General features: G+C 35.3%; 1 protein-coding gene across 2 annotated transcripts; it reads right to left on the reverse strand.

The window, feature by feature from the left end:
- Positions 1-8708: 8708 nt before the first annotated feature.
- Positions 8709-54020, reverse strand: LIN28B (lin-28 homolog B). Of its 2 annotated transcripts, none has more exons than XM_053459987.1 (4): positions 53979-54020; positions 43513-43718; positions 26364-26548; positions 8709-9214 (listed from the first exon to the last, which is right to left on the reverse strand). In XM_053459987.1, exons 1-4 carry the CDS (start codon positions 54013-54015, stop codon positions 8845-8847), a joined length of 798 nt encoding a protein of 265 aa, XP_053315962.1. In that variant the 5' UTR covers positions 54016-54020; the 3' UTR covers positions 8709-8844. The 2 variants fall into 2 exon arrangements, with proteins under 2 accessions (XP_053315962.1, XP_053315963.1); XM_053459988.1 differs by lacking the exon at positions 53979-54020 and adding an exon at positions 44522-44857.
- Positions 54021-72089: the final 18069 nt, after the last annotated feature.

Consider the following 72089-nt stretch of genomic DNA (forward strand, 5'->3'; position numbering starts at 1 on the left):
CACGTGAATAAAAGTTTCATATTTGTAAACAATACAATTGTCAATCAGTCTTGTGGTATTAAGCATTTTATGTTCAGGCTATATATATATTATAGCTTCCAAAATCTAAAACCTCGGTTTTAATACGGTCTCTGTCTGCATATTAAACTACACTGATCACTGGAGTCCAAACCCTACCCTACAAAGACATCCACAATCAAGCCTCCGTTTGTTGATAAAACATCTAGCATCGGCTCTTCTACCAACTGCTGAAGAGGTAAGCCTTCTAAAAAAAAAAATGTATGGTATGTCTTCTATTCACTAAATCAGCTACTAGGTATCCACATAGACTACCCCATGTTGATAACCCTACCTTTAATTGTCACTTTACTTTACTTCCTCAAGTAGCAAATGATCTCTTCTGCTTGTCCATAGAGTCTATGGATCACACCAAAAATGTGCCAAGAACATTTTTCTTTCTTAATGTTAAGGTTTTTCCAAACTGTTAGTTTCCTTCTCTCGATGTTCAATTAACATTTAAGCTGTAGGTAGGGTGATACCTCCTCCTTTTCTATTTTCTCTGTTTCTGGTATTTTCCAATATTTTAATCATTGTATCATGTCCCAGTTATCACTACTTAATCCATATTCTTGCCAGTTATAATTGCAGTAAGATCTGGGATCCTTTTCCCTAAGCTGCAGGCATTTCTACACATAAGCTCCAAACCTATGTCACAGTTGTTCAAATTCAAAGTGAGAAACTTTTTTTTTACTTTGTGTAAGTAGAGATTTGAGGCCATAGGTGGCAGCACTGCACTGCAACATTGCCTGCAGAGAAGTCCTCATTTTGCCCTGAATTGAAAAAAAGAGTGACCGGTAACTCATGCGTAAAGAACTTGGCTGGCCTGCTATAATGTATAGTTAAATCACTGAAATTTCTTCAGAAAGTCTCCTTATGCATTGAATCATGCATTATACAGAGCTCAGTTATAGAATGTTGGTCCTTTATAATGAAAGTTGAATTAAGGCTGTTGAAACCACAGATTGCAGAACCCATCTAAAACACAGAGTTCTAATAGTTTACATTTAATTTAATCAGAAAATGTATTAATAGCATTAAGGTGGATTCTTCCTTTCACATTTTCTTTGATTCTGCAATGAACAATAGGATGTTAATCTAAAGAATTTAGGAATAATTTGTACAGCGATCACCAGAATGGAATTCCTCACAAAATATTAGATTTGCCCCCAGTTTATCCAGGATAATTTTTCTCTTAACCCAATTATCAGCCATAGATTTTACATCATTTTTATTGTTGTAGTGGGCATTTACTGTAACACGCATTTGTTTTTCTTCTTCACAGACCTGAACAACTAAGTCTGCTGTGTGTAAAGATTTGCTTGCAAATCAGGGAAATCTGTTTACAAAAAAACAAGAGTTAGTTTGCATGGTTACCAAGCATAGTTAAGACAGTCTGTACTTAACATTATAATTGTTTCACCTCTTGTTCGATTGACACTTAACTCGTTCATACTTAAGTTCCTTGCACAATGTCCTCCAGTCTGTGTTGTTGCATCACGATTTTATCAATTTCATTTAGACTACAGCCAGCAAAATGTCTATGCAATGATGCGGCTCTGTGAAAAGGCTCGTGTAGTCAATGGATGTTAATGAAATGTTCACCATATAGCGGCTACGTAGCCCTGCTTAAAATTTTTTCAAAAGTATAGGATGTGTAGCGTAAAACAAGAAAGTTACTTTTCTTAAAAGACAGTTTACGGTCACAGACATCTCCACTAAAGAAGAATGCATACTAAAGTAGTCTGTGGTCCAATGAAGCCACCAAATCAGGAAAGTGCTCTTATTTCAATAAACAGGAACTATTTTTGCACATGAGCCAGAGCTGGAGCAGATTGTAGGACACAGTCCATATTTTTGATACTACCCAGGGAATAAGAGTAGGCATCAAGTACAACTCAATGCTCATGGTTAATGTTCACTTGAATCGGCACAAGCATCATTTGCAATACACGCTTTCCTCTGTGTGCCATGTGGACAACTGGATTATGTAAACATAAAGAGGTAGGCTCTGTCATAATTATGCCCTAGCCCTCATACAGACGCCTCAACTGGGTCATCCCTGGTATATTGGAGATGAACTTGGAACCTCAGGTTCTTGGTCCTGCTCATCACTTGTCAAGTTGTGTTGCCGATGCATTTTACTACTTACCTGCATTACTGGTTACTAGCACCTGTATTGCCGACGACACAACAGAGTATCTCTACCTGCAGCCCCTGGGTACTGATAACCCATAGCTGCCACCTACAACTGTAGCATGGAAACAAAATGTTTCTTTAAATTCCTAAAAAAACAACACCATTGAAGTAAAACTTTAATGAAAAGATATAGGAAATAACTATTTTCAGCTCCCATACTCCCTCATACCCAGTCAGTGATACTGTGTCTAGTTTATCTTTCTGCACTGTGCTCTGGCTTGGTGCTTGGTGCCTTTTTTTAGCCTGTAAGGTTGTGCGTTACCTGCAATTTACTCCACTGTTAAACTGCGTCCTGGTGCAGGACTCTGATAGGATCCCAGTAAGTTTTATCCATCTAAGTGTCAGTTAATTAAGTTATATAAGTTATATAATATATATATTAATTATATAATGGTTTATAGGTCCTAGAAAGTGATCTGCAAGTAGGCTTTGGGTTGTAGAGGCCATAGTGCTCTGTTTAGCACCATAATGGAATATGCATAAAGCTATTTTAACTTAAGACCAATTAAAAAATACAGACTAGACACATCAAAGGGCTCTTATCTGATTCTATGCTTATGATAATTTTTTGCACATAGGAGAGAATTAAGGAAAGCACATAGATGTAGGCCCCTTTTACAGAAAGAGAGACAAAGACAGAAAGGTAAAAATAATGTTTTAGATGACGAGGTAGCTAATGCTACAGTATAATGGAAAAGCCAAGTGAAAGAAAGCAGGGAAAACAGGTTGAATAAACATAGCAGAGGTGATAAAAGGCTCGCACAGGACACAGAAAAAGAAGGAAGCAAGAAGTACACCACGACCAGCACTGCATTCTTAGTTACAACAAATTTAAGTATCAAAAGACAAAGTCCAAAAATGTTACTTGCATTCAAAAAGAAACAAAGAAATGATCATATATACAAAGTTATAGGTTTTATTTTTTAATCAAGTAATTCCTTAAAAACCTCACAATGTCCATGATTAACAGATATAAAAGACACTAGCCATGAAAAGAAAATATAAAATACATGATATGTAGAAAGGTAATCAGTGCTTTTGTCTATTGGTAAGACAGTAAACAGGCAATAAAACTTCAATTTACGGTTTTGTTTTTTTCCCCAAGAATACATACAATTCAAGCAAAGTTGGTTTATAATCCTGTAAACGCATTATAAGAATGATAAACAAGGTAAGCTATACTACAAAGTCAAATTAAACTAAATAGGACAAGGTGTTTAAAACATAAGAAAAAATAAAATCAGTGTTCACTTTGGTCTCTTTTGTGGTCATTATTATTCCTGAAAGCAGCAAATGCTAGTTTAATTGTTTAGGAATTTGTTGCTTAAAAAAACAATTTAAGAGGTAGTCGATCATAATGTTCTGAAAAAAGCTGATGACTTCCTGATCATGCTATGCTTCTATTCATCAGTGGGGCATCTGTAGTATCGCAGACTCCTTTAACAGTAGGACAACTAGATTCACCTTCAAATTCAACGGAGCAATTATTTAACCCAACAGTGTTTCTCCAAGCCTCCTCCTTGCTCTATAGAGAACTCCTGTGTAAAACGCCCAACAAGAGCTGCTTGTCCCCGCCACTTTCCTACTCGTGCCAGGTCAGCTTGTCCGGCAGACTATTTTGTCACTGGCTTGGACGGATGCTGGTAAGGTTCAATCCTGAACCTTGCGACTAAGTGAGAAAACACTGGAGGTAAGAACTGCTCGCTGTACCATGTACTGCACCGTTTGCTTTACTCATCTTCCTATCACCCAACTAATTGATTTGAATCGTAGTACCTACTAAAAGGACTCCACAATACCAGACATTGGCACTAAATAATTTAAAGTCACAGTATTTTTTCTATTCTGTAGATACAATTTTAAAAAAATACTACACAGATCAGCATCCTGTCCTAGGAGAACCAGGTAATCCATTTAACCAGGGACCCAAAATTCACCATTTAGGTCAGCAATGATTTTGATGCAAACTTGACATTGGTTAAAAGGAAATATGAGATGAAACAAGTGAGTTTTTTACTGCTGTTAAAGAACTGTTAATGGTTAATCTAAGAGGTATCACTCAATAGATCTAAAATTATCACCACACATGTCTTGTTCATAAAGGACATATAACATAGAACCCAGTGCACATGCACATATTCCCCCAACCCTGATCGACTGTATAAATGGGTGAATTTCATATATAAATTTATGATAAACATTTCTTACAGAAGATAAATTAAATTTAAATTACGTTTAAGACTTATTGAGATTCCTCTGATATTTTTTTTAATAAAGAATGTTATTTGCCGCATACAACACAAAATATTACAGAAAAATGTTGAGTGATAATTGCAAGATTTCAATATCTCAAAAGTGATATCTAATAAAGGACATCTCATAAAAGACTGGAAAGATTAAACAATTGTTTCAAACTGACTAATGTTACATCATGATCACTTAGTATTCTTGCCAATGACAACCACAGAGACGCATATAGCAACATAAGAAGAATTATACACAAAAATTTCCTCCAGTAGCAGAGGATACAATAGACAAAAAAAAATCCACCAAAATTATATATAAATATATTTTAGAATCATTCATAAAGATTTCTGTTTGGGTGCAATACATAGACAACCACAGGGTTTAAATCATTGTTACCTTCTACTCTAAAGTTTGTTGGTTATTTTTTTTGCCACGCAATTATTCTTTTTTTAAACTTGGCATACAATTTACACTTAACTTGTGTCATCAAAACACAAGAACCATTAGTAGTTTCATGCAGTGGTTTGTAAATTGCCAGTTTATTGCATGTGCTTTACAGCCTAGCTAACATGACCCATTAAAATAATAATAATCACCGAAAAATAAAATATTCAGAATTAATGGGGTCCTAAGCATGTTCTCACATTTTTAAAACAATGTTTGCATATAACATGGGTCCATAACAGTTGAAACAAAACAGACCATAATACACAAGGATCTCTGTGGGCGCTAATACAAAAAATATTTTAGAAGATTAAAAAAACTGCAGTTATCTTTTGTAGGATATTTCGATTACACTGATTCTAAATTGGATAAACATAAGGATTAACAAGTTTTAAAATAATCACAATTGAAAATAAAAGAATAAAAAATAGTACCATTGATATGACTTTAACCTATCAGGTTGGAGCAGCATAAAATGCTATGTGGTTATATGAGGTAGCCTTTTGCTGTAAACAGAATAAAATTACCCTTACCTACGTAAACATTGTGGATACAACAAAAATGAAAAAGAGAAAATTACAAATATTCACATACACAACCAGAATATGAACATTGGATAAAACTAAGTAAAAAAAACAAAACAAAAAAAACCACAAAATATTTTATATGATTATCAGAACTATGGGTTGAGAGGTAGTTACTAATACCAGTATATAACACTTAATATATTAGATATAAAAGGTCTACAACTATTTGGTTTGTTCAGGTACAGAAGGTCTGTAGACGATTCATTTATGGAAACAATGGGACATGGTTTATTCCCTGAGCAAAGTTCTTAGTCCTGAGTATGTTCCAAAATAATGAAAATATTCTCATATACAAAAATAAAACCTAGGTTTAACATAGGTTTAACGTGTGCTCATTGGATGTCAGACCACGATGTAAGCCAGAAAGATTCTAATGGTCTGATTAATATGTAAACAGGGAATGCCCACTTTCTAAAATTCCACAACCATTCTATTTGCAGAAATTGAGGAAACTTTGGTTTCAAAAGTCAAAGTGACCTAACGTGATTTGTTTTCTCCTTGCACATGCATGTTGCGTAATCAATCATACTAGAGCATTATGGTTATCGTGCATTGTCGTAACCCATTTATCACACTAGCTGCTAGATTATGCACATGCCACTTTGATTCGTCTACATAACTTAAATAAGACAACTCTTTCCTCTTAAGGAAAGGAAGTAAATCCATTGATACATCACATTCAATATCGTCAAAAGTTAAAACAGTTGCATTAGACTACTCTGATTCACAATAAAATGTTGAAGAAAAAAACCTCAGTATATCTTATTGAGAAACAGTCATGAAATTCAAGTGTAGTGACTCAATATGTGCCTGGTGGATACACAAAACCTTTTTTAAGCAGCAATAATACTAGAACCATTTTAATACTGCAAAATACTTCCAACTTGCTGAAAAGTTCTTAAATGGAAATTCATGATATTGGGGGGGGGGGCTTTTTCCACTAATTCACCATACAATCAGCCACATGGCTGTTATTGAAACGTCAAAGCACATTTTTAGGTTTAAATAGTTGTCTTGAAACTTGTATAAGTACTGGTTAAGTACGATGCCACGTGTCACTTTATTATTAATAAGGAGCATACTTTCTTGTTGATCAGAAGTGAAGTATAAACATGAAAATAGCCCACAATCTTTCAGTCTTTAAATATACAACAATTTCTTAAGTATGTTGTTCTAGAATTACGGAGACAGTTTACAAAGGCTGAAAAAATATGAAACAAAATATCGTTTCTTTGGTCCAGTCAGTCAAAATTGATTTTGCGAGCACAAATGTTTAGGAAGTTAAGAAAAATTCTCCTGACATGAAGTAGTACTAAACACGAAATGATAATCACCAAAAATCATAATTGTTGCACTGGCAAAGTAATGGTTGGAAGAGAGGAAAGTTGCCAGATAACTGTCAATTTACCTCCTTTGTCAGCAAGGAAAACAAAGCCTTCCATTTAAATGGGTTAATGAAAAAATAATTAACATAATTCCCTTTCTTATTTTAAAGACATTGGCATTGAGTACGAAGACAATAAAAGGCTTTAAGGGGTTAACTTTCCATTTCCATCAAATCCTAGTTATAATCCATTATGGTAACTTAAAGGGAATTGATAAGTATGGCGTTCATTTAAGTCACAGGAGAAGTTCAACACAATTAAATAGTGTGTCTCTTGGTCATTGGTTAGTAAGTGCCTACATCACTATTAGTAATAATGAAATGTAAATGTTGTGAGTGGGACAGCTTTATTAAATAATGTTTTTTGTCTGGAACTAGTATATGGACGTACTTAATGCCCTATAAATGGTAAAGGACAAGTTTCACCAAATGACAAAAGTGAGCAATTGCTGAGAATGCCTCATTTTTAGGGGTGACGAGGGAGGCAAGCAGACTTTGGATACATTTCTACCTAGGAACGTTTTTTCTTGTCCTGTTCATTTTACTTGCTCAATTTAGTCAATATATTTGTCTTTTCAACTTTATATCGACAGGGCATTTCATTTTTAATCTGCACCCGAGAATTGGCAAGTGAATACATTAAAGACAAACGTAGCATTATTAAAACCAAGAAATAAATCCAGGAAATGTCTCAATGCTCTTCTTGATGTTTTCCTAATAAGCTTTGTTATACGTTTCAAATACGATCAGTACGCTTGACTTCATAATTAACCATTCTCATACCACAAAAATTTCAATACCAACGGCATACAAACGTTTTAGATCAACTGGGATTTGTATAAAATACAGCGGCAACTGCGGATCTTTTTCACTAAAATGATCTGAATGAAAGCATCACGTGATGACATGATAATTAATGATCAATAAAACTTGAATCTTTAAATATGCATGTCAGAAATTTGGCTTCATTCTTTATAGCATACAGCGATAGAATGTTTTCTCCTCGTTGCCAAATAGAGTAAAAGGCTTCTCCAAAATTCATGTGTACATATTCACCATAGCCAATGCTCCTTGACGAACCAAAAAAGTAATTCTCTTCTGCAAGGTTTTTTCCCCATCACCAAATACACACGGGGAAAAAAAAGTTTTTTGCTGCTGTCCAATAAAATAAATAAAAATTGGGACTGCCATGTCAAATGGCAAATCATATTGTTTGCTTTAGTGTGGTAGAATAAAATATCCAAGCTTAAAATGATTGGATGAAAAACGTATCCACCAAGCTGAAATTATGAAGCAAAATGGTATGATCCACCTGTCACACAGGAATATTATCCATGGATGGTCTGCATTGCAATGTTTTCTTGCTTCGTCTTCTGGCATTACAACAATTAGTTTTAACACCTAAAGCTTGTTTGGCTCACAGCATTGCTTTGGTGGGACATCAAAACTGCTAGCGCTAACAGATTATGATAAACCAAAAAGAACAATTTTTATCAAAAATGTTATTGGTGCCAGAAATTAAAAAACATTAGGCACACAGTTTTAACTGAGGGGGGGAATAAAAAGCAAGATTATAAAACAAAATAATGAATATTGCTTCATACTCCAACATACATTGAGGATACGGATACCACTGAATACATATTTACGTTCTTTCTGGAAGTTTTAGGTGAAATTGTTTTCTTGTAGGACATGGTACAGACATGCACACATACACACTTACAAATGAGGTAAAAACACAAGACACCCTGCATGTTAAGTTTGCTTGGAGTGAACGGTCCATTTCAAAATTTTCTTTTCCTTTAAATTCACAGTTCCTCAACAGTAGTTAAAATTCCAGGTCAGTTAGGAAGAATAACTTAACGACTTGCATGAGGTAGAACTTCTTAGGGAGGGTGAATTTATGGAAAACACCAGGACAAAGCTTTAAGTTTTTTTACGCTTTTGAACAGAAGGCCCCTTTCTGCTTTGTTCTTCAGGCGATGCAGATATCTTACTTAAGGAAGCGTCTTGTGGTGACCTGCTTGAACGTTCAGAGAGCTCTGATCTTCCCTCTTGAGAATACGATGGAGATGAATAGCCAAAAGCCCCTCCTCCTTCTCTCAGAAAAGCTGAAGTTGAAGGCTGTGGTTCTGCTTCATATCTTCCCTGAGAAGCTGTTGGATGCTGTGGAACCATTTTATGGGGGCAGTTAGCTACCATGTGCATTATGCTTTGACAGTAATGGCACTTTTTTGGCTGTGGAGGTAGATTACATTCCTTAGCATGATGATCAAGGCCTCCACAGTTGTAGCATCTGAAAGGCAGGATAGAAAGTATAAAAAATTAACAATTAATCTTATAATACTGCGCGATGCACATACATTTGATTAGATACGGGAATCAATGCCCCAGGGAAATAATTTCCTCCCCCTGCCTAATACATATAATCCCCCTCTTGCATATTTTAATCATATAAGAGAACATATATTTCAAACAGAGCATTTCAAAAGCACACATACTCTGCAGAATAAAACCTTAATCTACTGAAACAGTAGCATGTGCAAGCACTGAAAAACAGTGAAAAGTAATGTAGGAGAATGTGCCTGTATTTCTCAATTTTCAAAGTATAATTAAATTCATGCACTTTAAATAATAAAATAAAAGCATTAATTTTAGGTGGTCCAATTTAATTATAGTAAATAGACCAACCATATTTCTCTGGAGGCTGCATTTCTAATTTATATGACCACTAGGGGGTGATATAAGAACTTGCAGATAGAGATGGTTACAGTAAAAAAAAAATATAATCACATATGTCCTTTAATCACGCATAAAATTAAATTACTGTTCAGTGATAAATGACCAAATTGTAATGGTCTAAAATCTAAATGTCTGACCTAGGACATTAAACTAGATACTTGGAAATAAGAGGGCAATTACATTTGTAAGCTTGCCAGATAAGAGTCACCATTTGTACCAGTATGTCTTAAATATATGCTCATGTTATTTTACATTTTTTGTATATTGTAAATTTTAAGTTTTAAATGTTATAGTTTCCCGTTTTTAATAGCAGTATGGCATCTTCTAGTTATTATTAATATACAACTTTTGAAACTATAATAGTAAAACTTGCACTATTAATATGCAATGAAGAAAACACATTAAAAAGCTCAAGAATGTTTTGGGCAAGTGACAATTCTAGCATAAGTATTTTTCTTTTTAAATAAAATTTAAAAAGCTTTCACTTAGATTTCTAAAAAAAATATAAACAAAAAATGCTGATTTTTAGTGCGAGTAAAAGATTTACAGCTAAAGCATGGTCACCACTTCATGAAAAATATTGTTATGAGTTTTAACAGTTTCCAAAGAAAAAGAAATAAAAAGTACATTATTAATTTAATCCAAGACATGTAATATCAAGAAAATAAAAGAGGAAGGCACCATAATCACATCCAGCAAAGCTTTGAGCTAATTAAAAAAACATTAACAGTGAGTGGTATGAATCAAGGAACATTTACACTAATTTATATTAGAACAACAGATCTGAGCTTTTTGTAAAGAATAATATTTTGGTTGTACCCAGCTCATTTAACATTTACAATAAATTAGGGTCTGAAGATTTTTGTAGTCCTAAACATTACAACAGTACAGAGGTTACTGCTTAGTAAAAAAAATGGTGTTATCGTGCAAATAAATCTTTTATTAGATGATCAGCATATATTGGTTTTAAGTGTAGTAAAAATAAATAGCAAACTAAAATTGGTAAACCAACTGCAAATTATACCGTTTTTATTACTGGACATTATATAATAATTAAAATGTTGGTTTTATTTAAATGTATTCATTCTTTTATTTACATAAATTAATTCTGAGCAAGCCAGACTAGACATATCAAAAGAACATTATACTGCTTATGAAATCCTGAACAAATCTGAAATCATTTCTTTTCCAGACTATGGTATGCTATGAAACTGTTCAAAGAAATGAAGCCAGTGATATTAAGAATGAAGAAGACATATACCATATATCTTCTGCGATAAACATCTAGACTATCCAAAATATTATTTAATTGACCATAGCTTGACATATATATAACATTATATATACACACACACTATATTCATATAGGATGAACATTTTAATTAATGTAATTCCTTCTGAACAGCCTCCACTAATAGAAAGGGGGTTAAGGGTTCTCTGGACTGGAGTGGTGTGCACTGCAGCCTGCAGTCATGGACAAATCAATTTAATCAGTCACTCTGGTATGCACAGCGTTATCCGATTCAGTGAACCATTTCACGTCACCAATTGACCAAAGACCTGCTGTCAGCATCCAGCTTCCTTATCATGGTTGTGCACCCCCATATAAAACTTGCCTTCGAGAACAGAATAAAAGGTTGGATAATGAGGTTTGCGTAATTGCAGGTAATATGTTATTTAAAAAAAAAAAAACACTCTACAAACCTCTTTCAGCATGAAAATTGCTGCGCTACCATGACAATGATTTCTACTCTTGTTTGCGAGTACCAGTCAGAAGGAGGAGGGGAGAAATTGTTTTCATCCTTTTCGGAATTTATTCCATCATTATTCCCTAGCAAGCTCACCAAACACCCCATCTTCATAGTGGTATATTTTTTTTAACCTTGTGAAAGGAAGGGAAGAAAAACCCAAAACCTTTCCACTAACAAAGAGTTAAGTGCTGCTGTCCAGATTTCATTAGTCGTTTTGCACAATTTATAGAAAATTGTAATAATCAGAGAAGTGGTTGCTATACAATTGCTTGATCTCAAAATAAGCAAATCGTGGACATTAACCTTTAAAAGCCAGAAATATATACAGCTTTACCACTCCTTTTGTCTCTGTTACCCTTAAAATTCCTTTATTTTGTGCACTCGTGGGCAGGGCCCTTACAAGCCCACCATTCCTGCCAGGATTTTTGTATACCAGCACCATAAACGCCATCAGTGTCCTCAACTCCTGTTGTGTCAGTATGTGTAAATACATAGCTGTTAACTATCCCATTTTAAATTAAACAGCGCTACACAATATGGTGGTGATTAATAAAGGATAATTATAATAGATATCGCTACCTACCTACTCCTAAACTTAAAATACAAATTCAAAAGCATCTAGAACGGAGCAAGTCCATCTGAGTACATACCCTGTTTATGGCATTTATTAATGTGTTGCAAATGTTGTTGGAGCTATAAACATTAGTAAAGTTAATTAACAATTAAAAGCAAACACTTTTAAACTTAAGGTTAAAAGAAGACTAACAAAATGAAAGTTAGGTGGAAACAAAAGTGCAATTTGACGCTGGATAAAAACTACAGGTGCTTAATGTAGCACATCTGTCTTATATTAAGAAATAAATACAAAAGTCAATTGTTACAATATTTTTAAATGTAATTTAAATATATCCTAGTATCTGCATTAATATTCATCATCAATGTACAAATCATACCATTTGAAACGTTAAATGTAATCAGCAGCCGTCATCACTGCATTTGATTAATCTTAAAGCAAAGTAATGCAAAAAAGGCAATATGCGGAATAAAAAGAAAACAGTGATGACAAGTGATCCCCCCCCATTTTTATACATACACTAAACTGAATATAGTTCGGCCAGCATAAGTCAGAGAGAGGTGATCACGATGTGTATATTATTTAAGAAGGTAAAACCCCTTTTTTCTACCAAAAAACCCACAAAACTATTACACCGATTAAAACACAAATGGCATACAGTAAAATTATGATAAAAGGCTGTGTGACTGGCACTTTCTCCTTAAAATTAGTATGGTTGCCATATCTATATCTGTTCAATGCTACAGCAAAAAGCTGTTAAATGCTAGAAGAGGAAATATGGTAATTGTATATTTGTTTTATTGTTCATTTTATATAATAATGCATTATTTGAAAATATTCCCATTTAATTCGAAATTTCAATTTAAAACAGAGCATGAAACAAGGTAAAAGAAAAGCTTTTAAAAGCCAACAGCCAACAGTAAAAACATAATTATTTGTATTACTAAATCATTGATGTATTAGATGTGACCCTTAAACTTAAGCATTCAAATCCCTGTTGACTGTGGAACATGTATTGACATGACTGTTCTAAAACAGAGCATAAGAAAAGAGACAGGAAGCGCTATGGAGTTATTAAAGCAAACATTTCTAAGCAAATACAATACATAAAAAACTACCTCCACTATTTTTATATGATTGGTGGTATTAAAAAAAAGCATGCTATATAAATATATATACACACACACACACACACTTCTGCAGCAGGACACATTTACACTTGCTGAATCAGGTCCAAATACTTTACATGATGCATCGACCAGAACATATACTTAAAATAAGCAGGATTGTGATGCTTTATTCTTGTCCTAGGTTAACAAATTATACTTTTCTTCGATCCTGATAATTTTAAACAAGAAAAGACCACTAATTTATGTTTTGTCTAATAGAGGGAAATGTTCATAGGTGACACTTTAATGCTGAAACCGACATAACAGAATGAAGGGGCAAAATATGAATAGGTATGGGCAGAATTATAGGGATTCCGGACAGCGTTTGAAATTGGGCTCCGATGCCGTAATGTTCTCAGATCACTTATAACAAAGGAGGTAAGAGGTTTAAAAATATTACCTAAAAACTTGTTACAATTAAACTGCTTGTTGCACAATAATTAAAAGAAGAAAGGAACCAATGCCAAGGACTTGACCATTCAATGATATGTTTTTATGTTAAATTATATCCACCAAAAAAGTGTGATAAAATTGTTCTCTAGTTTAAGTTTAAAGTAGATTTTCAATTTAAATGCTAAATAATGTAATCCCTACATGGGACATGAAAGAAGATTGCATTGGAAACTCACTATTAGTTCACCATCACCAGTAGATTTGCAATCCAATGAATAAAAAAATAAATGCATACACACACTGTAAAGAAATGTTGTATGAATGATTTAGTTAGCTGCTACTTAAGTACAACTAGAACCAAGCAACACAAGTAATGCATTCAAAAACATATAAGTGTATAATATAAATTAGTTGGAAAAAGCTTCATGTGATGTAGCCGGTTCTATCAACAAAAACTTTGGGATTAGTATTAGAGCAGTTCTCAGGCAGACAAGATGTGGGGCAATCACTGTGGATATGTGGGAAAGTCGAGTGATTCTTTTATTCAATTAATTATACAGGACTGTGAAATATAGGGCTATATGATCCAATAATCATATGGCCAAGTGTAACATGCTAGTTTAGTGCTAGGATAATTGGCTGCATCCCTGTAACAGTCTAAATTCAAGTTATTTTAAAGTCATGTTTGGGTTTGTTATTAATTTCTGATTTATTCTATTTGAAGGGTTGGTGCAAAGAATTAAAATGTTGTTGCAGAAAAAAAAGTTCAAGGGAACGCAAGGACATAGTAAAGAAAAACTTGCTTGGGGGGGCGGAAGCAACTGAGTTTTAAGTGAAGAATCTAGAAGGCTGTGTGGGGTCATGCATGGTGGCATCTTAAACTGAAGCAAGGAAAGGGGGAAGGGCTGGAGGAATTCAGGTTAATTTTAGCTACTGCTAAGCAAGCTACTCATTGCTTTTGGCAAAGCATGATACTATTTCAATGCATTCTAGATTACCTGTCGCCTGCAAAACCAACCTTGTTTTTGCTTTATTTATTAATTGGTGGAAAACAGACACAGTGTTTGATTTTTATTACAATTAGTGCTATAAATGAAAATATTCTAGCAAAAACACTTTCTATTTTGTGCAGAAAGATACATTATATTTAAGATAAACAAAACATATATTTAACCTTGAAAAAGTAAAATTAGTAAGTACATAAAACCTTGTATTTGCAAAATGATGTAAATTGTGTAAAATGAAAGTTAACCTCCAGGAATATAAACTAACATCTCAAAAGTAATTTTCCTAAAAACGCTTTTAAAATTTAATTTAAACAAAATTACGCCATTAAAAAGTACAATGTTATTGTTTATATTTTGATACAACAATATTGCAATTCAAAAATAAACATAATTATACACAAAAAGCTTCCCATTTGTTCTGTATAACTTTAACCAAAAAGACATGGCAACATGTTAAAAAGCACTAAGGAGGCTTATTTTTCAGGTCAGTACAGAGGGACCAAAACACAAGGCTAAAACCATACATTAACAGGTCTGCCCAGCGATGTGTACAACAGCTCACAAATGGTGTTTATATGTTTCAGTTCTTAACAGTAACGTAATAGTCAACTAAATAGCAAATAAGGAAAATGTAACTGCTGTTTCCAAAATGAACGTCAGATAGAAACATAGTTCTTTCAAAAGTTATTTTGGTATAAAGATCTAGTACACTAAACTTCAATAAGAAATTCTACATATTATGAGAAACATTTAATTACACACTAGATAGTCAAGGATAAAATAAATTCAAGAAAAATATGTATATTGATAACTACTAGAATATAAATTCTGTTTAGAGCTTTTTACCTACAGCAACTAGTAATGTTTTACCTGTTAAGAAAATACTGCTTTTGACTTGAATATTGATAAAAGTAATGTATATAAAAAAACAATACCATTTTCGTACTTAAAAAGTAAACAACAATTTCAACGTATGACCAAAAGAGTAGAATTGTAATCTAAAACGTGACAAGCAACCTTTCAAAGTGAGTCTCTTGTCAAATGACTAGACAAGTTTATTTAATTTTTCCACAAAATAAAAGCAAAAAAAAAATAAAAGGTTTTGTGTAGTAATCTTAATTGCAATTTGGTAACAATACACAAGCGAAGTAAAAAACTTATTTTTTGGATTTGTTTTCCTACTGTACAATATATTTCTACACATAGTTGTCTTAAACTATATAGAGATATCTTACTTTAAGCAGACCTTTTCATTATGAAGGGTAAAATTTAACTTAACATTATACAACACTGTTATAATGGAATATTCACATTTTTAATAGTTAATGTAGAACATCTCATTTTTAAATACTTTATGCAAACAATTCGTTTTGTACGATTACTAATCACTAAGTTTAGTTTAGCTGATGTTCTTCCATGTTAACTACTCTATTGTTAGTTTTCAGAAGTCATATATATCTATAAATATTTATATATATATATATATATCAATATATATTATAGATCGATCTATCTATAATATATATATATACATACATACACATATACACACACACACATATATATATATATATACACATATACATACACACGCCACATTTGCTCAAATATAAAATGACCCCGATAATAAGCTGACCCCCTAAAATTTGAATATTCATTTAGGGGGAAAAAAAGGCCTGAATATAAGACTACCCTATAGGAAAAAAAGTTTTACTAGTAAATAATATTAATGTAATTTAATAATTTTTATTTCCTTTTATTTGCCAGCCTGCCCCAGTTATCCACATCTGTCCCTCAGAAATGCCTTATACCCCCTATATGCCACTCTGCCTCCCTATCAAGCCACTTCTATGACTGAGCGCCCACATCCCACAAACGTTCACTGGCTGCGGGATACACACAGAAAACCTCTGCTGCTGCCGGCACCTCTGCTGGGGCTTCTATCGTGCAACACCAAAGGGTCATGTGATGCCGGCGCTCCGTCATAGAAGCCCGCAGAGGAAATGCTGGCAGCAGCGCTGCGGGGGATCTGGGTCTTAGTCTTGATTAGAAGACGACCTTGAATATAAGACGAAATACATTTTTCAGAGCATTTGTCTTATAATTGAGCAAACATGATATTTATATCATATATACACACCCACCCACATATACAGTACAGTATATATATATATATATACACACACACTCACTTTCCACTTTATTAGATGCACCTTGCTAGTACTGGGTTGGATGCCCTGTAGAACTGCCTTAATTCTTCGTGGCGTACTTTCTACAAGGTGCTGGAAACATCCCTCAGTGATTTTGGTCCATATGTCACATGATGGCATTACGCAGTTGCTGCAAATAGTCTCCACATCCATGATGTGAATCTCCTGTTCCACCACATCCCAAAGGTTCTCTATTGGATTGAGATCTGGTGACTGTGGAAGCCATTAGAGTACAGTGAACTCATTGTCATGTTCAAGAAACCAGTTTGAGATGATGTGAGATTTGTGACATGGTGTGGTCATAAAGGGATGGACATGGTCAGCAACAATACTCAAGTAGGCTGTTGCGTTTAAACAATGCTCAATTGGTACTAAGGGGTCCAAAGCTTGTTAAGAAAATGTCCCTCACACCATTACACCACCAGCAGCCTGAACCATTGACACAAGGCAGGATGGATCCATGCTTTCATGTTGTTTACGCCAAAGTCTGACCTTCTGGATGCCACAGCTGGAATTGAGACTCATCGGACCAGGCAACTTTTTCCAATCTTCTTTTGGTGAACCTGTGCTAATTGCAGCCTCAGTTTCCTGTTCCTAGATAGGCTTGGCACTAGGTGTGGTTCTGCTGTAGCCCACCTGCTGCAAGGGTTGACGTGTTGTGTGTTCAGAGATGGTATTCTGCATACCTTGGTTGTAACGAGCGGTTACTTGAGTTACTGAACCAGTCTTCCTGTTCCCCTCAACAAGGGATTTTCATCCACACAACTGCCGCTCACTGCATATTTCCTCTTTTTCAGACCATTCTCTGTAAACCCTGGAGATGGTTGAGTGTGAAAATCTTGGTAGATCAGCAGTTTCTGAAATACTCAGACCAGTCCGTCTGGCACCAACAACCATGCCACATTCAAAGTCGTTTAAATCCCCTTTCTTCCCCATTCTAATGCTCAGTTTGAACTTCAGCAAGCTTTCTTGACCACATCCCCATGCCTAAATGCATTGAGTTGCTGCCATGTGATTGTCTTATTAGCTATTTGTGTTAACAAGCAACTGAACAGGTGTACCTAATAAAGTAGCCAGTGAGTGTGTGCATGTGTATTATATATAATTTGTAAATAGTACAGATATTATTCACTGTTACATACAACAATACAACGCATACAATACCTAGGTCTAACCTGCAGCACCTCTAGAGAATACCACAACTTACTGACCAAAAAGCTCTACAGAAGCAGAGATTTACATTATCAAAATATAGATTGTGCAGAAGTAGTAGTTCAAAAACCTAGTCAGCAAACACCTGAGTGAATTGTGCTATATAAAATAAGACATAATAATAATAATAATAATAATAAGCATTCAAGTGGTCAATACAAAGACCAGCATGGTTTGGAAAACCCAAATTACACTATTGGTCTTTTTTTCACGATAGTGCTCCTTAAATCATGTGTGGAGAAGTGTAGGCTCACTGAGGTCTCTGAAAAAGAAACTGAACAGGTATGGACCTAAACAGCATCCCAGAAATGACTAAATTGGCTGTCAACTTCTTGAGTGCTGCATTATAATTGTGGGCTACGTATAAAATTTAACTGGTGTCGAGTTTTAAAATGTTGTCACTGATTATATTAATATATATATATATATATATATATATATATATTAATATATATATATTAATATATATATATATATATATATATATATATAATATATATATTTTTTAATATATAGTATGATTTGGGGAAGTTGGCAAAATCCACACTCAACACCTGTAACTGTCTTGTCCTTAATTGCAGAGTGCTGTTCACACTATTATTGTACAAGCTAACAATATAGACACTCTGGTTTTCATGATCTGAATCAGAGGATCATAACCCTAAAACGTCAGCCTCAGAGCAAGTTATGTTAATTTATCTAATAAAAATGTTAAGGTCTTTATAGAATATAACATGAAACCAAAACAATAAAATTGATAAATTAAAAGACATTTTCCTTTTGGGTTTAAAATACATTGCAAAGGGTTAACCAATGTGTGCTCCATCATTTTTGGCTAGTTATGTGTTAAGCCTACTACCTCATCCACAAGTCAAGGTAACCTCATTTGTTTACATTGGTATTTATGGATACCCAAGACTGAATTTCCATAATATGTTCCTAAAAAGCTGATCCTTTATGGATTTTGCAGGATACACAAAAGGAAAAAGCTTTAATGTTTTTTTTTCCTGCTCCAGGTTTAAACCAAAACAATGCTTAACAACTGCTCAGAATTAAAGTTATCTGCACAAAATAACTCAAGATCAGACTCTCTCAGATTGTAACGACTGAATATTGTTTCCACTTATGACACTGGCTGGTTACAATAATGCTGAATTATTTTTAGATCACACACACATTTTACAAAAATAAAAAGAAGCATATAAAGAGACACAAAAAGGAGGTCTCTTTAATTCTCAACTGTGTTGTAGAAAACAAGTTCTATTTCGTGTTTACAAAACATAGCCATGGTAAGGAGAACATGATTAAAAGAAGGTCACCACTATTGACACCAAGTATAACGTCAACAGCACAAAGATTTAACATTAACTATACACAACCCCCAGAACCTACAAAAAATAGAACAATTAGTAAAAGATTCAAAAGAAACTCTGTAAGCCAATTCAGAATCCCTGTTTTCTCAAATATCGTATAACAGTAACACAGAAAATCTCACAGAATCTATTTAGCATGCAATTACGTCGGTATATTATTTTGTGCAACAATGGGAAATTTAACTGCCAAATCTAAAGCTATTTATCTATACATGCAAACTTCAAATGGCTACATATACATACAGTAAAAACACACTATATGACCAAAAGTATTGGGAAACCCCTTCTAATCATTTAAGTGTTTCAGCTACACTGTTAACAAGTGTATAAAATCAAGCACATTGGCATTGCATCTCCATAGACAAACATTGGAAGCAGAATGGATCGCACTAAAGTACTCAGTGACTTTTTACATGGCAGTCTCATAGGATGCCACCTTTGCCACAAGTCAGTTTGTGAAACTTGCCCTATCCACTGTAAGTCCTATTATTGTGAAGTGGAAATGTCTAGTAGTAGCAACAGCTCAGCCAGAAAGGGGAAGAGCTTCACAGAGTGGAGCTGCTGAGTGCGTAAGAGTGGTGTCTGTAAAGATGATATGTCCTTTGTAGCAACACTTACTACAGAGTTCCAAACTGTCTCTGTAAGCAACATCAGCACAAGCACGGCGTCAGGAGCTGCATAAGCATGCGCAATACTAAGCGTCATCTGGAGTGGTATAAAGCACACAGCCACTGGACTCTGGAGCAATGGAAATGTGTTTTCTGGAGGGATCGTGCTTCACCTGGAATTCTGATGGACAAATCTGTGTCTGGCAGATACCAGGAGAAAGCTACTTAGTGGAATACATAGTGTCTACTGCAATCTTTGGTAGAGGAGGGATAATGGTCTGGGGCTGTTTTTCAGGGTTTGGGATAGACCCATTAATTCCAGTAAAGTTTAATGCTAATGCTACAACATACCAATATATTTTGGACAATGTTATGCTTCAAAGTTTGTGGGAACAGTCTGGGGAAGGTCCTTTCTATTCCAGGCTGACTGTTTCGCATTGCACAAAGCAAGGTCCATAAAGACATTATTGAACGAGTTTAGTACAGAAGAACTTGACTGTCCTGCACAGAGCCCTGACCGCAACCCCATCGAACACCTTTTGGATGAATTGGAACTGAAATTGCAATATTATATACACATACATACATACTATATATACATATATATATATATATATATATATATATATATATTACATATACATACACATATCTATAATCGAGAGAGGCAGGCTTTAAAGTTGATTGTTAAAGGAGTTAGTCACTGTGAAACTGAAATTGCATGCTACAACTTAAATTCTTACACAAGGTGCATAAAAAACACATTTTTTTTTGTAACTTTGATGTCCACACCATAAATATGCAAGCTAATTTTTCCATTTCACTTGCCACTCCAGTCTTTAAACTGCCTTAATCTCCTGCCCTCGGATGTTGACTTTATAAGAACAGGGGTCAGAGGTTATAAAGAGACAGACCTCAAAAGCTTGAGACAATCAACTCATGCCTGAAAGAATTCTTTATCACTCACAAAACCTAATCACCATGCATTTTCAAAATAAACCTCAAATCATTACACAAAATATTTTAGCCCCCCCCCTTTCTACTATGAAAAACATTTTTGAGCTATTGTCTATATTAAACAGTTCAACGGTAAGTTAGTTAAACTCTGCCTGGACGATAAACAATTATAAGCTTAAAAGAACACACATTAGAGCTTATCCTATACTTTTTTTTTTATATATAAAATAAGGCAAAAATGTTGAAATTCATTAATGCTTAATTATAATAAGTCACCAGAAAGATCCAGATCAATATGCAGACAATGAAAAAAAGCATAAGGTTGCATATTGAGAAAATCTACATATATATTTGAAACAACATGCACAATTGTGTTCACCATTCCCTGGGGGTACAACGCTAACCTTGTTTAAAGATATTTTTATGCCTGAAATGGGAAGGTAAGCTTTATAATATGGAGGACACCTTTGATAACCGAGGGACAATAGGCTACTCATTTTGGCATATGTCCAATTAACTTGCATGTTGTTGCCAAAGCAACTGCAGTAAAACAGATGAAATTCTAACTGTGTGTAGGGCTCAATGACTGTGTCAGCCTGCATCAAAGCCATACCACATTTGAAAAAAGGTTGTCATAAATGATATCAATATTAATTGTGAACATATATCAGAAGAGTACAATAATATCATTAAAACAAACTTACAAAATTAAATAAACAGAAGGTGTAAAAAAAAAAAAAAGTAACACGTGAACAAGGAATAACATGGCTAAAGATTAGATCTATGACAGGCTTCCTTGAAAAGTTGTGTTTTCTATGATGCTTAAAAGTTTAGACCATAAGGCATAGTCAGACAGATTGGGTTGATTCCATGCAGGGTTGGTGTAACACAATTAAAATCATGCAGAGAAGAAAGGAGGATTTAATAAAACTTCAGTATTACTACTACTAGTACTACTACATGCGGGACTTGGAAAATGCCTAATATGAAATAGCTGCATCAAAAGATTAAGACGACAGGTAACAGTGAGTGATATTTCATAAAACAGGAATAAAACATAAAAGATGCAGGAAAGATGCCGAGGTCAGGGTTAGATAAGTTGAGTAAAGTTACAGCGAGGAAATGTCAGTGGAATGTAAACTGCTTACATAAGCTGATACAAAGCATGTAAAATTCATGGAAAATAAAAATAGATTTAGGTACCACGGACATGAATTGTATTTAAGTAGCTGAAAAAACTAGCCCACAGAGACAGCAAGAGCCCTAAGAGCTGAATCTTGGCAAATCCCAACTGAGAGAGGAGGTATCTCCACTATACCATGGAACCATGAGTGAGCTGCAATTCATACAGAAGTAAAGACTCCCTAATCGATGCTTAACAATGTCTCAAAAGTGGTAGACAATAACTAAGAATGCCATCCTACAGCAAGGAAGATTATTAATGCAGAGTAACTGCGCACCTGTTCGATCTACTTTGCCAAATAAAACTATTGTCTAACAATAGTATGAGAGATATTATTCCTAGTGTGATCGTGAAGATCCAAAACACATGCAGTAATATTTTTTTCTCCACGTATATTTTGTTGTGGAATTGTAAAACTATACTCATAGGCTAAAAAGGCCCACACAAAACCAACAGGCATAGGGAATAAAAAAAAACAAAATCGTTGGCTTAAAATACTAAATGTTTTGTAAATATGGAACTGATCCTTTAAGATGACAAATTGATGATTCCTCATGAGCCCGTGATGAGTCAAAATAATAATTCTAATGAAATAACCTTCTAAAATCATGTTGTGAAAATAACTAGAAAGGTTCCATTCCATATTCAAATGACTGGACATTCCACAAATACCAGTTCTTTCATTCCCCTGTGTGCGTGAGGTAACAAACACCAGGACAATGTTGGTGGATGAACTAACCCATTTTGAATGGAATGCGAAAATAGAACAGATTATCTGTTTAGCCGTTGGTTCTCAAATGATAACCAGAAATGCTTAAAGATAATTATTTGTACAGTACTGTGCAAAGGTTTAAGCAGTTGTGACATTTTTTTAAAAGTAAGAATGCTTTCAAAAATAGAAAATATAAAACAAAAAAAACAGTATTTGGTGAGACCACCCTTTGTCTTCCAAGACAGTATCAATAATTCTATGTACACTTACACATAGTTTAAGAAACTCGACAAATAGGTTGTTACAAACATCTTGGAAGACTAACTTTCTTTGCCACTCTCTCTTCATGTAATCCCAGACAGATGATTAGGGCTTTATGGGAGCCATATCATAATATTTGGTACTACTTGTTCTTCTTTATGCTGGAGATAGTGCTTAATGACTGACTGTATTTTTGCCCCATTATATTCCTCCTGATGGTATTCCCTGATATATAAGCAAGTATCTGCCTTTAACATTGAGGAGCCCATTAATTCTGACCAAATCCCCAACTCCACCTGCACAAATGTAGCCCCACGCTGTTAGCTGGAAACACCCTTGTACCACTCTCCAGCCTTTTGGTTAACAAACTGCCATCTTCTACAGCCAAACAGGGTGGTCAGATGAAAAAGGTATAGATCACCTGCAACCTAAGGCAGCTATAAATTAATTAGGTTGGCTAATATATAATTCATTAGGTAAGTTAATATGCAATGTGCTATAATTACTAGTAGTGGAATTGCTACTTGTTACATATGATGTTTTGCAAACAATACTTCCGTACATCTACGGAATGGAGACGGAAATATTTGTTATTGAACTTATAAGGGTACATCAATTGTACAAGTATACACAATTTGTGAGGGTTCGTAACAAAAATTATGATAATGACGAGGCTGAGGTTAATCTACAAGAGTTGGCGCAAATGTTTAAAGAAAGGGATTTCACGTTTTAGTTGCTTAACCCCCTTAAGGAGAATGGGCGGTCCCAAAACCCATTGAAAACAATGCGTTTTGAGCCCGTACATGTACGGGCTTTGTCATTAAGGGGTTAATAAAGCCATACGAAAAGCCAGCATTTCTCTGAGTAATGAGTTGATTGGGACTGATATCCATGGGCAAAATGTGTAAACATACAACATGTTTTATTTATGAACATGCCCTTCGATATGTGGGCTAGATGGAGCATTCCCATATAGAGGTCGCAGATATACACATATAGGATATCGAATTATGATGGTGAGAGTTGTAGTAAAAACAAGCCTATATGGCTGCAGCTGTCCGAGCAGGCAGTGGAGATTTCATGGTGAAACCGAATTGTCTTGGAGCAATTGATAATTACGTATTCCAACATCCCACAAACAATCTTAAGATTTCTACTTGAAACATGACAATAGATTTGTGAAAACATACTGTGGGAAGGAGAGGCAGCACCAGGATAATTGACTATAGACAGAAATAGCACAGATTGGACTCACACTACACTGCATCTGGTTAAATGCGGAATAATAAAGTGAAACTGTAATCACAAGCCTCTTTGGTCCCCTAATTTTAAACAAGAATTTGGAATTGACCTGCTTGTTGCTTTGGGGAGAGTGAGATATAACCAGGTGAGTATATTTCTTTTTTTTAAACCATCAAATGTAGGCCACCGCCTGTCTGCTTAGAGCAACAGGTTCTCACTAGGATTCTCTGCACACAATATTATCTTTCATTTTCAATAGTATCCATTTTTATATAGGGTCTTGTGATTACTTTGTTACCTAGCAACAGAAGAACCGAGGCCTCCAAAGCTCCACCTGACACTGCAAATTACGCAAGCCCCGCATTTTCAGGTTGCCAAGCAACACCAACATTATACGATCATAGTGAGATGCGGACTAACATTTGATCAGAGAAAAGCCTCAGAAGAAAAAAAAGAGAGAGAGGCTGAATCAAGCACTATTGATTGTAATTTTCTCTTTGCATATCCCATTTGTTTAAAATGTACAGCCTCTGAGAAAATGTATGGAAATATATTGACAGATATAAAACAGGATTAAATGTCAATTCACATGCATTGGCACGCTAAACACGGACAAATAGCTTTTCTAACAATAAGAAGGAAATCCTTTTCTGTCAGAGAAATACATGGAAGGTACACATGCACACACTAGTGTTGATGCTCATGATTAAAATCATATATATATATATATTTCTTGCTCAAAATTCCCACCATTTTTGTACTCTCCTTTTCCTCTTTCATTTGTATCATTTTGCTGCCATGTCTTTAGTCTCTTATATAATATATTGTCTTAATGTTTTTTAGCTCTCTTCTTTCTGTAGCCACTCGTCTTTTTCTGTGTGTATTAACGGTCTTTAAACTGTAATGCAAAGCTAGATACTATACAATCATGGCAGAATGTGCAGTGTGACTAGACATTCAGTTTAAGTCCTGTCCATGGAGACATATTTACATATAGGTTATGTTTCACACACACACACACGATACATAATAACACACTCTCTGTGGAACTTGATAAAATGCACATTTGTGAATAGGTATACAAATCCTGACAAAATTGTATTGCGTTAAGGCTAAATAAAATGTAGGATTATGTCCTTCCTATGATGTAGGAATTAAATTAGAATCAATAATCCTGGTAAAAGAAAATCTGGCTGGTTATTTTTCTCTAAGATAAACCAGTAGACCCATCTGAAACAAGAAGCTTTGTGTATTTGTACAAATGCTTGTAATTAAAAACCAATAAAAAAAAGTCTTATCCACACATTATTTTACTAATTACATTCTAAAGAAAGACCAACAATATTCCCACCTAACTGCAACAGAGCAGTAACTAGAACAGCAAGGTTTCTCGGCACCTGAATATCACATGACAATCTACAAAAGTGAGCCCTGGGCAAGCAGGATGTCCCCCCCCCCCAACTCTGTACCACTGTATACCATGTGGTATCTCGATGCTTGCTCCCCCCCCCAATGGATAAAACGTGTAATGGTATACATGTGAAATATAATTGTTTTGTAGTTGTTGGCGTCCTGCAGGTTCAGATCAAACAGAAAACCACAAGATGATGTCATGGTAACGGTGTACTTAAATACCTAATAAGAGTCAATAATATGGCGGTATACACCTTTGTTCACCCGGTATAGATTCTTTTTCAGAGCAAACGGAGAATTAAAACAGATAGTTGCGCCAGCCGACACCAGTATCACATCAAGAACGACATGTATGCATAAAAAAACAGTCATGAGGCAACTTATGACTAAGCAGTTTGTGCGAAACACGTCAAGTGGTTTAGCCTTTTTTTGTTCGTGTTCACGTACTGTTGTACCTTTGCACAACGTACTGTTGTGCCTTTCGTTTTTATTGTGATACTGGTGTCGGCTGGCGCAACCATCTGTTTTTGTGTTGCATTTTGGAACCTGGACCGGGTCCTTTTGGCGTTGCAGCACCTAGCTACGCTTGGATTTATCATTTGAATAACAATGGCTATAAGAATCACAAAAACACTCACCTATCTCCTTTTGGTTTTCTTTTTTGAATCGTTTTGCCCTTGGGTCTTCTCTCGTTTCCTAAGCACGGGCTACCTCCGGGGCCTGTTACCCGTAGTGACTCAAGGCCTTTGGAAGATTTCTTAAATGTGAACTCTACAGTTTCTCCTTCTTTCAGGCTTCTAAATCCTTCCATGTAAAGTTTGCTCTGAAAGAATTCATAAGAATGACAAGGAAATGAGCATTGTATATATATATATAATTATTATTATTATTATTTTTTTTTACACAGAACAAAATTTATAGTAAAAATCCATGCCTAGTGCACAAGACTCAATGTGAAGGATGGATTTCTAGATTCCCCACTTTGGCAGAATAAAATACACACTTTTAAACTTTAAATCAAAAAGTAGCCAACTGAAAAAGTAGTCAAATATAAACACAAAGGAGACATGGAAGCTTCACCATCACTACAACATATGCAGATATTTTTTCCCACTTCACCTAATCCCACCAATTACTTCATACACAAAATTAACTATGCAGACAGGGAAGGAGTGTCATGTCACTTGTTAACTAGAGATAAGTGGCAGATTGTGTTTTAAATCTCCATCAACCCTAATATAAGGTAACACCTGCCTAACCACTGTATTAATTCTGACGGGAATATTAAACAATACGTGTGCATGCAAAAGATGTGAAAGGGGCAATGCTAGAAATTATTTTACTGTAGTAAACTAAAAAGGCAAGACATTCAGGAGAAGTACTTCCTAATGTTTTTATCTGTTCAGAACATCTGCATGACTACTCCATTATAAAACAACCCTTATTGTAGATATCCTGTAAAGCAGTAAGTACATCTGTTCATGCTAAGTAAATATAAATACGCAAATCCTTCCAATGACCTTGAATATAAAGAACATAATGTCATGAGTGCTAAGCAGAAGGATTGTTGCATGGCTTGTTACTAGATAAAATGTGGTATACATACAAAAAAACCCAGTATGTCTGTATAAAGGACAGCAAAAATGCTACTTCAATTTTATTTACCTGGTTGTATTGTCACCTTTTATAGATATGTGTGATTTCAAACGAATGAGCATCTGCACACATAGAACCTAACATTAGGTGCCAAAAGTTATGCAATTAACCTTTGCAGAACGTTGTAAGAGAGCATAAGCATACATAGAGCCTATGATTAAGTGCCAACAATTACGCAATAACGCTTATTTACAGTTACACAAATAGTCTCATGTTATGTTTGGTCTAGGTACCTTATGGCTTTCACCTTCATTAATAAAGAATGGACTTCCAGGGTCCAGAAAACATATCCCCATCTTATGGCTTTTATCTTTTTTTAACAGACTCCGTAGTTTTTAAAAATAGATTTAGATGACAAAAGTATAAACAGCTTATACCTAGGATATCTATATATTTATTTTTCCTGGAAGCAAGGCAAAATCCCCCATATATTTACAAAATTGTATAAGTGACAAAATATAACTACATTTCTTGAAAAGCACCCAAAACCCTTAGTAAATTTATCCAACATACAGTATGTGATTGTCTGGTTAAGCGTTTTTTTCCCCATAACAAAGCCACATTTAATCATGTTCAAAAAAATAAATAAATAAAAACAAAACACTGCAACACTCCATCTTTTTAGTGTACCCTAGCAATTGCTTATTTGCTCAAATAAAGCTAATAAGCAAGGATAATTTTCTCTATAACCTTTTGAGTTTGGCGGCTGCTGCTGCTGTGTACATTTAAAATGTTAAGGGAAAGCTGTACATCGGCTTAGCAGCTACACCACAGGAGCATTTTTATTGTTTTTTGTATGTGCATGGCATACTTAGCTGGTACTCTAAGGGTTAAGCTTCAAGTTGAAGTGTTCTAGGACATTTCATCTTAAAGCATTACGAAAGACCAACCTTGGACTGCCTCTTCTACAAGAACGGTCTAGCCGGCTCTTCCCAATGTGCAGTTAAGGTGAGATGAGATTTCTTGTCTTTCATTTCTCATATTTAGCTATGCATAATCGAGGGCGTGCATGGGATTTCTCATAGGAGAAACTCATACACTGTTTGGTGTTAGAGCACACACAGGGGTTTATTCACTAAAGAGACTTGCTGTTTTAACTTGAATATTTCACTATACATTATGAAGGGCCAACACTGGTGAGTTTTCGTGCATGAAGGACTGAGCAGGCGTTGTATAATGCTTGATTTAATATGGAAGGAAACTGCAGAAATCTTATTGATTTAACTATACATTATACATGGCAAGAAAACTATATAAGCAGAAGCTTATTGAGGACGGTGTTTCATAATGCAAAAGTAGCTAAAACACAATTCTCCTGCAAATTCTCCCTTTAATGAATGGACCAATATGCTTCACCTCAATTCTGTGGTTAGAAATTTATAAAAAAAAAAAAAAAAAAAAAAAAAAAAAATCAGACTGACATGCACAATGCCGTTCAACCTTATTAACTAGAACATGAAGGATGAGGGTTCTGGGGCTTCTTTAATTGCAGAGAGTCACCCAACTGAACGTTTCCCTAAACAATATGTTATGATGACAGAGTCTAAGCTGGACCTGGGATAGACAGCTGTGATCAACGCCAACAGCTGCTTCACATAGAGACAAAGAAGGAAGACTGAAGGGAAGGAACAAAGAAGCTGAACACATTAAAGGGGAGAAAAAATGCAGATACCCTCCATATTAACCATCCAAAACATTACAATCCTAAATAAGAACTTTTAAAACAGTCAAAAAATAGCATACAGTAAATGACATTTGAGATATGTGTTCATTATTAAAAGTCATGTTAATTATAAATGCATTCATTGTATATGCACGCCATCTTGTTAGCATTGCTTGCTTTTCTTATCACCAGGCGGGATTGTCTCAGATTTCCTGTTGCAAGACTTCTCTCCACAAGATAAACCAAAAGGGTCAGGTGATGAAGCAATGGGTAAGGTTAAGCAGTGAGAGCAAGATAATGTCTAAATGGAGATTTATGATTGACACATTCACAGACATTTCCAGAACATTAAGTAAACAGTGTAATGAAAACTAACATATTTTGTATTCATAAATGGCTAAAAGTTGTAAAATATATGTAGAGTTCATGAACGTGTGTTATTCAAAGGGAAAATGATTTAGTTAAATAACTATTTATGCTACATTCTAATTTATTTCTCAGTTAAGTAGTGGGGAGGTTATTATGCTATATGCTTTTTTATATGGATCATTTACTGACATTTTACCATTTAAATACCAACAAATGATAACCACATGTAGCATGATATTATTTTTAGGAGTTTTTCTTAATAGTTTTTAAATACACTAAAAAGGGGAAATATCAAGTTCAAATAACTCATTAATATATAAGAATAGATAATTGAACCAACTTTGTTATGGCAAGGTATATATTTTTAAGTAAGAGAAGCAAAAAAAACGGTTACATATTCCAAATATTTTGTGACAATTTAAAGCAGGATTTTTTCCCCATAACAAAGCCACATTTAATCATGAAAGAAAGAAATCTATTTTGTGAGAGAACTAAAAAAATCTATTTAGTGTACCCTAGCAACTGCTTATTTGCTCAAATAAAGCTAATAAGCAGGGATAATTTTCTCTATAACCTTTTGAGTTTGGCTACTGCTGCTGTGTATATTTAAAATATCTACTATGTTAGATTCCTGGTAGAAGGACTCTGCAACATACCTATTACTTGGGAAACAAGATACGTAAAGATATTGGTTTGAAGAATAATATGAGATTTCATTTTGATCAACTATTTTTTTTATTGGCTCAGTATAACAGGTTACTTGGTAGCTTTATAGACCCACTGAAGAGACACAATCTATAAAAGTCATTGATTCTGAATTTCTGCAGTAAAGCAATAAGATTAAAATTTGTATCCCCAGGAGTGAGATAACTGCTCTAAACACATTTCTAAAGAAACCACCAAGCAGGAAATTCTGTTTAACATTTGTACCCATTACTTCTGAAGGAAAACGTTAACCATGGTGCATTGAAACTTACGTTGCTAAAAATATAAAGATGCATGATGTAAATCACCATTTATGTACATCTCACATAATGTTACAAAAAATATGTACTGCGAACTGAAAATTACTAATAAAAGTTACGTTATGTAAGTACGTTCTAAATGACCATATACTATTTAAACACAATGAACATATGGGGATTGTGTGAGGCCCTTAAATTCAACATGCGCAACAATGTCCCAAGATGTACTTATCTTTTCTCAAAACGTAAAACTCATCTCAACTTGTAGCTGTTGAGCCATTCTACAGACGATAATGGTTGGAAACCATGCAAAGTGCAATTCTTGTGCAAAGTTCTAAAAAGTTGAGAAATCACGACAACCAGTAGGGTGCCTGTGTTGATTTCTCCACTTTAACTTCCTAACACCCGCATTGCAGTCCAAAGAGGAGATGCTGCAACAAAAAAATAGTCCAGAGTATGGTATATAACAAAGATTGTAGCTTCCTGTAAACACGCAGGAGGTGTAAACTGTGTATTGTCACAGTGTGTGAGCACGGATGTGTATGTGTAAGCACATTGGCAAGGATGTAATCATATGTGTTGGTGTGAGTGTGTCAGTCTGCACAAACGTGAAAGTGTGTTAAAATTTGTGCAAGTGCATTTGTGAGTTACTGGAGGGAGAAGCAAGGGAAAGATGGGGGATGTCAAATATAATAATGAATAAGGGGAGAGAAAGGAAAGATATAAAAATGGAGGGCAGATGGATACAAACGGGGGAGAGAACGAGGAAAAAGACAGATAAAAAGGGAGGAGAGAGATGAAAAGGTGAAAGAAGAGGAGCGATAAAGAGAAATAGAAGAGATGAAATAAAAAACATACCATGAGAAGGGGGGGTCAAAGAAAAGGAGAGGGAGGGAGATAGAAGGAAGGAAGGAAGGAGAGATAGGAAAAGGGTAAGGAGGAGGATTGATAAAGAGAAAAGGAGAAGAGAAAAAAAGATAAAAGAGTGATAATGAGAATGGGGAAAGAAAAAGGGAGAGATACAGAACGAGGAGGACAAAAAGAGCATAGGGAGAGCCGAGATAAAGAAAAGTGGAAGAGATTATGAGAAAGGCAAGGATCAAATAGAAGGGGGAGAGATAAAGAGAGGTAATGAGAAAGGGGAGAGATAATGGGAAAGAGTGCATTTGTGTTTTGAAACTGTTTGTATGTTAGAGTAAACAAGTGTATGCTTGCACGTAGAGCCCTGTGTGGGGCAGTTTTCTTAATCCTGCTCCCGCTGAATTTCTGACCATTACCGCCTACTCCCGCAACGAGTGTGTTCCGCTCCCGCAACATATGTGTCCAATCCTACCTGCTCCTGCAAACATCATTCACAAACAATTCCCTCATTCGTATTCACATTCATTCCCTCATGCACAGATACTAATCATTCACAGATACTCATTCATTCCCCCAATCACGCATACTCATTCATACAAACTCCCCACCCCGTTAGCTGAACGGCAGATTTCCCGCACACTCCCGCAAGGCTACCTTCTGTTGCTCGCACACAGCGTCTTTTCTCTTGTTCCGCCCAGGACCCCAACGAAAAAAGAGCCGTCGTGTGCGAGCAACGCGAAGGCAGCCTTGCGGGAGTGTGCGGGATTACTCGGATCCGCAGGTACATTGTCTGACCGCTCACAACACCCTAAAAACTGCCTGCACCCGCAAGTTTTTTGACGTTTTTTGGATGTTTATGTGTAAGGGCAAGCGTATGTATGGGTTTATGGGCAGACATTTGTAAGAGTATATATATTATATTATATTATATTATATATATATATATATATATATATACACACACACACACACACATATACAGTCTATCCATTACTATTTTGGGTCTAAAGTGTAAAGAAAATATAAATGTTGTGCGCCTGAGCAAGACAGAGGGGACCTCTGTGGGTGCAAATTGAGTGTGGGGTAAATCTTGTGGATGCAATATGTGCAGTGTGTGAAGCGCCCACTCCCAAAAGTGGACTCCAGGGCTATCAAATCTGCCATGGGCTCTATTCAGGGATTGTTCAGAGACCTAGGAACGCCCCTGTTTCAGGTAGAGAAATACCTTAATAATTATTATTACCTTAATAATAAATAAAAATAATAAACTACTGAAATAATGGAACACAAAATGCCAGGCAAGCCCCTAACAAAAAAATACATTAAAAAAAAAACCGGGACTGCGTTTCATCGTCTTATAAGGGAATGACTTCTACTAGAAAGAAGCAGAACCTATTTAAAGCATTTTGTGATGTGTTTAAGGTTGTAAGTGAGAACTAAGACCTAATGCTGCAATGATTGCCAGGCAAAAACAAGAGCCTTTTCGTGTGTGGGGGGGTTTGCACCAAATAAAAATACAACTCAGCTGCACAAAACAAGTCAACCCAAATGGAATTTCCCCACATCATACAAGGTTTTGTACGATAGACAGGAGCCAGTCTGTATACCTTGGTTACTGTGGCAACAACTAAGATTTTGTTCTCATATTTAAGCAACTGAGTCATAGCCTATTTCACTTTCATGTGGACGAAACACTCTGCAGAGCATCAACATTTCTGGCACTAAAAAAGGAAAACATAGTGCTGATAAGTTAAAGGGACAGTCCAATGTCCTATATAGCCCCGCCAAAAAAGAATGCATTATTGACGTCCTTGAAAGTAAGTTTCTAAACATTCTTTACCTCTAAGAAAGAAAAGGGAAAAAAAAACACAAAAACACTTACAGGGAAACAATCACAGCAGTTTAAAAACAGCAGTTTACAGCCCCCCACATCTGTGTTGCTACCGGAGAGAAAGTGCTCCCATTGAGAGGTATGAACAGGCGGGCCTCATTAGACCACTTGGAACTCTTGCACAAGCCGGTGATGGAAATGGCTGGCATGCGTATCTCCTGACAATGCTCTGAACAGGAGATAGATAGGACCAGAAGCATTTCCCACAAGCTAAGAAGCTGCATTTGGATGCAAAAAAAAAAAAATTTAAAAAAATAGGTAGGACATGAGATGACAATTGGCTATCATATGCTTTAAAAAACACATGATGGCTGATGTCCCTTTAAAACGAAATGCCTAAAACTCTTCAGTGTGTTCCTGTAATTAGATCCTTGTCAGCATTATATGTGAACAGCTGTACTCTGAACAGCAGCGTCTACACTCAAGAACTGTATCGTGAATCAATAGAAATGTAACTGTATTCATCTCCCAAATGATCGCTAATAAAAAGTTTTAACATTTCACAGTCGCACATCATGTTGCTCATTTGAGGAAAGACAACAATAGCCAAACTGCATTACTGGCACACCATGCTAAGTGAAAAAAATAAAGGGATTAAGGTATTCTGCTTCAATTAAAAACTAATTTTCATTATACAAAAGATACAGATAATTTCGGAAGCATAGCTAGAGGTCCTCTAATATGAGAATATAGAAAATAGCTGCATACATTGTTGGCTCATAAACATATGAATATATAAACAGGTATTAATAGGTCTAAACTAATATATATCTATCTATATATCTATATATATATATATATATATATATATATATATATATATATATATATATATAGATATAGATATATATATATATAAAACATGAAAGCGGTATCTTAACCTCATTGTTTTAGGATTTGCATGATTATCACATTAAGTGCTGACTACTGTCAATTGGATAGCTTTTTTAAAAGTTGAGTCGGGAGAGAAGTTCAGGACAGGGAATTATTTAGATAATTGTAGTTTTTTTTGCTAATAGCTATATATTTAGATACCTTCTCTTCTGAAAAAGGCGCGCTTCACATGATTTTTGTCAAATGACATTTAAGATATTTCAGGACACATAGATTTTTGTGGTTTTTAGTACCCTGTGTCCTTATTCCACCAATTTTAAGTTTCTCACATCCCTTACACGGATTAAACATTTCACAGTCTACTTCCCACAGTGGAATGCTTATTGACAAGGCAATGACTGAAAGAATACACCCTATAAAAGCCCGAATATAATGCCAAATCCGAATGTGCAGAATATCGGTATTCTAAATATCTGGACAGACTATGACAAGCAAAATATAATACACTTATATAGCTGCTAGATTATATGTAATAAATGAATTATTATTTGTATTTTATTTCTACAGCGGCAACAATTTACGCAGCCCTTAATACAATACATGTATTAAAGGGGTAGGACAAGACTAGACAAACCGATACATTAGGTGGAGAGAGCCCTGCTCACAAGCTTACAATGAATGTGGATGTTTTAAATCTTACAAACCGACCTACTCACATAAAACACCCCCCTGCAAAAAAAAAAATGACAAAATGTTTTCTTTTCTCTTGAATCAATTATTACAGCGATATAGCCAATTAACTAATTACAAGTAGCCGACATGGCTCATCCGTGGCATTTATAATGAGTTTAGCTTTTCTCTCACAAGGAAACATAGCATTTTAAATTGTTATGGTCAAAATGTTACGATGAGATAGATATTTCTGGATACGGTACAGCTGTATTAGGGATGATGCTTCAAATGAATCATTTAGTTATTAAAAAGTACAGTACGTGGGAACTGCACCTTTAAGTTGACTGACATAATGGTCATAGCTCAAGGTTTATGTAGTAAAGAACAAATCTTAAATATACAAATTTAAAAAAAGGTGGAAGATGTCTGAGAAAAGAAAGGACAGCTCGTTCAAAAGGACCTACAGCATATTCTTTTGAGCTTCAGTCAAATGATGAGAAGTCTCCCTTAAACTCCAAACTCTGAAGAGCAACCAAGGAATGGATTTAAACCACTGTTTGCTGCATTCCAGATAACAGTCACAAACTATATCCTACACATAACACCCTTTTCCTTCATACCCATCTCATTTTTCCCAGGTTTTCTAGAATAAAACATGTCCACCTTGAACTCCTGAGTAACAACACTTCCAATGCAACAGTTCTAATGTCTGTTTCATAAAGAACCATATGAGGCAATTTTCAGTCTATAAATTACATACACTGATAAGATATTAACAAATAGACAAGTATATTAAAAGGAAAGTATATATACTAGAAGCATAGCAGTGGCACAGCTATTAGAATAATTTATTATATTACTTTTTCTCTTAGGTTGTTCATAAAAACACATGAGCTACTTTATGGTGCACGTTCTACAGTTTCCAATGATATAGCACTAAGTTTGTATCGAACTGAAAAATACCTCCACAAAAAGAAATTAAAAAAAATAGTACAAAACCAAAATGTATTTTTAAACATCATGGTTTATTAATATTTCATTATATAGTCATATGATGCAGTAATGTAAAAACCAATTACAGTTATACATACACCTATGTCCCATATAATTAGTGTTTGTGTGTGCATAAAATATACATGTTACAAAGAGTGCCAATGAACAGAATTTTTTTAAATTAAAAATATGCCAATTTATTAAAACTATAAGTGTTAACCTGACCCATTATTAATTATATATATATAAAGAATGTATTTCTTGTTTCAATCAATTGACTACTAATATTTATTAATAGTTCACAAATGTCACCTGATCCAAGTGATATGATCACAAGGGGGGTTATTTTAAATTTTTAAAGATTTTAAATTACATGATTTATTGTAATCTCTGTAACAAAAATTATGAGACGTACAAAAACAAAACAAAACAACATACAAAGTACTCCAGGACTGTCTTGTTCCTAAAAGCCCTGCCATCAAGTGTGGACAAGAATAGCGAGAATGGTTAATCAGTGAATCATCTTGTTTTTGCATGTTACATGCTACATGTAGGCTTCATAGGTTGCATTTCTGTTAAAATTGGGAGTGTTTATCACCACAATCCTCTTGCTTAGAATTCACTCCCCCCCACCACTCCATCAGATGCTTGGTGGGTGGGAACCCCTCCCCCAGTCCTAACTGCCATGTGAGTTCAGAGAAAATATTGTAACATTCACTACTGCTCAAAAACAGAGCTAGCATGACAAATAATTGAAAAAGGAACACTTCGTGTCCCAGCAACAATGCAACTAGGAGCGCATCATCCACCACAACTGTCCAAACCCAATTTTTTCTCCTATCCGCTACTAGATTTATTAAGAATTGGAAAAAATATAGAAAGACATAAATAGGGAGTATAATAATGACTCGAAGAATGACATATCATAACATTGTTTATTTTGTTTTAAATAAATATACACACGCGCACAAATCTAGAGATATACACAGGGGAATAACTATTACATATACATACAAAGATGCAGAATACTATGGTACTACAGCAATAAGATTGGCATTGTTAATAATATTGGGTACATACACACAACAAACATTTGCCTTGTTACGCCAATGATCCAGTCAACTAGTATCTCTATACAAGCTAGACACAATGGGTTTGCTGAAATCCATTGTATGCATGAAACCAGAAAGCCTGGCGTGTATTATACGTATGCATAAACAATGGGTAAAAAACAGGTATTCTCATGGAAAAATAAAAATAAAAAAAACACCTTAACCCTTGCATCTGAAATTTACACACAAAAGTGTTAAATAAATAAATAAAAGAAAAAAGAAAGAAAAAACAAACCTATGGTTGCGAAATATTCCCTTACCACAGATTGTTTTGTGAGGGGAAAAAAATAGATTTTGGATGTCTGATTCATTCTATGATTCACCTTCAACCCCTATCTATGACTCACTGGAGGGAAGTCACATGATTACAACGTTGAAAGAGAAAGAACAATTTTCTTTCCTTTCCGATGGAAAAAAAAATCCTTTCTACAGGAGAAACAAAAGCTGGTATTAGCTGTCCATGGCCATTCATGGGTGGGGCCTGCATGCCAAAAAGCTGTAATGGGCTGAGGTTAATCTTAATGGGGGCCCACTTTAACCTTCTGAATGCATCAAAAATGTGAAAACTGCATGCACCTCCCCCACCAGGTTTCCTGCACCAATCTTACACCCAGTGGAAGAAAAAAAAAAAAAGATTGAAAGGGATTTTTAACCGATTCCACACGAACAATAACGATCACCTATTATACAGCAGCGTATATATTAAAGAGTGACAAAGATCCTTGTGCTTGTTATCATTGGTGAAGCCTACGTACAGACATAGATTCCCTAAACACACACAAAACACATCCACTTCAGAAGAGACATGGATAAAAAGGAGTATCCAATGACTAGAGTGATGGGTGGTCCTCCAGGTCCTGTGTATATTATTAAGGATGAATAGATAAAGTGTCAGGAGTACGTTTTATCGCCAACCAAGATTAAAAAGCCTTTAAACCTCTCTTTAGATATTTAGCACATTTGATGCAAGCCATTTTAAATTATTAGTGAAAATACTGGCAAACTTAAAAAAAGATAGGAAAGGGAATAAAGGGGAAAAACAAGAAAGGACATTTTCATGACAGGACATTTACCAAGTGCAGAAAAACATATACATTTCCATTATATATATATATATATATATATGTTTTTATTATTGATGTTTCCATTTATCAAGCTCCAAATTAATAGCGTAAAACAATAAAGAATAAAATATTAACAAGGCGGAAGGTTAGAGCAATACAGGTCAGGCAGATCCTCAATGGAAATAAAAGGGTTACTTGTAAGGGATAATATGGGGGTGAGGGGAGTGCCCAAGGAAGTGGTGAGCAATGAACAGCTATGACCCTCACTTCCCTGGTTTGATCAAGAGAATCTGCAACCTGAGCCAAAGGGTGCAAATTCCTCCCATTCAAAGTTCTTCAATGGAGTGGGGGAAGGAACATTAACCCTTTCATTGCCGACACAAGACTATATGGTAAGACCTTCTACTTCCTCATCCTTTTTTCCCCCCTAAGCCACAGTGTGTTTCGCTAGTTACAGAAATCTTCAGCTCGATGCTAGCTGTTAGAATAATCCAGTAACATTTTATCTGTATCTTTTCTTAGGCAATACAAGCGCATGCAAAAACCCAGAAAAGGTAACGGACCGATCATAAGCATTTATGCCCGAAATAAAAAATTTATACCGAGTAATTTTTTTCTTAAACTCTGTTTAATGTGCATTCACCAACTTTTCGAAATCAATAGCTTTCTTGTGTTTTAGAGGCAAAATTATTAAAATATAATAAAAAAAAATAGTCTCACAAGAAGGAAGATTACTAAATATTTGTAATTTAGGAATATATTTGTGTTTATTTTGCCTGGTGCAGAAGATAATGACATGTTATTCACTATCCAAGTTTAGCAATCATATCTATCCCATAATATGCCTTGGCCAACCTGTAACAAAGCTACAAAAATGGGTTTAAACGGATTCATAGAATTTGCAATAGGCACATAGACATATGTGGGCAAACTAGTATAACAATGCCTTAAGACTAGGCTGAGGTCAATGTTTTAGAAACACTGAGATGCTGTAACAGGTAAACTAGGCTAACAGGACTTTGGACAAAGCCAGCTTGTTCACATTAACCTGCCACTAGAATCAAATAAGTTACTCCTAGAGAAAATACTATAAAGTCACAATTATTATAGATATATAGTGCATGAACTTTGGTTACACTCACTTAAGTTAACAGTCGGCCAAGTGGCATTCATCTTAAATCCTTATTTGCTCGTTTGAGCAGGGCCCTCCTCACCTGTTGTCTCTGTTAGTCAATTTGTCATGTTACATACTACTTATGTCCTGTCTACCCATTGTACAGCGCTACGGAATTTGATGGCGCTATATAAAACAATAAATAATAATTTGTGTCTAATCAAGCTTCAGTATCATCTTTAAATGTGATGTGTCTTGTAAATTTGAATATGTTCAGTAAACTTAAGGAATCGGGTACATAAGCAAAACCAAGATACTTTCCTGCAAGAATATCGAAGCATGTAACTTCAACATAGAGCAGGACCTCATGGGTTTTTGTTATATGTAATTAGTTACTAAGCATCAAATGAACGGTTCATATAAGCTATGCTAATGGTCTTCTAAGTGTGTCTAGGGTAAATTAAATAGTAGTTAAAAAGGGGCCATTCTTGGTGCTGCAGCCAGGGCATCATCTTTATGATGCATTTAAGGGTGACCAGGAATTCACTGTAAGAATTTAACTTATAGTGAAGGGTAGTTTCAACACAGTGATTGAATGAGAAAAGCTTCTGTACATGAATGGTATTAAAATGCAGACAGATATGCACAAAATAAAACATTTTATGTAAGGTTTTTTGTAATTGTCCACTCAAATACTAAGCTTAATTATAAAGGGAATAAAAATGACAAGCGCATATGTAGCTACATACTGAAAGACTAATTTAAGAACTACCTGCTTAAGAGACACAAGGTACGCCAACAGTGTTTATGCTCTTACAGAGACCAATGTACTGACAGCTCATCTCTTCCATTGAACAATTAACCATAGATTATGTTTAGCCACTCTAGATACGAATGATTAATATGCCAGAATTGTATAAAATCCCAAACGACGGTAAACACATAGCCACCTCATAACAATGCCGGTGTCAGAAAGAAAAGAAGGGGTGAACTTAACCTTCGATAACTCTGCTTTATTAGTAGGACACAATACTAAAATCATGTCTTAACATTATATAATATAATATATATATATATATATATACACACACACACACACTGACATAAAACCATGTTTGCAATTCAGTGACTTGGCTCAGGCTGACACTGTGAGCTAAAAGAAGGGACTTGCTATTTAAATAACATAAGATCTTGAAAAAACTCATACAATAGTCACCTCTTACATAAATCAAGAACACCTACTCAGTAAGGCTAGCTGATAATTAAGCCACACCAGAGAATGTGCAACTTCAAGGTCCATTACATTTAAGGTAAACCATATCCCTACGCTGTTCAATATTTCTTTTAAAGACTCCATACATCTATCCTGGGAACCTACCACTACATTTTTTACATACAGAAGTGTTTGCACAATTAAAAGAGCATAATTAAAATGCATAATTGGGGGGGGATTAAAAATGCTTTGGAAATAAAAAATGTCTGCAGTTCCTGTGGGTAATAGTTTAGCTAGTCTTTTTTTTATTATTTTTTTTTTTTTTACTTCACAGATCAAATTGAAGAACACAGTCACATTGTGTTGTAAAATATGCTAGAAGTAAGACACATGAACAGAAAAAACAAAATCAAGTACCACTGGGTGAATTGTTCAGCAATAAACATTCAATTTCAAGTTCTTCATAAATAAAAGGCAATTAATTATATTGCTAGCATTTGAAAGAAGAAAGAAAAAGAACAAGAGTAATGCTAGGTAATAGCGCGCCAGTATTTTGATGGGAGAATATACCAAGATCCAACACAGGATGCTGCTTCTGAATAGAGAGTACCATTAATATCTCATGTAATAACATGATGACATAATTAGAGTTATTTTTTAATTAATCACAGCATACAAAGATCATGTTCTTTTTTTATTATTAAAGCTGTATGAAACAGCAAGCTTTGTTGGCTCATCACGTGCTCCTAAATTAAAGAGCAATAAACTAAACAAACAAATTCTCTTGTATAAAACACTATATATTAGCATCTTATAATATAACACAGACCAATGCCATTTAAAATAGCCCCAGCAATATGAGAACACATAATGCAACACAAACACTGGGTCAGCACCCTGTGGAGTCCAACACAGAACATTAAACAGTTTATTATCTAATATTAAACATTAAGTGTTGGACCACACATTATTTATATTATATGTATTCAATGCAATTACTAATATATATATATATATATATATATATATATATATATATATATATATATATATATATATATATATATATATACATATACATATACACACACACACAATCTTAACCACTTACAAAAGTCATCTTGCTGTATATTTTAAAAACATAATTCTGGATTTGCAAATATAGGCTGGTTAAAGAAAATCTAGAATCACAAATGTGAACCAGGTTTAATGTTTTCATTACTGACCAACATTTAGAAAAACAAACCCCTACATAATGTGCTTGAGAAGTTTAAATATCCCAGTCACACAGCAAATATTTGCATGTAATAGGATCTTCTCTCCAAAACAGGTATGACATCTTGAAAACTATTTGCATGAAATAAGAAATCAAGTTATACAGAAAAAAAATTAAACTTTATATATTTCAGATACCCATGCAGAATCAATTACACTATGTCATTCACTTAAAACTAAATTGTAGCTATATGTATGAACAATTTAATAAGACGTGGCATTTGTTATTTATTTCACCGATACATACATGGCTTTCTGTTTGGTAAACATAGTAATTAATAGCATTGCACATAATTTATTAATCTAGATACTATTTACAATATAGAAAATTATACAATTTTCTTATTTAGTACTTATAAGAATAATTAAATGTATTTTAATATTGGGTGAAAACACAGAAATGATGATACAATTACAGAAAGGAAGTTTTTTCAGTTTATTCAGCTATAAAGAAAATTTATGAGATCGTAAAAGGCAATTTAACGACCTAAGAGGTTCAAATGAAAAAGGGGACCAGGCAACTGATAGCACTGAGACCTTACAAAGATTTGGGCAAAAAGGATCCAAGGAAAAAAATTATCTGAAGAATATGCTGTTTCATATCAAGAATAAAAAAAAAATGCATGAAACGGAAGACATGGAGAACAAAATAAATAAGTCCGGTCCATAAAAATAATCCCCCCCGCGTTTGAGTTCACACTTTACACCTATCATTTGTTGAAACAGACAAAGCACTGAGTGGCGGGCCTGGGGGAAAGCTATCCAGCAAAGAACAGAGAGATGTCCCCATGTGACCCATCAGGCTCCATGTCACCGGGGCTTTGTTTCGTTGGGGCTGAACCATGGCCCCAATCAAAGCAATCACGAGATGGGATAGCAATACAACGGGAGGGACACAGATAAATCAGCATCAAATCAAACACACATAAGCAATATAATAAAGAACATGTAAAATAATTTCCAATTTTTGAGCTAAAGGGCAAGTGACAAGCACATTCAGAGTTAAGCTGGGACTTGACAGAAGTCCAGCTCATGCACCAGGAATTCTGAGAACGTGACGGTTCTTCAAGGCTTAATACAGGACCATATTACTGCTTTCTGCAAACCGTGGTAAAAAAAAAAAAAAAAAAAAAAAAAAAAACATTTTTCCATACCACAACTACAGTTCCTTAGAAAAGCTCACAAGAGATGGTAGCTTAACCCACACATTGCCAGTAACAGAAGAAACTACATTAAAACAAATTGCAGGTGGAAGCCACAGGGAAAAAAAAAAAAAACGACTTCCTTTAGTGTCTAGGCAGTCGGATGTGAATTATTGACAGCTACAATGCATTCTGTACTGGATCAAATGCACCCCTCATCACACGCCGGGTTGGTGACCACACTCGACCTTCCTCTGGCCAGCCATGGACATACCTGAAGAACAATCTGCCTAATCACAGAAAGTACCTTTCTTCAGGAGCACATTGTACATGGAGCATGGCTGTGATCTCACAGAGGCCTGAGAGCCTATAAAATCCAGGCACAATCTATGGGATAGCAAAACAAACATTTTCTGCCTCTGGCCACAGGCTTTCTCAACTTGAGTGCCCTCAAAGACACAAGAAGGGACCGCACACAAGATTTCCTGCTGTTCACAACCGGCTAACAGGGAAAGAACTGCCCTTTTAAAATGCAACATTGACTTTCCAGTTCTTAACTTCAGGCTAGTTTAAATTTTTTATTGGGCATTCTTCAGTAGCTAAATTACTGGTTTCACACATTACTGCAAATTACAGAAGAGCACCAAGCACAAACATAACAGGTAGTTAAAACATGCGATTTGTGACGTCACCTACACCACAGCTATACCTACCAGATGAAACCCCCATCAATTAGGAAGATGTGCCAGATAGATAAGGGGAAAGCAAAATAGTCTGGATGTTTAAAAGGAAGCATGTGACCTCCCCCCCACCTTCCTCACAACACATATAGCATAGCCATTGACTGCAGGAGGTGCAAAGGAGAACAGTAGGATTTGGTAATGAAAGGGTCAAAGTGGGTGGCTTATCCTTGGCCTTGTGGGTGGTTAGGAAGGAGGGGGTGGGGGAAGAGGGTCAACTTACTTGGTGTACAAAAACATCCACCGGGTTTTCCAAGGAACTTCCCTCTCGGCTGGTCATAGCAATGAAACCGAATCCCATGCGCACATTGAACCACTTGCAATGTCCAGTACCATGCAAGACTTGGATGCCTTCCTCCTCCTCCTCCTCCTCTTCTTCCTGCTCTGGCAGCTTCCCCTGTTCTTCTCCAGTACCTTTACTAGCCCCTCCTGAGGAAGAGAGCAAAGACAAACATGGTCACAAACAGTCTTACAACAACAGCCATAACAGGAGTCATCACACTGCACACACTTTGTACATATATGTTCTCTGACAAGGCTTGGCCTGGACTTCTCCACAGCATGCCACCGCGACCCTCCATCTAACCCTATTGTGTTTATTTCTAAACCCATGTGCTGGTAACGCAGGTGATCGCTCGCAAAGGAGTTGAAAGCTGGCGATAAGTCGCATGTGCTGCTGCATCCCCGCAACATAACGTATAATGCGACCCCACTCCGAAGGAAAAGAAGAGGCTCGTACAGGGCGCGGGGAAGGAGGTGAATCGAGATACGGCGATTATTGCACAACAGTTTGTTTTTGCACATGCACGGGATCTCCGGTTTGTGTGTTGTTTTTTTTCTCCCCAATTTCCTGCAGTAACTTTATTTGCAAAATCAGGGCAGGTGGATTGTCTTTTTTTTTGTTACATGTCAAAAAAGCGATCTCCTACAAAAGAACTGAAACAAAAGCTACCCCCTCCCCATCAAAAGCTTCTGCCCTCGCTTTCTGACTCTACAGAAGGCGGCACGCGTAGCATTTTAGCAGATCCCATTCACTTAGGTTAGAGAGTACCCCCCTCCTCCCCGACACCCTGCAACCAACAGCCTCTCAATTAACCCCACCGCCGCTCATCCCTGTCTGCCAGTCCAAGCGCGGCGGATTTCTAAGCACGATCAAAATCGAATTAACCTGAGAGAATTTTTTTAAAGAAAATATATATATATATATATAAACAGATGTATATATTCTGAACCTTCGGCCATGATGCCTTCTGTTCCAGCAACGACAGATGAAAAGTTTCCTTTTTGATTGGTGTGATCTGCAGCATCAATGTGACATCCTGATCTGGAGCGATCCCAAATTTAGCTCGCATGGTCTAGCGTGCTCTCCCTCTTGTGAGTCTCTCTCCCTTCTCCGTGCTCGCTCCCTGGCCCCCTCGTGCACACGTGACTCTGTCAATTACATGCCTTCTTGCTACTAATTTTCAGCACGGATCGTGGATGGGGGCTGGCAGGAGCTGCGCTCAGCCAATCAGCGGCTCGTCCAGCCTGCCACGGAAATCATTTATGAATGAACTCTTCACTACACACACACACACACTCACGCACATATAAACGCGTGCGATACATACACACAGCCATAAAGTGGATAGGCACGTTGTGTGCTTTAGGGAACAAGGACAAGTTCACGCGTTGTGTATTGGGTCCTACTTAAGAAAATACTTCGCTTTATATGCGATTCACAGATCTCTTATTATAGGAGGAGGGCGACATGGGAAAGTCACATAGGTTGGACAACACAGTAATCTAGTTTCGATGGATGGTGGACTGCAACTCCGATGACCCTCGGGAGTGAGGACGCTTGACGATCGCTGCATGGGAGGGGAGACATTCTTTATCAAGCTTGCTAATCGTTTTGATTGGAAGAATTGTTAACCCCAAAGGCAAGGAGGCAGATGGGTTAAACATAGAGGTTTGGGAGTGTGTGTGTGTGTTTTAAAAGAGGAGGGGGTAGGGAAGAGGCGGGTGCTGGATCGGACTTCAGAGGTTTCTCCGCCATCTCTTTCCGGGGGAGGGGATGTGATTAATGACTTCCTAAATAAGAGAGCGGCATTGGAAAGGGGTGAAACAGCATGTCGATCAACAGCGATTGTTTTCTACGAGAAGGGACAATATATCTATATAATGGATAAGGGAAGAAATCAGGTGAAAGCAGTGTCCATATCCCACCTTATTACTACAACTAAGTGCCATTCCCTGCTGGTGCACAAGCGATCGCAAATCCTCACAGAGCGATTCGTGCTGAATCGATACAAGCATCTATTAGCCATAATGGTGACTTCCCAGGTCTTTATCAACATGGCCCAGTGTGTACACAGGTACCATAGATCCTTAAACAAAGCAAGGCATCATCCCAAATACTCCTTTACACAAAGGTGGCTGTCATTTGGGAAAAAGATCACCTCAGCCTATATGAGGAAAAATACAGATCTAATTTATCATTCAAATGTCTCTTTGTGACGTGTTTCTTGCCAAACAGGAATGGCGTAACAGCCCCTATCTGCAGTTGAGTGAGGTCACACTCCCCAAATGCAGTGCCAGGAGGTATTTCAATTGATACACACGGCATAGCTCTGGGGGAGGGGTGCTAACACCTTCTAAGCTGCCTGCTTTTTCTGCTCCTAAAAAACCCCCCCAAATCATCCCTTTACCAAACTGTTTCCAATTTACAGCTATTCGTAAAACGATGACCCCTATCACACAGATCGTGCTTTTAAACATCGCACAGTCAAGCTGGTTCTTCGAAACGTAAATTAAAATAGACTACTGGAAGTGGGTTCATTGGTTAATTTGCGATTAACTGGGCAGTATTGCTACAGGGTACAAATTAGATAAGTACAAATGTACTGGTTGGGTGGGCATGATAGGAGTAAATCTAGAAAATATATAAAATACAAAAATAAAACACTTAGTAAAATTAGTTTTGCTAATTATAAATCTGTGAGGTTGCCCATTCTGTGAGTATTCATCAGATTTTATTTTCTAAAATAAACGTTTTATAATTGTGTGTGTGTATATATATATATATACCGTATATATATATATATATAGTTCAAATCAGAATGACCTTATATAGATCTGATCGGGAGATATCTATATATCTATATGTATGTATAGATATATATATATATATATATATATATATATATATATATATATATATATATATATTTATGTATAGATCTGATCAGGCGATATAAATATAGGTACATATATGTATAGATCTGATCTGGGGAGATTAGATATATATATATATATATATATATATATATATATATATATATATATATATGACGGACACACTATCACCTTCAGCAGTAAACATTCCTGCGCGATCTTGGAGCATAAACGTGCAAATAATTTATATAGACTCTCCGACCGAACAATGCTGTTGAGGGGAGGGGGGGGGCTAAGTAGAAGCAACTCCTCCCACGTGGAATGCACCCAGGTCTAGCCATGAGCACACATGGTTATAATAGCATCGCTAGACTCAATGCGTTCGGTTCATTCATAGAATCAGGTCAAGCACTGGTAGTGTTTACGACGTCATAGGAGGAAGGGTGGACGTTATTGTTTAATTGATCTAGAATAACGCGGGTTGGATATGGTAAGGAATTCTTGGGTTATTTGTATACCTGATGCGAACGCCTTAATAACTTTGTCTTCTTTCCTTACAGCTTAAATATCAATCACACAATGGATCCCATTGGTAATCTGATTTGTTTTTCTGCGTATTCGTGCAATATTCCCGAAACGTCGTGTCCTTGTTAATTTGCTATTAATAAACGAAATGAGACAAAACTCAATTGTTTGAGAAGGTCGAACGTTAAGAAATAGCAGTCTTTTTTAATGCCTTTAGGCAAATTATTTAGACAAATGTAAAACATTAATTAAAAGCAGATCGGGAAGCGTCCAGAATACTTAGAAAACAAATCATGCCATAGCTATCAACACTAAATACTAATTAAAAAAAACAAACCCCACAAAGATACAGAACATAAGTAATATATCAGATTTTGTCCGCATTGTATTTACAATCAGATATAACATTTCATATATATATGTATGTGTGCATATAATTATGCAATTATATATAATATATATATATATATATATATATATATATATATATATATATAAAATATAATCTTTATTTTGAAGTAGATTGTTTACGAGTCTTAATACTTCCCGACCAAAACAATCAATGTCTGAATTTTTAATTCGTAATTCTTTTTTTAATTTTTTTTTGTGAGAACTACATTTTCTCGAATCTGCCCTTTTTCCCCACTGTGAATTTAAGATGCCAGATTGCAAGTGTTGTGAGTGAAACCATTTACACTCTACTAGTGTGACTCAATTATACACATTGTAACCAAACAATATATATATAATATATCCACATGGTAAGAGTGGACCTAATATTGCCAAAACCTGATAAGGAGGATTGGGTTATCAAAACCTACAATCACATATTTCTCAGATATTCGTTCAAGGACTTTAAAGGATTTTCAGCGAGGAGTCCTTGTGTCTGATGTTTGCATGTTTTAACTCTGTCACTAGAGATCACGGGATGAAAAGCAGGCATTAAGGTCGGAGGTCTCTGGACTGGTCACTGGTGTCAGATGTTATCTGCTCATTCATTTCCTGCGTGGGTCAGGACCCTTACATTTTTTTACTTGGAAGCTACAATATACAGGAGCCGACTGCTTTCCCAAAATTTCCGCAAATACATTTAGATCTATACATATAGATCGCGGAATATAAAACTTTTTTTTTAAATGATACATATTTTAGAAAAAAAAAAATTCTTTACATCTACCATCGTGAGAATTAGAGCAATAGCCTAACGATTTGGGGTCATTTTAGGTTAATCCCTTAGAAGCGCCTTTGGTTACTTCAAAAACCCAGTTGATAGATTTTCTCACGAACGTTCAGATAAAAAGCAATTTAGCATTTTCTGTTATTGCTGTTTATTAAAATTAGTCTTTAATCTAAGGGGAGATCGGCCGCATATAGTTAGTTCTGAAATCGTGGCAATACCGCAGATAAAATCGTGACGTAATATGGAACCCCGCGGCGTTCTATTTGGAACGTTTTGGAAACCTCCTAGTAGCACGTGACTTGTCCCATTCCCCCCCCTCTCATTGGTATCTTGCAAAGCGTGTTCTCGATATACGGCGGTTGAGTTCCCCCAGTAACCCAAAACGCCCTAAAATAATTTATAGTATTATATAATAAATGTTTCAATGGCCGATGACTAAAGTCATCAACACCCTAACTGTTCGGCCGTCATTTGCTATATAAATGAAACGAGTAACTTTCCAGACTCTACACATTCCCTCTCTGAAAAATAGTCGCTTCCCGATTACTTAAAATAAATCGCGGAACCAGGTTCATTGATACATTTTGAGCTTCGGCGCTGACTCATCTTTCATTCACAAAAATATCTCCTAGATCACCGTAATACAATAGAATAACCATTGATAATAGGGGCTCACTGACGTATTATTTTGAAACTGCTGTATTCATGTCGGGTAACATTCTATATTTCTTATTATCTGGCCAATTATTATCACCCCAAATGTATTATGAATTCACTTCTGAATGCCTATATCTCTTTATCATACTGAAACCACAATTCTGCTGCTTTTGCAAATCAATGAATAAAAGCGGTTACTGCCTTACACACACTTAAAATTATAGTGCAAGCCACATAAGTTACATTTTATTTTTCGGGCATAGTCAGGCTACCCATAGTCCTTTGTAATCACTACCACAAACCCTGGGCACGGTGCATGTAGTAGGACGAAATTACCAATAACTTTTCTCTGGGCAGCCCAACATTAAACAGCCCAACATGTAAGGAGCGTAAATAGTTAAAAGTTCAGAGTGACACCCACTGCTCTATGATGACATAGCTCTGTGGTATGCTCATTGTGTGTTAACTTTCTGTGAGCCCTGTGGACAGTGGTGGGCTGTAAAGGGTTAAATACAATTAAACTCGAGTGTATATTAGCGCCTATGTGTTAATTAGCTTAAATACAGTTTGCATTGACTGCCTAACAATTAATGAAGCATTTTTTTTAACAGTCCCACTGTTGATGCTGACTAATGCAAAATAATTTCTATCAGTGATATCAATGAAAGTGATTGTCCTATAATGGGCTGGATTCATTGCTGGAGATGAATCTAGCTGAAGTAGTTAACTAGTTAATCCTCCCATAGATTGCTTGGTGAAGAGGTAAATTAAAATCAGAGATATCTTTGTAATATAGCTGTGTCTTAAGATCAGTTGTGTTTATATGTCAATGTTACTAAATTGATGAGGGATCATATTCATTTTTATACATAGTGTTACAGCTGTATTTGCATTGTAATGTATAAAAACCCTGCAGTTTATGGGAGGAGGTTGCTAATCAATTATTTGTGCTAGGCTGAATCCAGCCCAGTATTTTTCATCCTTTAAATGTTCCTTCCATCACCACCGAGTTGGTCATTGGCATGAGTGTAATGTATTGTGTATTTCATTTCTGTGTTGTAGTATTACTGATATTGTATAATAAGTAATAAACCAGGTTAATAAAAAGGTTTAATCAGATAATGTTTATTATTTTTAATACTCAATGAGCAGATCTTACATATTAAAAAGAGAATACAAAAATAATGATTATCATAATCGCTAAATATTGTAAAATGGAATTCTTACATAAAACAGCTTTAGAGGTTTATAGTTAAATGTAAACTAAATTAAAACTGCCTCACCAAAGCAGCACACATTTGTTCTTTATTTTCCTACCACTGATGCCTATCTATAATATATATAACACATATTTAAAAAACACCATGAATATTGTGTACTAGATGCACAGTATCACTAGAAAAACAAATAAGCATAAGATCAAATAAAAAGTTAACAACTTCATTAACTGGATATATTTTTCTTATATATTTTTACGGATAATCAACGCTGAATATTTCCATTTTGTATAAATTGTTAAAAAGCTAATTCAATGTAAAATACAAAATAGTATTTTTCTGAAACTAGAATTTGTAGTTGGGTAGATTGTTTGTTTGTTTGTAACCACATTTCTGTGAAGAGCTTTACTAAAGAAAAGAAAATAAGATGTGATTTTGAGTGACTCCAATATCATTATATTTTTGGTTACGGACACTAGTGGCTGCAAAACAGAAAAATACGCATTCCCCAAAAAGTGTAATTTCATTTTCGTTAAGTTAATTTTAAAGGTTCGTTGTATGAGACAAAATAAAATTGTAAGTATATTAGAGCAGATCTAATGCTTTTTGAAGATTCGTCCATTTGCTTATAAACATAAAATGTGTACTGATTTTATCATTGTACAAGACTACTATGTGATTACACAAAACATGCCATTGCACTAACTCTTGATTTTTAATATGCTATAATAAGATAAAATTGCCCAAATAAAAAATGTAAACACTAAAGCCACTAAACATGTAAAAGAGAGTAGAACTACCAATATTGTAAGTATGTTATGCCCTCTTTTGGAAGTTTTGGAGTTGGCCCATAACACCAAATTCCCCACTTGAATGAAATTCACATGGAGACTTGAATAAAATTAGCATTTTACACATAAAGGCCACTTTTCAATTGGTTAGTACTTAAGTTGGTGTTCAATGTAAGGGGGGGGGCATTTGTATTTCACTATTGCCAAACAAGTTTTGCCAGAAAGTTTATTTCTTGTTACCGGGAGGTGTCTTATTTTTTTGTCCAGGAAATAATTAAAAAATTCATCAAGTTTATCAAAGAAACCAAAATACCCCAATAACACCTGCATAATAAACTACAATTACATAATGAATATTAGTACTGTAGAGCTGCAATTATTTTTATTTCAATTTAATTTGCAGGGCACAAAATGTTTGTCCTATTCCTTTACCTTAAATTATTTTTTAAACAAATATTGTTTCTGGAGTTATATGAACAATGAACAAAATTAAAATGAAAATGCATTATTTGTTTATTAAGCAGTAAATATTCATACTATGACATAAAGACAAACAGCCTGTGTTTTTCTAGAAATTTATTTTGTCATAATTAATAACTGATATTCAAGGAAAATCATTGTATGGAAGAGAAATGACAGCAAAATAATGTTCAATCAATTGTATTTTTAGGTCATTGTGTTTGGGATCCGCATTTTAATATAGTAACCCAACTGTTGGCCCAATGTACCATGAAATGTTCTTGTTTTAAAAAAAATAAAATTATATATATAATTTTACAGTAAGCCCTACACTAGCCCCTTCCCAATAATTTTTATTAACCGCCTGCCCTGAACCTCATTCCTACCTCTCTTTATCCTCTTATCTTTAATTGTCATCTAGCCATGTTCCTTTCCTTTTGTACATCAAGAATCTATGACTACCCCTCCTTCTCTTGGCCTAAAATAAATAGCCTAGTATGTTTATAATGTGTTGATGATTTTTTTCTTACAATAACAGTGTATAAATTAGATATGACATCCTATGCACAAGGCATTTGGCGAACTTTACAAAATATTCAAATTATGAAACACTTTTTTCCCTGTTTTTTTTTTTTTATTTTTTAATAGCAGACACACAAGGAGTTGTACAGTGGAGCAATATTTCAGGATTGGGTTTTATCTCCAAACTCAATTTCAGCTGCCATCAACATTTTGTTCCCTTTTGTCCAAATAAAAAGGGTCAGCTAGTTTTGTTAAGTGTTATGTGTCAAATCGTCCATTTTTTGGATGAAAAAATAAAACAATGTCTCAACTATGCTTGGACGATGGCATGTCTTACAGCTTCCATGGATTGTTTAACTTAAGTTGAACTGACATTGGCATAACTGTTAAATATAACACACACGAGCCTGAGGATTTAAGACAGCCAAGCAAGATTCCTCTCTTAGTTGGGTAGAACTGGCACTTCATGCAGCATAGTTAATGCACTAAGATTAAATTGTCACAATTTATTGGCAAATGTAACAAGCAAGACTTACACATACATTTTCAGTTTGTTATTGTCTGCATAGCTTGTACAGTAGTTTGGAAACTGTTGATGCTATCCAATAAAACATAAAATATTAACACCCTGCTTTAAATTATTGACTTGGGAATTAAAACTCGGGTTCATTAATTAGGTTATAGAGCATTGCATTTAAATCTTTTGCCTAAAGGTCATTCGACGAAGAAAAGGTATCGTATTGATCTGACACTTTGGAAAACAAATTTCACAGGTGGAAGCGAGTCTCATTAGAAGTTAGATCACTACCAGCACACACCAAGGTCAAGGGTATATTTATAGTTTATACCCTAGTTAGTTGTAAGCACTTATGTCATTTTGGTTTCAGGATAAAGTGTAATTGTATCTACTATAGTAATTAAATGCACTTGAGGATTGCTGAACTTCAAACCGTCGCCCTTATTAATATAGACCACATCCAGTTTTAATAATCCTTAATATTGCAATAATACCATGATATATAATTTAATAATCCCTTCCCAAACACGCGTACATACACACACAAAAGAACTGATGTCCCTCTCTTTTGACCCCTCAGAGGTTTCCAGATCTATTGCTCAAACTAGGAAGCTTTGTCAATTTTTGTTATTAAGCATTTGAGCAAGTAGTGAAATGTTTTTTTTTTCGGTCTCAGAAATGTGGGGGAAGTAACTTGTTGCTTTCCCTCTGACAGCAGTTGGGTTAAACTGGTACACACAGCATGAGGTCTGTGGATCTCCATGATAATCCTGCTTGGGGGCTCTCAATAGGCCAGCATCAGCTTCCCTACTAGGATCCCATGCTGTGCTGCCTTGAATGGTTCAGGATGCAATGAATATGTCAGTGGCAATTCCTTATCCTGATTGATGAGGTTTACAGAAAATTCTGTACATTCCACTACTGACACTTTTTTTAAAAAAAATATGACATATTCCATTTTGAAGCAAAACCCTTAATTATAATACAGTAAAATAGCATTTATTATCATGCATGCCAAACCCTTTATTGCAACATGTATTTTGCAATGAAGTGGTTGATTATATTTACGTACATGGAAGCTATTTAGCAAGTGTACATAGGGGTCTTATTTTTGTTTCCTAATAATCACCCGTGTTACTATCTTGTCTACTAACTTATATTTAACAGTCCCAAATTGCCATATTTCATCTACTAAGCAAATGTAACCAACAGATTCTCTATGGTGCCACTGTCAGGAACCACAAATAAACTCACTAAATTATGTGCTTACTAAGGGGACATGGATAGACTTGATACAAATGCCAGTTATAAACAACTTTATACAGTAAAGCGAGTGCAGGTAGGTACAATTCATGTAATTTAATTGGTGAGTTATATAAGTGGGTAGATGACACTATGCAGGCTGCTTCTGTCTTGGAGTAAGGGTGGACAACTGGAGCCTCCTTTAGAACTGAGCACCATATAGTAGTCTATTGTGTCGCTTAGAGGGTTAAATGAGTAGTGCTGCAGTAACAGAACTACTCTCACCCAGTCACAGACTCATGATAACAGCTTATCCAGAAAACACAAGAAATAGAACCCCTTTTTTTAAAAAACTAATCAGATGTGGCATATAATGGGTTAATAAAGGATATAGCCAACACAGACATGCACAAAAGGACTGACCTGGAGCCTTGGACACCTTCTTGGAAGGTCTAATCATCTTCACAGCACCTAAAAGTCAGATTTCAGGTCAGTACCAGAACATTTGTTGTCTGCCCCTATTACAGATTGGTTTATTTGAAATGTCTGATTGTATTAGAAAATAGTTTAAGCTCATGTGGGTAGTTTTCCATTTAACTTAGTTCCAAATATTGAGCATTTTCCTATACAAGTTACGAGATCTTTGTTAATTAAACCGATAGCCCCATTCTAAAAGGGGCAATGTACTGGCAGGCTGAAGCATACAATGGTTTGGTGACACATCAGAAAACTTCAGATTCAATACACAATAGGTGGTTTTCTTTCCACTTATTAATATTTAATGGCATAAAGTAACCAGAGGACGAGTTATTATTCCTCAGCAGCACTTCTACTACACAAAGAGGTCAAAGGAAATGATGGTGAGTTACTATGGGGCTCTTCATGTTAATTAGACTTCACTGCCCTGGGAGGTGGACTTCATGTCTTCGACCGTGCACACCGCTCAAATTTGCAATCAATTGCACCTAGCAACTTAAGTGACATAAAATGCAGATCTGGTGAATTATTGATAGTCCTCGATCAATCATTTCTCCACTCAATCTATCATCGATAAAAGTATAAGCAGCAAGATCATTATATTGACAGTCCAGCGCTTACTTATGGGGGAGGGTGGGATTTTTTTTGGCAGGGCAGCAATTTAACTCCCTCCATACTAAGCGTTATTGCATAATCATATCATGTTGCACATTGAGAACCACAGCCCAGTAGCTTATACTGATAAACCATCAGCATTTAGAAAGAGCACATCTTTTTGCCACTGTCAATTTGTATTGACCTGTTTCTGCAAGTCAGAATGTTATTTACTACTTGTTATGTCCTGTCTACCCATTGTACAGCGCTACAGAATATGATGGTGCTTACATACATAGCCATGGTAATGGGGTGTAAGAGGCTTTCCATGCTTGTCTAAGTTAGCTACACACCAAAAAATCCATATTTTACTGTAGGGCACAGGTTAATGATTCCTTCAGCTCAATTTGCGATGCCTGATGCATGGATAGGCACAAATACTGTTCATGGCTTACATTTTTAAAGTTATTGAGCTCTACGGAAGACACTATCACCCTTTTCAATTTAAAATAATGCTAAATAGAGTGAGACTGAATCATTCTATTCTATTACAAAGGCCCAAAACAGTAAAGAATAGACTGTGCCTGCCTGTACACATGCATAATCCTGCTTGACCTTATACACAAACATCCTAGCATACACTTACTTGCCCTTACACAAACACACATGTCCTAACATACACCTTTCCTTAACACTCTCACTCTCCTTATGGGAGCACAAGGTCTGTTCCTACAGAACCCTATTTCAGTGCTCCCTTATAGTGCATGCATCTTCAGGGCTGAGTACTGGGACATGACATCATATTGCAGCGCACAGGAACAGTCTAAATGTTCCCTTCGTTGTGAGCCACTTAGAAGGAGGTCAAGTGGCCCTGCTCCTCCATTCAGCGGACAGTTTCAGTCTGCCTCTGGCGGGCACTTTGCTGATTCCTGACCTTTAAAAAATTAGAAAGACTTGACGGATTTTGTAGTCAAAACCTTGGACCAAATAACAAACAAAACAATGCGCATCTGAAAATGCATATTCATAGTGAATATTACATATAGACAAATATGTAATTCAACCCTTAGAAAGCGTGAAGCTGGTTTCCATGTCATCTGCAAATTTTCCTGAATTTTTATCGGCAATCCCTACATACTTTGTGCATGTTTCCTTTCGGTACACATTTGGAAATTGCACAATTCAGTCATATTTTGCTGTCTATACCAGTCACTACATGCAATCATGCATTTCAAATCTTTAGCAAGGATGTATCTTAGTATTTCAGTAATTTCATATTAAATCTCCTTTATGTTCTAGAATAAAGTCTGTCTACAGCAGGTCTTCCCTTATTCATGGTAATGTTACTATTTGAAACTTTAAATTTTTTAATTCATCTTAATCCATAACTATTCATAAGAGGATCTTTACCGCTGGTAAAGTTACTCACAACACCTAAAAGTTCATTTTTAGGACAGACGAAGCAGATTCCTTCAGACTGGGAGGTAAATTAAGAATTGCAACTTTTTCCAAGTCAATAACCTGAACAAAAATACAACAGTAAACACAAGATGGGAATGTTACGGATATTTTAATGGTTCCCAGATCTAAGAGTCCATAGGTATAACACATTCCATGGATCTACTTGCCAAAGGCTGTGTTGAAACATTTAAAATTCATAGCTATACATTTTTAAATTGTTGCTAATAGGTAAGAATCACGTGGCCCATCTAGTATGCCCATGCAAAGACGAAGACTTAATCATTGGTTATGTCTTAGATTTAGGACAGCTTTATGCCTAACGCAAGTAAAACAAATATGACAGTAGTCTGAGACTTAATGTACACCTCAACAAATGAGGACCTATTCCATCCTTGCCTAGGGGACTGTTTACTCTCTCTCTCCTTCATTTCAATTTAACAACACCTGCTAAATTCCTGCACCTGCTTTGAACAATGGTTAAAAACTCTGTGACATAAGTGTTTTGTCTTATGTATTCTATATCATGGAACAACTAAGCAAGTCTTGTTTAATAGGTAATAAGATGTAACATTACAACCTTATTATATTCAAAACAAACACTATAAATGTTACTCTCTTGAGAATCAATGATGTACTAGGTACATCAGAGAAAAATGTCCCTAGAGGACCAGCGACATACCTTGTACCTCAAGGGCTTAAATCGGTGCTTCAGTACAAATCACACCAAAAATTGTAGGTTGAAGGAGGACACCACAGGAAGCATTGGTGCAGCAGAGGCCCTGGTGGGGTCTCTGACAACACCTCCTGCACTGACCACACATGCAGTGACCAGAAATGCAAGGGTGCATGGTGATCTGCAGGGAAGCCAGAGTGAGAAACAAAATTTCTCCCTCTGCGATATATATATATATATATATATATATATATATATACACACACATATATATATATATACATATATATATATACACATATATATATATACACATATACACACACACACACTACAGCAATCCAAATATAAACTTGTTTTAAAAAAAAAAAATAAAAAAGGGTTTTAAAGGGTTTTAAATAAAAAAGGGTTTTAAATAATACAAATACTTGATACCCCAACCTTCACTGCTGACCCACCGAAAAGATTTTAGAAAAATTAACAAAAATTACACAAAGCCCTATTTTTCTGGAAAAAAAACACATTTGTGTGGGTAAACTTATGGCTTAATATGGCCCTGGTTCTTTATGAGATGAGTAATATCTTGTGCCAATATACAAAAGTATTCTCTTTATAATAAAGTGAAAATACATAGGGACTGATTTATTACTAAGTGCCAACTGTAATATACACTGGTGTGCATTATGCTGCTAGCATATAAATCTATAAATAAGAAACATGTAATTCAGACCCAATGTTGTACTGAAAGATATAATATACACCTATTCATCAACTGTCCTAAAACTGAGAAACATATATTATATAAAGGATTTACATATGCCATATGTTTTGTTTTTATTGCACAAATGTAGTCTTCTTTTCCATTCTGTTTAACAGAATTTTTACATTAATTTAAAACAAATTACTAATTTGTTGAACCCTAAGTGCCAGAGGGGCGAGTAAAACATTCTCTATAGTTAATATGGTTAAATATTGAATACAGAAATATATATATATATATATTTCATTTTTTCATGTGTGTACAGATTTAAAAAATTTTAACTATGTTTTTAACTTTGCAGGATTTGAATGGGTATAGATCAATTAGAAAAGGCACTGCTTTCCTTCTTCATAAATACAAGAATTATGTTACAGGGCTAGCTTTGCAGCTCTTATCTGTTAACATTAGTTGGTTGAGGGTTTTATCTATATTAATTCCTGTAGATATGTATCCTTTATTTAACAAAAAAATGGTATTCTAGTAAATGCCAATATTTACTAATAGCAAACCAATTTTCTAATGACATACCCTGCCTAAAACATATGCAATACGATAGTTTATGCAAGAAAATCACAAAATAGACTTATATCGAAGACACTATGGATCTAGAATGATTTCTGAAGTTTTTTTAATTGAGCTTAGTTACTGCAATTAATGGCAATATTGGTTGTATATATCACAATGCAAAATACCACCATAAATGCTTTTTATTTAAACTTTTAGGACAGGATGCTGTTCCATATATTCATCCCAATATGTATTGCATTTTATATAAAAAAATAACACACTTAAAACGTAAATAATGTGGTGTATTGTTTTACTTTTGTTGCTGTTAGCAAAACAAGGTTAATTAAAAACACAAATGATAATGCTTTGTATAAGAATAAAGTTAAGAAAAACTACATTATCACCTTGAAAAGTAAAGCCTACTGCAGTTAAACATAACAGGTGAGTTAATTCAGATGATGAAAATTACAAGTGGTATATAGGATGGGAATGACATAGGCGGTATACAATACCCATAAAACATTCAGTAAATTGCTATAAAAAACAAAACACTTTCTTTGTCTCTAAAAACCACTATTATTTTATATTTTGTTTGTAATCAATTTGACTTTAATGCAAAAGTATATGAATTAAATGCTAAACATTATTACCTTTAACTTTAAAAGTAGGACAAGATGATTCATGATGATATTTGTGAAATTTCAAAAGGAAATCTTTAAACTGCTCAAGTTTAGGATAGAGTTAGAACTTTTTTTTTTAGAATACTTTTTATTTGAAATTGTAATCTAATCTATAATATATTCTAAATATTGCCCAATATGTCTTAATTTTTTTAAAAAAAATATTACACACAAACTTCTTAAGAGTTTATATTCATGAATTCATTACTAAATAAATTATTAATTCCTTTAATGAAAGACTGGGATATCAGCAAGCAATAACGGGTTTTGTATAAATACCAGTAATGCTTCTCATATTTAGGTCCACATAAACAAAGAAATATTAGAATAACATAATTATCCAAAGAAACCCGACAAAGGCATTGTAAAAATCTTTGGCTATCTTTTCTGGGATCCATACACAGTATTTGTTTTTGTGTTAAACAGAACACAAATCTTGAAAAACTGGTAAAAAATGGTAACTTCTGAATATTTGTTAAATATTAAATAATGTAATGCTTAGCGACCATGAAATAAATGTGTCACATAACACATTCTTCAACAAATTTAATTTAATTCAGCGACATTAAAAAGTTGAAATTGTATTATTTGGTGGAACTACAGTCTAGATAAAAATATCACATATTCCAATATTATTCAGGAATATAATTTTTAAATTATGGGGAAACAGCTTCTTGATCCAAGGATAGATCTGACTACCATTCTGGGGTCAAGAAGGATTTTTTTCCCCCAGTTTGTGCAAAATTGGAAAGAGCCACAACGTTTTTTTTTCCCTTCTTTTGGATCAACAGCAAGAAATACACAGATATGGGAAAGGCTGAACTTGATGGATGCATGTCTTTTTTCAGCCTAACTATGGAAGTTGCACTGTGATAACATGTTGGACATTCCAGGGACAATTAACAAAGGGATATAAAAGATGGTTGGTTTCAATATGGTAATTGAAGTATGATCACAACGTCTTTTATTTTTTTTAAGTCTGGAGGACAGATAATTTGAGTTTTCAAGATAAATTACATATTGTGTTCCATAAGAATGAATAGCATTTGATGGACTACACCCAACAGAAAAAAAATGTATTCCTAATTTAAACCCTTTGCATTTAAAAGCAGATTTTCTGTATTTGCACAATTAATAAGGCATAGAGGGCTCACATAGGTAAACTAAATTGAGTTAGATTGTTAATCATGTAAAACAAGAAACATGTTAAGCATATTTTTTCTAGAAATTAAACACTCATCTGTAATTATTTATAGAAATCATACCAAAGCATTCCATGGAGCAGGTGAGCAAATTATACTAGAAAGAGTATTATTTGTATTATATTTTCTGAATTACATGTTTATATATAAACTAGGAGTCATTTATTTACTTTTGATATGGATCCCAAATTGTTGCTGACTGCAAGTTTTTTTATGTTGCAAAAATCTGTTCAGAAGTACAATTGCATACAAGGCCATATTGCTACAGATAGGACACACAGATTCCCTCCCTCCACTAACATCAGTGAATCTCTTCAGATTATTTAACTGGTATTAGGTCATCTTACTAGCACTAACTAGCATTTTACTTGACAGGAGTTAAAGCAGCAGCTTTAATACACAAGGAAAAACAGAAAAAGCAAATCTATTTCTAGCATAAGAGAATGGATAAACTATTAAAAAGCTACACGTTTTATTAGTGTACATGAGTAATTTAATCTTTTGTTACACATCTGATAAATGCTCTGCCAGTGTTGATAGGGTTAATACACCAAATGAATACCAAATTCACTTTATGAAATAGTTACAAAAAAACTTGTAAATATTAGTAAAAAAAAACAAAACAACCAACAACATAGGATTCACATATACAGTACCTGTGTTAAACACATTAAGTTTTTATGGGACATGGCTAAATAACGTTAACCCCTTTGATCATTAAGGACACTCGTCAATGATATACAACTTTAGCATTTGTTTGGGACTTCATATGTGGTCAATATGCAAAACAAGTATTTTTTTAGTATGTGAAATAGCTATTTTACATTATAGGCCTCTACTCTATATAATTAAGCTTTTGTTCATCAGTGGGAAAAAAATAAAGGGATTGCTTGAAAGGAGCTGTATGACCTCTACCCTGGATAGTCACCTCTGACCTCTTAATTTGATGATCCTGCATATCAATCTGTTTTAGCATCAGCCTATCAATAAAGGCTTGTGTTTAAAAAAAAAAAGTTACAATTTCTGGTTACAAGTTACAACATCTCTAATGTGAATAATAAGCCACACAATTTGGGCTTCTCCATCCATGTAAATTCTGAAAAATGCAGTTGACATAACACTTTTAAAGTGTCCAATATTTTAATGTTTAAAATATGTTATAGATTTTCAACATTAACATTTCTAGATGACGCAATCAATACAGAAGATGCCGAGATCTTATTTGGGTGACTGTGGATTTAGGAAGCAATAAATAAACCATTTTGAGACAGATCTCAACAAAATAAAACTTGTCCATAATCCAATATTGTTTTAAACTAGCTGTAAAAAATGGATTGTAAATTGACTATAAAAATAGGATATACAGAGTTAGATGGTGTCAGATAAATTGAGATTAATATAAAACATTGTGATTGATTACCCTCTTTTAAAAGAGTCTAAAGTTGTAAGAGAAAAGACTGGACCTAGTCTTGTTTGTAAATGAGTGCCATCCTAGGACAAATGTTTGTTTACTTACAAAGAACAATGATTACTTGAACCACAACACAATGTATCTTTTTGTTACGTGAGCTGTCCATGTGGAAGGTACCTGTACAGTGTATGTCATTTTTAGAGAAGAAGTTGGAGAAGACACTTGTTCCTTTAAGAGAACAACCTACAGGGGGAAATGATGACTTTGGTGGCACATTTCCCTGTTTGCTTACAGCTCTGGGTTTCTATGTGGTTGTCCACAAGCCCCTTCTCTCAGTTATTTTAAAGCCCTTCCCCCCACCGTACAGAGCGAGTGGTTACTAAGCATCAATAGGGGAGGGGGCACTGTATCGATCAGGATAGATTAACAAACAGTAGGTTCCTCATTCAATTGGAAAACGATGCAATGCACTATAGAAGCGTTTTGGTCTCCCTGCTCTAACCGGATCATTGATTGGTGACAGAGGGACACTAAACACATAAAAATAAGAATAGCAATAAAAAAATAAAAAAAAAGCCCACCGCAACGGCCAAAAGCAGACGACAAAAAAAAACAAGCGGAGAACAGCGCGCCGCACACAAAAAAAAGCAACGCAGCGGGCTGAACGAATAACTTAAAGGGACATGACACACAAACACGAGCAGCGTCCGGACAAGTAGAAACGAATTACTTACTGCCCGGGGGACAAATCATCTGAGCTCTACCATCTGGCACGGAGAAGATAGGGGTGTTCTGGCCGTCTGCGCATGCGCAGAGGCCCCTGCCTTGAACGCAGCGGTGGAGCCCGGCTGGCAGCGCCCCCTACACGTAAACACAATTGAGAGGGCAAGGGGATAAGGGGTATATTTGTTGTCATAACCAGGAGCACTAGCAGCTGTAACCGAGAGATGTGGGGGATGGTGCTGGTGAAAGAGCAGGGCAAAAACAATAAAAACAAAGGGCATCCTAGGAGAACACACACAAGCAGTCTTGGGCAGGGAGCTACTGCCAATCAGTATCTTGGCTTGGGGGAGGATTGGGGAGGGGGTAGGAAGGGGTACTTCACAAACATGTTAAGGGTGGAATGGGGGTGGTAAGATAAAAGGATAGCATTTCTTTACACATTCAATATTAGAGTCCTGTTATTATCTACGGCTACCAAGGCACTTGGGCAATTTCTTAAGTTGCATGCCTATTGCCCGCTAAGTCCTGAGCGTTGCTGTTAACTACATGACCCCGGGGGTGGCAGGTGGACAATTACATGTATTTCTTAATGGATTTCATTTTTGTTCCCCTTAATATTTTTGCATTTCTGTTTTATGAATGAAAAAGGCCAACGTTGCTGCTGACGTAGGTTCTCATATTGTTTTACTTTGTTTACGCCCGCTGGCTAAGCAGTGACTAATAGTCCTCCTTTTGTGTTGATGCTTACCCCAAGCAGGAACATCTGCCTGATAGCTACATATTTGTCCGTATTCTTAGTTTTTTTGTTCTCCTGGAACAGCTTTGTGGCACAGGAGGCGCTGTCCATCAAAAATTCTTCTTTGTGGAAAATTAAAACACTTTAAGACAAATATATTGCACAGTTTATCCAGATAAACTGAATTACTGGCCTTTTGACAGATTTATGTTAAAGCTGTGATACTGCTATTTAAGATGGACTGTTAATATTGGGGATTTTTTGGTACAGGAAACAAGCAAATAGTTATTCGTGAGATGTACCTTTTTAATGACTTGGCAAGGCCCTTTTTCATATACAGATCCTATTTCTGGTGTAACTGTCCCCATAATTTATATCTGTTTTGCATGTTTTCCCATACTTTCAGACCTTTCTGTTTTTACAGAACAGCGGTTCTTCAAACTTGTTTTCCGTGACGTAGTGCAGTAATATAACATATACTTATGACCTTATTTATGTGCTTACAGGGGAGGGAGGTAAACTTTTGGCTCCTGGGCCAAGCCCAGCTGAGTAAGCCAATAACACAGTAACACTTAAAACACCATTGATGAAAGGGATCTGATCCTTTTCTGTGTTTCATTATCCTAGAAATTCTTTATGACATGAGTTGCAGTGTTAAACAGTATTGTGCAGTGAAGACAGAGTAAAAAGCGCTACACAACATAGGCACCTCATGAACCAAACCCAAGTTTTGAAGAACCCTTGCATAGAGTTTAGTGCACTGCAGTGGTTTTATTTTATTTTACAGTTTCCTGAAATCATTTTTTCTTTTCAGTTACTTAATTTTGTCCACCTTAGATATCTAAGTTTAGGTGTCAGTATAGCTTGGGCACACCAAAACAAATACTGTACATGCGCTTTAAGAAAACATCTTTACGTTTGTATCTGTTTATTAACTTCCACTGTGGCATGGTGATTTTTACACTGGTGATGTTGTTATTGTGAACTCTCCCATTATATTTATATCTTGTGTTATCTATTCTTTTCTTTAGCACGCAAAATAATCCACACTTAGCGCAGTATGGTCATATGTATTGTGTTCTTAAAAATACGGTTTCAAAGCACATTGTGAATGCTAGACCAAAACATGTATATAAGCACACAGGTTGTATCACTTTTGGGTTCCTTACCCATGGACACATGGTCTATAATAAAAGTCCTTTCTTACACAAAGAGAAGCTGTTTCAGAGAACACAGTAGCAAGCTTTGCTTCCTTTAAATAGACCCCAACTCCCTCTTGTGGCTGACGTTTTATCCTGGCACCATGGATCCATTCTTAAATACGTGGTCATATGATGTCCATGGCAAGCTAATTTTAGACCACAGGTACTGAACTCCAGGCCTTGCGTTCTTCAAGCCAGAAGTTTTGGATATCCCTACTTATGCATATGTACCTCTGTGAAATGATTGAAATAAATTGAACTTGTGTTTAGGAAATATATATATAGGCATCATAACCTGTTTGCAGATCCCAGGGCCTGGAGTTCAACATCTTTTTTAGACATATCAATAAAATAAGCCATTTAGCATGATGGGGCTACGGTATTAAAAGATTCTGGTACAAAGCTTGAAAAGTGATCCTATTAACGTAGCAACCTATGGAATGGAGCAGAGACATTCTATTGATTGCTCTGGTGGTAAGACTACTTTTCAGGCTGTGCACCGGAATAATTTTTATTGTAACCTTAGATCTACTTGATATATTTTTTTATGTAAATAGGAATACCAACAGTTTTATTACTAGTACTATTTTGATATGACCTTATGCCCCATACTAAAGCAAAAATGTTAAATATTAAGTAAAATTAAAATAAGAGGAAAGGTATTCATTTTTTCAATGTAGTGCTGAATCTGTAGCCTTGAATTTCAATTATATGATGAACACTTTGAGTTACACCATACAAGGGTTCTACCAAAAGCTGAAAACCCCCCAATTTTTAAATTATAATGTTTCAGAGAAAATAAAAGAAATCATATAATGTAGCACTGTCTACATATTATAATGGGCAGTATGATGTATTGGTTGCACACTCACAAAACTCACAAAATTTGTAAACAGCATGAAAGCAACAGCCATTATAGGAGGGAGACTGTCAAGGTAAGTGACTTCCCGGTGTTTTGCCATCCACAAATATATTTGTGAACTCAAGATTGTGTCTTAAACTAGGGGTTCATATGTTTATCTGTTTGTTGTTGCTGTGCATCTGGCTAATTTTGAGCTTGGTTGAAAATCAAATTATATTAATTTATTTGAAAGAAGACACTTTGGGACATGGTTTGCATCACAGTTACAAATAAAATACAACTTCTGCAGGTTTTGGCCTTATAGAGTTGTATGTAGTTGGTCTAGGCAATATACTACGTTGGGTTGTACGGACAGTGACAAATACCTACCAGCAGTAGTAGTAGTAATGTTTTACCATAAACTAGTTTTTACTGTTACATTTTTGACAGGTTTTATGATTAGGGCTCATCACTCTTTGACAGAGTTCTAAAATATTAAGTTACCACACCTTGGTTTACTGAAAAATCACTCACTGGAATGTTTCTGCCACAGAGATGGATCACTATAGTAGCTTGGTCTTATGTTCATGATGATATTTTACGTACATAAACATATGTTCTATAGATAATGTTTTGTTGCATAAAAAATCAAAAACGTTCCACATAGTGTGAGTTTTATCATCTAGAGTATTTGAAACATGGAACAATATAAGTACCACAAACATGTGTATATAAAAGAATAGGCAGCTGTGTATATAAAATCATATAAAGACAAATGGTTTTACAGGACATTAAAAGTGCACCTGCTATGGATCCAGCTTGGTTCTAAGCAGCTGCTATAATCAGGCTGTCCCGGCTGCTCAATTGAGTCTCAGTTAATTACTTCTTGCAGCGTGCATTATTCAAATAGCTTCCTGTGAATGCCCATTGAGGTTCCATAATTGTTCAAGCTTCTGTCCTCTTAGCCTCTTGTGTACTGTTTTGATTCCGTTTGCCTATTTGTCATGCAATTGCTTTGCTTGTGTGGTGTAAATCTTATTTTACTAGTTCCAGTTGTGCTTTCAATCACAGGAACGTGAAAACATATTGCTATGGTGGAAAGGTAAACCTGGGGGTTTCAGTCTGGTTAATAATGCCAATCCATGCCTTATATTAGGGAATATGAAGGTGGCCAAGAATAAACAGAGAGGTGTTACTTGAACATACAGAGTATCCCATCTTATTTTTTCATAATTGCATTTGCCTTGATATGCGGATAGTGTATGAGTTTTATGGCCCATTATTCTATTACGTCCTTGTATTCCTTTTGGAGCCAGGGTGATCCTTACTACTTGTGGTGCACTTATTTACTCCACGGCTGCCCCTTCATCGTAAATACAGAATTGTGTATAGATCACTCTCTGGGGCACCGAAATGCATGTCAGGCTTGTTGCCTTTTAAAACAGTTGGTCATGTTTCCCCCGTTTACTGGTACTCTTGCAGACCCATGATCCAGTAGTAAAAATCTAAAAACACATTTGACCTATAAAACACACAATTGAAGCACTCCAAGGGCCCAGACATCACAAAACACATGAAAAATCTTGAGGGTCCTAAAATATTTCAATGAGAGCATCCCAGGGGGTGCAAGAATTGCCTCCCTTGCTGGTCACATTTAAATATTTAGTGTTAAATATTTAGTGTTTTTCTAACTTTTTATTCTCATCTACATTTTATATCCCCCTGCCACTATATATATCTACATTTTAACATTTGAGGGGCTCCAATGTATTCCTCTGGGCCAGGGGCACCAGAATGGTTTGTTCACTAAATAAACAGTTGGCAGGAGCGTTTAAATTTCAAATTGCTGAGTTCATTATGCGTCATGAAGGGCCACCTCTGGCCAGTGTCTCCTCAAGAAAAGCTGACCTGCCTATATATTAAGCATAATTCAATCTGTCAGGTGAGAGCTCACTGATTTACTATCCAGTATACTAGACCAGCCAGCAGCACATTTACCTTGGGTGTTGCCTGGCCCTGGCTCAGGGCATCGCACCTGGCCACGCCCATCCGAAGTTGCTGTCCTCAATGCAGAGAATCCTGATATGACATAATATCCTAGTGCCACATGTCTTAAGGTGCAAAGTGTCTTGCAATGCATCCTATGGCGGCTGTGCCACAGTGTAAATGGGCCGGCTGGCAGAGATTGAGCAGCAGCACAGCAGTGGGACAGATCATCCAAGAGGACAATCTTCCCCTAGGTTTGTTAGAGGAGGACTGTCTCCCCCTGGACCTGCTATCTTGTGGCAGAAGCTCATCCCTTTGTATAGTGCAGCAGCAGAATGTTAATCAAGGACTCTGGAAATTCAGTGCTCCTGGCTTTATCTATTTCATCAGAGATTTATATTCGTCTGCTGTAAAACCTCTGCATGCGAGAAATTAGGTCTGTATCAGGTCTGTCTTCAATATGTGTATCCAGTATACACTTACTATTATTAGTTGCATTTGTTAGAGTTATGTATTCATTGGCTGCATTAAAATCATTGATGACTTGGAGGATATATTTTTTTAATAAGCATCCAAAGGAATTTGGTTTCATATTGTCGTAAACGTCATGACTTTCAGATATTTAAAAATATCTGTTTCCCAATGAAATTTGATAACTTAGACAATGGATCCAGTAACATACATTTATGTACACATTTACCCAACCCATTTTCCTTTGTTAACTGTATGAAACAAGGTAACAATCTATAAGCATTGACAGCTAGATGAACACAATGCTTATGGGGCCTGTCTTCGTTACTATGGTAACAGCCATATCTTTCCAACTTAACCCATCACTTTTCAAATAAGTCAGTGGCGCTGAAGTCTCATGTGAGAGGGCAGTATAAGTAAGAATACTGTTCCCTCTGCTCTGATAAATGCACTTTTTACATTAAGAACCCGTTGTTGGTGCTTTTAAATGCTAATGCTAATAATTTTGAAAATATTGAGATTCATATTTTCACAAACAATATTTCAAGTCTGCATTCACATGAAATGACTGTGGCCTTCCTTTTCATTATATATCACACTCATTGGATAATGTCTTATGAAAAAAACTATTAAAGAAAAACCAAAAAACCTAACTTGCAAAGGATCATTGGTTATAATCTGTATCCAGCCACTTTCCCACAATACAGTACATTAAATAGATCTTATTGTGTTAATATATCTAGATTTCATTTGGTTATTAACATTGTGTCATATTTCATTAATGATAAACAGACAACACTTGACTATTATAAAATGTATTCTTGATAAAAATACAAAATTAACAGGAGAAGAGGTCCCTGCACGCATACAATTTATCTTAACAGAGAAATCCATGCTAGAGCCAACTTGGCTCAGACCCTTTTTCTTGAAAGGACTTACGTTCCATTCTAAAGGTCCAGCTAGGCTCACTCCACTTCGTCATTGTAAATTGCCTACAGCACACTGTGAATATACCCACAGAACATGGTGATGTCATGTACACATTCCCAGTATATGGCAGTATTGTCATGTTATAATCTGTCCACAACAACATATGTTAGCTGTAGTGTCATATTGCATTAATTTAGGGCAATAATGAGGACCACAATCTATGTGGGCAATCATTACTTCTTGTTACCTCTTTGTTAAATTACAATTCACCTAATAAATAGTGTTCTAGACATGCAGCTAAATACAATACTACTGTATGTAAATATTAATGAATATAGACTATTACATTTATCTGTATTTTTATATACATTATATATATATATATAATATATATAGGATGATGTATAAAACGTGATTTTTTGTGTCAAGTGTAAAAAGTAGTCTTTTTCACTGTAACATTAAAAACATAAATAACATTGAAATAGTCCTGCAGCATTATTCCATTGGTTGTTATGGTAATCAAGACATATGAAACGTTGCACTAGTTTTATTTTTGCATTTAATGGAAAATTAATATTGATTTTTTTTTTTATCAAACTTCATGGAGACATCACATGAATCAAGGATAAAGTGTAGTCCTATGTGCTCCAGCTTCCCGTGATATTAAGCCTAACTCAAAAAAGTTAGTTTTAGTCCCTAACTATTTTGTTGCTAATTTCAGAGTACTGTAAATTGAAGAACGTAGATTATGTGCAGATCAATCAACAGTACAATGTTGCTATGGCAGTAAGGTAAAGCCAGCAATGGTTGATAATTTCAGAAACACAAATCAATTTTTCAGTTTATCAAGTATGGTCAATTCTGTATCTGAACCAAAGTGAAAATCTTTAGTCTGCCATTAAAATGATTGCTGTGTTCTTTCTTACTGTGTCCCTCAAAATCACTTTTCTATGAAAGCTTCAGAATCAAGTACATCCTGATATGAAGAGCTGCATTTTGCGAACAAAATTACAGAAAATTGTGATCTGACTTTCTATTTCTCTTGTTCCCACTAAATTAGGAGGCAGACAGTTTCTAGTCTAGTTTTAAAAACGTATCTCCTGCTTACCATTTTGACACTATCTATCTATCTATCTATCTATCTATCTATCTATCTATCTATCTATCTATCTATCTATCTAATCTATCTAATCTATCCATCCATCCATTCATCTCTCTGTCTATAAATACATACACATTAATTTGTAGTTGGTCCCCCCTTTGCAGCTATAACAGCTTCAACTCTTCTGGGAAGGCTTTCCACAAGATTTTTAAGTGTTTCTCCTAGTGTTCTTCCTAAATGTGTTTGCTAGGGTTGAGGTCAGGGCTCTGTGCTGTCCAGTCAAGTTCTTCCGCACCAAACACATCCAACCATGACTTTATGGACCCTGCTTTGTGCACAGGGGCACATTCATGCAGGAATAGCAAACACTTTTGAAAGTTATATATCACGTGAACCTGAATTAACAATATTTAATTTCTGTCTTTATACAGATTACACAAATAAACCTGTTATTGTTATGGAATCCTATTAGTTGGACAATTCATTGGTTGGCTTACAGAACATTTGCAAGAGATGTAATTAGGTCCCAACCATGTCCATGATCTTTTCAACCAATGCAGAAGAACATATACCATCACGTAAAGATATTATAAAGGCTGTACTTGCTAGGTACAGGCCTATACTGTATAGTGTTACTCGAGCAGTTAAAAAGAAGGTACTATTTTTTTCTGTAAAAGCAAGTGGTCAAATATCAGGTTTACTTATGGTAATTTGTACTAAAACAAAGATCAAACACTGCTAATGTTATGAACTACCTGTACAGCAAGTAAGGCTGTAGCTGCTGCTTTTATGTGTCCCTTTCGGCACCAAACCCCATCTGTCCTTCAGAAGCAAAGGCTGGTGCATGGAGGTCCTCCCTGGCAGGATTTCTCCCTTACTTTGTTTCACCAGACTTACTGTTATATCACTCCTATTAGTTCACGTTATGAAACGTCTACACCTTCAGGAGAATAAGAAGGGGCTAGAAGATGTGTTTAGCCAATTTTTTCGTATTTAGTATTCAACAGCTTAATATGTAATAGTTAAAGCACCCAAAATAATTTTTTGTTAAATTATTTGGGATAATGCATATTTTAGCCTATTTTATTTAGCAGATATGCATGTATACAGATAAATAAATAAAAAAAATATTTTTTAATCTAGATTGGATGAGGGTGATTTGGCACACAAGTCAGTATACTTCATTCTTTATGCATATTATTCATGTAATATGTGCCTATATATAATTTCCCTTTTGGCTTGTTAATTATCACACCATCTCATTATGTTTGTCTCCTGACAATCAGCAACTAGACAATTTATGAAGCTGCTGCATAGGTACTTTTACTGAAGCGTGAGTTAATATTGATCATATACTTCAGCCCATTTGAATGATCATTAAATAGTTATTGATGCTATTACATTAGAATACGCTCATTCTAAAGCACACCTTATCATTTATGTGCTACTAGATTGGATATTGATTAATGCATAAATCAGTGTTAATGATGTTCTGTCAATATATGTGGGGAAATATTGTAAAGAATAATGTAAATCTCACAAAGACTACTAATAGTGTCTTTGAATGTAAAAAAAATATATAAATTCTGATAGTAACGGGTAACATTATGTTTGTTCAGATTCAAGGTTATTCTAGAGATGCTACAATACTGTTTAACAGATACACAAAGTACTGTATTGCTGTACTGTATTATTTAAAACCCCAAGTCCCATCTAGGTATTGTTTCTTATTCTTCTTGTTTTGGCTACCTTAATGTTACTCTGATTTAGGAACCTACATAATTCTACTTATTCAGTACCACGGACAAGGGATACCCCTAAATGGTTTTGAGAGCACCACAGAAGGTACACAGCTCTTCCAGCCTAGAGGAGTATGTATTTCTAAAAATCAACAATGGCTCGAATATTCAACTGCTATATTCATCTAACTGAGGTGCAAGCAGTATGAATCCACTTCAAGGCATAATGAGACAAAAATAATACAAAATCTTCTATAACATTATTTCCTATTCTCTATAAATGTATGTGTCGCATCCTAATGGTTACACTAAGATACGGATTCTCTTTGCCCTACCAACCCAACACCAAGCCAAAACTATGGTCCAGCTTGCAAAAATATGATATAAAAGCCAAAAGAGCGACTGAGAATGGTTAATTCAATGCTCACCTTAAAAATAGTATCTGTTAAAGATAAATATATTATGCGCATACGGGCCAAACCACAATCAATATTTTCAAAAATATAAGGCAATGTATGATAGCTTGATGAAAATTCTTTATGAAGCTACCTCAATACATGATCTAGAATCAAAGGTTTATAATAATTCAGTAAGATGAGCCTTTGAGTATGCCGATGAATTACTTTAAATTTATCTGTGTGCTATCTTGTTTTTATGTTACATTTTTTATTTGTATGTGGAGCAACCTCAATATTGAAGTAATTTATATTAGACCCTATTCCAATTAAATACATTCAAATGAGCATTCTGTAAAATAACACTAATATACATCTTTTTGCAAATAAATATTATGTTATTATTTTATAGTGATTAATATAGGATTACACTTACATTTTATATACAGCCCTGGATTCATATTTATGGATTTATTTAAGCATTCACACATGTCATATATTATAAATAATCCAGATTTACAAATTCTTACAGTATATGCATCACACAATTCTGCTGCTATTTAATTGTAGTTGGCTATTAACCTGCTGCAAGCATATAGCGGTAGCTGTAAAATGAAAGGTTTTTTTGCAAATTGTTTATAAGT

Source organism: Spea bombifrons, chromosome 3 (genome assembly GCF_027358695.1).
Source record: "Spea bombifrons isolate aSpeBom1 chromosome 3, aSpeBom1.2.pri, whole genome shotgun sequence".
Lineage (NCBI taxonomy): Eukaryota > Metazoa > Chordata > Amphibia > Anura > Pelobatidae > Spea > Spea bombifrons.

Coding starts and splice junctions, on each gene's coding strand:
- LIN28B (XM_053459987.1), bottom strand. CDS start 54,015: ATGATTAGACCTTCCAAGAAGGTGTCCAAGGCTCCAG. Junction 43,719..53,978: donor GAAGGTGTCCAAGGCTCCAG/GTCAGTCCTTTT, acceptor TCTCTTCCTCAG/GAGGGGCTAGTAAAGGTACT. Junction 9,215..26,363: donor AGAAAACCAAAAGGAGATAG/GTGAGTGTTTTT, acceptor CCTGCCTTTCAG/ATGCTACAACTGTGGAGGCC.